General features: G+C 38.6%; 3 protein-coding genes and 1 long non-coding RNA gene across 4 annotated transcripts; 2 read left to right on the top strand and 2 right to left on the bottom strand.

Moving 5' to 3' along the window:
- The first annotated feature begins 44,156 nt into the window (after nt 1–44,156).
- On the top strand, nt 44,157–45,741 carry LOC145136257 (protein cornichon homolog 1-like). Its single transcript, XM_079070416.1, has 4 exons — nt 44,157–44,384; nt 44,751–44,932; nt 45,024–45,146; nt 45,443–45,741. Exons 1-4 carry the CDS (start codon nt 44,310–44,312, stop codon nt 45,534–45,536), a joined length of 474 nt encoding a protein of 157 aa, XP_078926542.1. The 5' UTR covers nt 44,157–44,309; the 3' UTR covers nt 45,537–45,741.
- A 9,483-nt stretch (nt 45,742–55,224) lies between these two features.
- Nucleotides 55,225–56,428, bottom strand: LOC145137623 (uncharacterized). The gene is made up of 2 exons (XR_013721146.1): nt 56,301–56,428; nt 55,225–56,164 (listed from the first exon to the last, which is right to left on the bottom strand). It is a non-coding gene; the product is annotated as an uncharacterized LOC145137623 (long non-coding RNA).
- LOC145137622 (transcription factor bHLH48-like) lies at nt 55,883–58,573 on the top strand. Its single transcript, XM_079071750.1, has 7 exons — nt 55,883–56,239; nt 56,330–56,452; nt 56,537–56,602; nt 57,362–57,430; nt 57,547–57,618; nt 58,069–58,234; nt 58,348–58,573. Exons 1-7 carry the CDS (start codon nt 55,883–55,885, stop codon nt 58,383–58,385), a joined length of 891 nt encoding a protein of 296 aa, XP_078927876.1. The 3' UTR covers nt 58,386–58,573.
- Nucleotides 58,574–60,072: 1,499 nt separating this feature from the next.
- On the bottom strand, nt 60,073–60,669 carry LOC145139198 (uncharacterized). The gene has a single exon (XM_079073109.1). It carries the CDS (start codon nt 60,667–60,669, stop codon nt 60,073–60,075), a length of 597 nt encoding a protein of 198 aa, XP_078929235.1.
- Between the last annotated feature and the right edge of the window lie 11,420 nt (nt 60,670–72,089).

The raw sequence follows: 72,089 nt of genomic DNA, 5'->3' as shown, positions 1-72,089 counted from the left end.
AGATTTTGATGTGAGCAACTCCAATCTTGAATTCTTCTGGATCTGTGTTTTGTAGAAATGAAAATGATTTGTCTTTTAAAAGCAATGCAACTTGTATGAGATCATACAAGTTCATCAATGGAAAATCAGCAACAGTAAATTCACAAATCTTTTAAAGTTTTGGACTGTGTTTTCGAAAACCACATCCTTTTTCATGCTGATCACTTTCTTTATTTTGATCAGTGACCATACTTCCTCGGGGGCTTTTCCAAGTACAGCATGAAAACGAATTTTCATGTGTGTGCCTTCATCTTTTTCTTTGAAATTCCCTTCAGCTTTGAATTGTGGCATAATAAACATCATTTCATTTATTGGGAAATCCAGCTGACTTGCATCAGTATTTGTGACCAAATAGCTTTGCTTAGGTTTCTTTTCGAATGTGTACATGTGATTGAAAGCAACCTTGGCCTCAGTTGTCTCGTAGTTATAGTGTTTAGCTGGATCCCATTTATTCATTCCCTTCGGATCACTTGCTCGCTGAGTCATAATGCTTTGGATGATCCTCAGTTTTTCGATCTCAGCTTCAGCTTCAGCCTTCTTTTCTTCTTTCGATTTTTCAACAACAATCGATTTCCCCTTATCTTTTATTATCTCTTTTGGCTTCGAACCACTACCACCAGTTTCAAAAGGTTTACCAATTACAATCCCTTTCGAAATAGTTCTTGTAATGGGTAATGTTGTTACAACTGTAGAAATCACTGGTTCAGCAGAAACAATCACCGGTTTTGTTGTAGGAATTTTCGAAGAAAATACTTTGCCTACCACTTTCGCATCTTCTTCACTTGACTTCCTTTCTCCCCCTTGCACCCCTGTGAAAACAGGAGGCGCAGTTGTTGTGGGAAGAAGACTAGATATGCGAAAGAGCGGTGCAAGTTGCTTGTTAAGTATGGATTCGAATTGAACAAACTTCTGAGATAAAAAATCCGGAGTAATTAATGAAGAAGAAATCGGCTTGACAGACATCTCCTTCAACTCCTTAAGCAGCTTAAGCATCTCCTCGAAGCTTGTTTGTTCGAATGTTGAAATTTAAGAAAGTTGTGGACTCAAATTTTCATACAACTTCACAAATCGTGTAACTGCATCACAAATTATATCGACCTTCTGATTCAATGAAGCATAATCTTGTTGAACATTGACTATTTCTTTGTGCATATCTTCACGAAGTTCGCGAATCTGCAAATTGACATCTTCGCGCACCTTCTTCACATCTTGAACAAAAAGCACATGTCGTTCCTTTGCTACATTCTTCAATTCTTTCAAATCACTAGCAAATTTCGAACTTTGAGAATTGAGTCGAATTTCAGTGTTTTGATCATTGAGATCAACTTTCTCCAAGACTCGAGATTCAGAATCTTTAATCATTCCTGATACTTTGCTCACCATCCTGGCTTCGAACATCTTGAGCATAGAGTCAATCTCCAAACTAGAAACAGATGAACCACCCCCCAGATCTGCTTGAGACTGAAGTATGGAATTCAACTTCTGATTTAAGATCTTAAACTGTTTCATGGTCATCAACATGTGATCAGGAAATTCCTCTTCCTCTTCATGAAACTCCAATTCTTCGAACGTACCACCAAATCCCTCATTATATGTCTCTGTTTCCATTTCAAGGGTTCATTGAATAGGAGAAGTTGATGTTGGTGGCTCAGTAGATTGTGAAGAAAAGATTGAAGTAAAAGGTTGATCAAGAATATGTTCGAATGTTGGAGAATGAGTGGATGATGTAATAGGAATAGTTGATGGTGAGACAGAAACAATAAGAGTAGAAATAACAGGACCTTGATCATCATGCTTCGAACCTCCTTCACCCATATCGACATTTGCATCCGTATCAGATACGTGTGCAGGGATGCCCGAAGTTCGAACCTCCTCAAAAATTGATTTGGCAATCGAAACTTCGGGTGGTGTGATAACTATCTTCTCAGGAGTGGAACTTTGAATAAGATGAGTGAACTCTGGAGTTTCTGGAATTCTTTCTGCATCATCTTCAGTCGACTCAGTGGAAATCACCAAATTTCGAGCCTTCTTCTTCTTTTTCTTTGACAACTTCTTTTCCATATCCTCAGCCCTCCTTTTCTTCGACACCGGAGAAACAGGTGTTGATACTTCTCTAATTAACACACCTTGATGTGGAATTTGGGGTTTGCGAATCATTTGTTGTGTAGGAGACTTGCGTTTATGAGAGGACTTCATTTTAATTCTTCGAAACATTCCTGTTTTCGAAGGAATGACAACCTTTTCTTGTGTTTCTTCAATGATGGGCTCAATCACTTGTGTTTCATCAACAGATACTCCAACAGTTTCAGGCTTTTTCTTTGGAGACTTCGAGGATGTTGAATCCTTGGTTTTCTTATCAGATGAAGCAGGATCATCCTTCTTTGACTTTTTGGACTTCTTCTCTTCCCTAGGCAACAAGATCCCAGTCTGAATAGAAGAATCGATTGTTTGCAAATAGGCCACTAAAACGGAATTTATAGGATCAACCCGTTTGAGCATCGCATCTGGAATGCGAGCCACAGATGGGAAATCATCAGCATTATCTACAACTTCCTTCGGATAATGATATGATTGAAAAGTAATTTTCTCTTCGTCATTTGGTACCATAATCCCTTCCTTATTATAAAAATACTGCAAAATAAGGCTCCAGTATCGTGCACACGAAATGCCATGAACTGCATTCGTATGTTCGACACCCTTTTGGAATTCCTTCCATAATTGTGTGGAATAATCCGCTTGAAGATCATAGTATAGGCTTGCAACCATTGCATACACCTCCATCCTTCCTTTGTCTAATCCAACTGTTCTTCCGGTTAAACATCGGAGAAAAATCCCAAATAAGAAATTCCATAGCCGAGGAAGACCAGATTTCTTAAAGTCACTTATCTTGGACAATAGGGGATGATATCCCATCTCATTAAACATATGGACTATTTGTGGGAATGTGAAATCAACATAAGGAGGTGAATTCGGAATATCAAGAATCTGGCAGAAGAGTTTCTTGGATAGCCTAACCTTTTTATCGTTCACCAGATGGAAAGTGATCGTATCAGATGCTTTGTTGTAAGTGGCAGTGGATCCTGCTTGAGAAAGCCAGGACAATGGAACAGAAAAGGAATTGAACATCGCCGTGGATAAAACAGAGTGTTTCAGAGCAACGATGAGCATCTTCAATTCCTCTGGGTATTGAGAAACTTCACCATCCACGTAATAGTTAGTGGATTGAATCTTCATGACAGGTGCGGATGAAATATCTTCAGTGGATGGATCGACATGAGCAGAAGACGCCATTGTTAGGGTTTGAGGATGATGATGAACAGAAAATTTGGGAATTTTTCGTGTTGATCGCGTAAACTGAGAATGAACCCTTGAATCCCCTTTTATATGTTACCCTGATTTTTGAATTTGAAGCGGGATGCATTTAATGAGATCCGACGTGGCACCTTGAAAATCGGACCATTACTGCGTAAAAGTAGCCATGCGTCAAAAAGGAACTGTCACATCTCCTAGAGAACCGGACAGAATACCATACGTCATATACAGACATCCTGTATGGTTATCCCCAAGATGATTTGTAACCGTTAGGACTCTTCGTATGGAAGCAAGGCTCTTTCACTTTTGGTTGAAAAGCGAAGTCATACGCCAGAAGTTCGAAATCATCAGCCTGAGTTGGTATTACTCAAAACCTCAAGGATTTCGTGAGTGCAGTGTTCCAAAGAAAGTAAGACAAGAAACAGTGAAATAAAATTTTTTGGATTTTGTGATGTCAAAAATTTAATTTGACACGAATGCAGTTAAACCCCGTCGAATGCAGTTAAACCCCGGGCAAAGGTTGCTTCGTTAATCATCAAGAGAGATGATCAACAGCTTGTGTATGTTCCCGTGAATTACAATCGAAAACTTGTAGAGAAGTTTCGAAGGGCATCTTTTGTAAGGCTACATAGGTGGCTTTAAAAATTTCGTTACATATCAGCCTTAACATAAGGTGATGAATTGTAACAGAAATTACTTGTTTGACCAGTGTAGTCACTGACAAGTTGGCTTTGATAAAAATTTTAACATGACGAGAATATTCGAATGAAACTCACACTGAAATCATATTCAAGAAAAAAAAATTGTGTGCTGGATCTTGTTGGGTAACAAACATCGTGGGTTTCGAATGTTTGATCAAGACCACTCATTTGAAATGAATATGATTTGGAGTTTCGAATTTGGGTACAGAAACAAAAGTTTCGTGAATATCTGGAACTTAGTTCCCCGTCAATTCCTTAACAAGAGTATGAAAATTGGGTTTCACTTTCATCACAGTCTCATGATGTCAGATCATAAACACAGATTATGTCTAAGTCTCGATTGTTTTGATCAGAGACCTCTCGGACATATGTCTTCGTGTGTGATCGTGTAAGAACTTTGATGAAAAAGATGGATTTAAGACACGAAAAGTACCTCTGTTATATTTTTGGACTAAACAGTAAACTCTTAACTCATTTTGAGAAGAGTAAGGTAGCTCAGAGACTAATGTGAATATAAGCCTGATTGGGAAGAAATTTTCGTATGAATAATTTCATTAAGGCTTTCGTACACACACATTGAGTCATGGAGGCTTTGGTCAACATGCAGCAGCATGCTTCTAGGGACAACCTAACTAGTTCGAATGATGAAAAATTTATCACTGCATACGAAAAAATAATACCTGACTCAAATTCTGCATGCTAAGTCCCCTCTGTAGCGTCATGATAATCTGCAACAAAATACTAAAAAGAAGTAAGAATCAAAATATTTTTGTTGTTTTGATTTTTCGAAAATAATGACAAAACAATCTAAAATCTTTTTGGAGTTTTGAATTTTCGAAAATGAAGTAACAAAACAAAAGAAAATCTTTTTGGATTTTTGATTTTTCGAAAATGAAATGACAAAACAAAAGAAAATCTTTTTGGATTTTTGATTTTTCGAAAATGAAATGACAAAACAAAAGAAAATCTTTTTGGATTTTTGATTTTTCGAAAATGAAATGACAAAACAAAAGAAAATCTCTTTGGATTTTTGATTTTTCGAAAATGAAATGACAAAACAAAAGAAAATCTTTTTGGATTTTTGAATTTTTGAAAATTTAAAATACAAAACTTTTTGCAAACAGACGAAATTTTATAGTAATAAATGTATGAATTCGAAGCGGTCGAAGCGTTGACTATGAATAGTAACTGCTAAATCAACACATAAAATAAGTGACAAACGTGCGAATTCGAAGCGGTCGAAGCGTTGACTATGAACAGTAATCGCTGAATCAACACATAAAATAAGTGACAAACGTGCGAATTCGAAGCGGTCGAAGCGTTGACCATGAACAGTAACCGCTGAATGCTGAATGACTTTGCGTTATCTTTTATTCAGCGCCTCGGATTTATTCTGTGTCACCCATCATTCTTCTTTTTCGCATGGAATAGAATTTCCATCGATCATTCCAAGTCCTTCTATAATTCGCACAAAATATTTTTCATCTAATGCCTTCGTGAAAATATCAGCTAACTGATCAGTTGTTTTCACAAAATGTACTTCAATATTTCCATCTTCCACGTGATCCTTGATAAAATGATAACGAAGAGCTATATGTTTAGTCTTCGAATGCTGCACAGGATTATGACAAATTCTTATTGCACTTTGAGAATCACAATATAATGGAATCTTTTTCATATTAACTGCATAATCACGTAATTGACTTTGAATCCATATTATTTGTGAAGTGCAAGCAGCAGCAGCCACATATTCTGCTTCAGCTGTTGATATTGATACGCATGTTTGCTTTTTCGACTGCCACCTCACCAGTTTGCCATCAAGAAATTGACATCCACCACTCGTGCTTTTTCGGTCAAGATTACAACCACCCAAGTCTGCATCCGAATATGCTTGGACGAAGAATCCAGTTTTCGAAGGATACCACAATCCTAACGAAATTGTTCCTTTAAGATAACGAAATATGTTCTTCACAGCAATGAGATGTGGTTCTCGTGGATTAGACTGATACCTGGCACAATTACACACAGAAAACATGATATCAGGTCTACTTGCTGTAAGATAAAGTAATGAACCAATCATGCTTCGATAAAGAGTTATATCAACGGCTGGTTTATCTAACGACTGTGTCAACTTTACGCCTGTTGCCATTGGAACACGTAACTTCGTGTTATTCGTCAATCCAAACTTTTCGAGCAGATTCTTCGTGTATTTTTCTTGATTGATGAAAATTCCATTTCTGTTTTGACGAATATTCAATCCAAGAAAATTATTGATTTTTCCCATCATGCTCATTTCAAATTTACTTTTCATCAAATCTTCGAATTCTCTAGACAAGACAGGGTCAGTTGAGCCAAATATAATATCATCAACATAAATTTGAACAAGCATAAGGTGATTCCCCACTTTCTTTCGAAATAATGTGGGATCAACAGATCCTTGTTTAAATTTAGATTGTTTCAAAAATGATGTAAGAGTTGCATACCATGCTCGTGGTGCTTGTTTCAAACCATAAAATGCCTTATCTAAAATATAAACATGATTTGGATATTCTTCGTTAATAAAACCTGGGGGTTGTTCCACATAAACAGTCTCTTCGAGCTCTCCATTTAAAAATGCACATTTCACGTCCATTTGATAAATATCAAAGTCCTTATGAGCTGCATAAGCTAGAAATATACGAACCGCCTCGAGTCTTGCGACAGGGGCAAAAGTTTCTTCATAGTCGATTCCTTCTTGTTGTGAATATCCTTTAACAACAAGTCTGGCATTGTTTCGAACAATATTTCCATCTTTGTCGGTTTTATTTTTGAAAATCCATTTTAACCCGACAATCGAAACATTTTCAGGTTTAGGAATTAATCTCCAAACCTTGTTTCGTTTGAATTCAGACAATTCAGATTGCATTGCAACAACCCAATCTGAGTGTTCCACTGCATTCTTAACTGTTTTTGGTTCAATTTTAGAAATGAAAACATTGAATTTGCAAAATTCTTGATGAGTATTTAGTACCTCATTCTTTGCACGAATTTGATCTCTTGTTAAAACTCCCTCTTGTGGATTCCCAATTACTTGATCCTTTGGATGATCTCTTGTCCATTTTTCCATTGATGGATATGCTGGATCAAATTCCAAAGGTGCATCTTCGTACATTTCATCGTTTTCTGAACCTGCAATTGAACAAGCATCATTAACATCATTATTATGCTCCCCCTCAACACTATGCTCCCCCTCAACATCAACATTCAATCTTTCTTTCTCCCCCTCGAAAGAATGTTCTTCCATATTTGAAGTATTCGAATCCAAGTGCTCCCCCTCCACTGAATTATTTTGCATACTATCGCCTTCTTGAGGAGTTGATATTGATTCATCAGTAAACTTCGTACATTCTGGCATGTGATTATCAGGAGCATTAATTTCAGCATCGACTGCATGATCTGAAATTCCAAAAATCAAATCATAATCAATATCATCCATTTGTAAAGATTCAGTTTCAACTTGTGTTTCTTGTAAAATTGGATGATTTGTAAATTGATGCTCATTTTGTTTAATATAGTAATCATCGAATGTGAGATTGAAAGTTTCTTCCACTTTTCGTGTTCTCTTATTTAACACACGATATGCTACAGAATTGTGCGAATATCCAAGAAAAATCCCTTCATCAGCTTTTGCTTGAAATTTCGAAAGATGATCCTTGAGAATTTCACATTAGGTTTACGATTATTCAGAATTTCGTATGGTGTAATATTAAAACGCCTGTGTATGAAAGATCTATTCTGAGTAAAACATGCAGTGGATATTGCTTCAGCCCAAAGATATTGAGGTAAATTCGCATATGTCAACATGGTTCTTGCTGCTTCGCATAGTGAGCGATTCCTTCGTTCTACAACACCATTTTGTTGTGGTGTGTATGGAGATGAAAAATTATGCGAAATCCCTTTATCCATCAAAAATGAATCAAGAACATTGTTCTTAAATTCAGTTCCATGATCACTCTTGATTTTTCGAACAGTCTTCTTCAACGTTATTTCCATCTTTTTGATAAAATCAATCATGATTTGTGCAACTTCGGATTTAAGCTTGAGAAAATAAACCCATGTAAATCTAGAAAAATCATCAACAATAACTAAAATGTACCGTTTCTTGTTGAGAGTTGAAACAGTCGAAGGACCACACAAATCAATATGTAAAAGCTCCAGAGGTGCGACAATTTTCGAATCCATTGTTATTGGATGTCCTTGTTTATGTTGCTTGCCAACTTCACAAGCTGCACATAACGAATCATTGTCAAATTTAAGTACAGGTAAACCTCTTACCAGATCTTGTACCACAAGTTTATTAATGTTTCGAAAGTTGAGATGTGAAAGTCTTCGATGCCATAACCAGCTTAGATCAGATGTGGCTTTCGAAAGAAGGCATACAGCAGGTTTGCCTACAATAGGATTGATGTCCAGAGTGAACATGTCACCTTTCCTTTTGGATTTCAGTAATACTTCGTTTGTGTTGACATTCGAAATAATACTTCCTTCTTCGTTAAAAAGAACTTGATTGCCAGTGCCCACAACAAGTTGAGAAACACTTATCAAGTTATGTTGAAGACCTTCAACATATGCAACACGATTCACTGTGAATTGTCCATTTGTGATCTTCCCATATCCTTTGACTTGACATTTTTTATTGTTCCCAAATTTAACTACTCCAGCATTTTTGAGACTTCGAAAATCTCGTAAATTCTCCTTCTTCCCAGTCATGTGACGAGAACAACCACTATCAATATACCACTTATTATCATATTGCTCGTCACTCAGTACCTGCAATCAGTGGAAAAATTTAGGTACCCAAGGCTTTTTGGGTCCTTGGAAATTAGATTTTAATTTCGAATGTAATGAAGAACTTTTAACCCAATCACAAACTTTGGTTTTGATACTGTCAATTAAATTCACTTCATCATCTAAAGGAACTGAAACATAAGTGTTTGATGGTTTCTAATGTGCACTTATACTACCCTTCGAATTCTGAGTTTGAGAATGAACATTCTTTGCCTTTGATACTGGTTTCTAAGCTTTGACTGAGATGTTCGAATCCTTAGAAGATAAACTTCCGTTCGAAGAAGTATTCACATATTTTTCATATGCTTCATGAATTTGTTCCTTTGAATATGTATTCGACTGATACAACTTTCCTTTGCCTTCAAGCCAATGATCAATGTTCTTCCTTGAAGTCATTCCTTTTTCACGTGACGTTTTCATAGTTTCTTTCTTCGTATGATTAGGAAAATTTGGCTTTTGAGGAACAAAATCAACTTTGGGTTTTGTTAGAAAAGAAGAAGCATATGTTGAATCAACTGTTGATTTAAAAATTTTTCGTTGAACAAATGTTTGATTTGGATTAGGTTTATTTGAAAATGCTCTTGATTTGTTAGTTTCAGAAACTTTCGAAAACTTTGGTTGCTTATTCACTTCAGACTTTGTATGATTTGATTGAGATGAATGTTGAGTTTTCATTGAAAAATAGGAATTTTTAGCTTTGAAAACATTTTTGTTTGATTGTGATTCAGATATCTTTTGAGACTCAACATTTTGCCAAAATATTTTCTTTCTTGCTTGTCTTTTCGAAATGTTGTTTTCCTTCGAAAATTTGTCAATTTGATCTTTAAATTCCTTAGAATTTAGTTTAACAACTTTTTCATTTTCTTTTTCAACAGGTTTTGAATTCTCTTTTTCAATTTTTGATTTTTCAACCCATTGTCTTTGTGGTTTTTGACGTTGAAATACATACGAATTCTTTGTTAAGTTGTTTTCAACTATGCTTTGATTTGCGAAAAAACCTTCTTCAGTTGTTTTTGAATTATCCTCCTCAACCAACTTCTTTAATTCTGGTTTGATTTTCTCAACATTTCCAGTTGTAACGAAAACTTGATTTGGGAAAATGACATCATCCGTGCATTTGAAATTTGGATAAACGACTGTATTCGTTTCAAGATAATGTTCACCTTTTTCATTCATTACTTTTTCGAACTTTTGTGTATCACCATACACTTGATCAACAACTATTCGAGGAATTTCTTCTTCCTTTGAAGATTCCTTTTCTTTCGAAAATTTCTCTTCATCTTCATCATTACTATCGTCAGTTTGGCTGTCTTTGAGATCCACAAAGTTCATTTCACAAACTTTCGAAGTTGAAGGTATATCAGTTTCATTTTCAACCATCAAATCCTTAAATTTTTCTTTCCCTTTAGATGTTGAAGCAATATTAACAACAGACAACTGAGAACAATCAACATCTTCAAGCTCACTAATTTCACTAATATTATCAGAATTATCTTCAATATCAGCAAAATTAGATTGAGAATCAGACGTTGAATTCTCAGTCTTTTTCAAAATTTGAATTTGTTCAGATTTAGTCAAAGTATCATTCACAATATCAACTAATTCATTCGCATCAAGACATTCATCAACTTTAACTATTCCATATCTATATTTATCATTCAGAACTTTGTTAAAATCAGCTATTTCTTTTTCACAATCATACGAAATGTTATCTACCGTAGCTCTTTCATAAGCTAAAAATGGAATTAGAAATGATGGATATTCGAAGCTTCTCGGGTTTGTCGAATATTCATTTGCGGATTTGAAGACCGGTGTTACTTCGAGGGGGAGTTTGGTCTTGATCGCGTTTGCTCGTTGGAGATTGAAGCCGGACATCCAATTCTAACTTTGAGGGGGAGAATGTTAGGGTGCAAAGTCACTCTTGGATGTAGTGTTTTAGGCTTACCCTCTTGTATGTGTAAATGGGTTGAGTCTTTCCTATAAATAGGAAGTGAGTGACTCCCATTATGTAAGGAACCATTTGGAGTGTTAGACTAGAGAGAGAAATTGTGTACAAACCCATTTGTATATTCTTTCTAGATCTAATATGAGCTTACAAAGATTTATTTACTCCTTGTGTTCTTGATTTTACATGATGATTTACTAGATCTTTCTAATTCCGCACATGCCATCATAATCAACACCACTACATTTGGTATCAGAGCGGGTGTTCTTGATTGGATCAAGAATTGATCCTTGATGGCAATATTGATTTGGTGATTCATTTTTTGATCTTTGATCTTCATGTTTTAGAGAGTTTTTGGATTCTAGAAATCGAATTCATCTTTGATTCTATTCATAATTCGATTTTCTTCACTAGAATTCAAGTGATTTTTACTTTCTCTCTCTAGAAAACCCATTCAAAATCACTTTCTCTCTCTATAAATTTTCAATTTCTTGTAATCATGGTGGCTTTGCCATATGATTCTTGGATTGCGATCATTGAAGATATCAAATACAAAGTCAATGAACATCAATTTTATGGGTTGGTGTTCTGTAAATTGATTTCATGGGGTAATATGGTTTCTTATGGAGATTTGAAGGATGATAATGGAAGCTTGATTTTTCAACCACTTTGTAAAATTGTATGGTTGAATAAAATTGCATTGTCCATATTAGTTCGTAGTAGAAATCAAAAGGAAGGAGAAGAAAGAGATTTGTTCAAAAAGAAATATGTTTCTCTTATTGAAGACCCAAATGATCTTCGTGCTCTTAAGGTTGTTGAAGTTGTTGACAATGGAGTTCAATGTGATGTTCTTGAAGTTCATGATAAGAAGATTCAAGTTGATTCTCAAGATGAAAAAGTTTTTTGCTCGATTGGAGTTCAAACCGATGATATTTTGTGTTCTTGTGATTCGTTTGAAGGAATGATTCCTTATCGGAAGCCGGTGATCCAAGAAATTCACAAATATCAAACTCCAAAAGATTTGATTCAAACTCACAAAGTTGATGTTGTGGAAAGTGGGTTTGTTCATGAAATCAAGTCTTCAAGATGCAAAAAGATGAGAAAGAAAAAGAAGAAGAAGATTAATCGGAAAAACAAGCGGGTTTACTCACAAAAATTGTCAAATATTGTGAAGCCGAAATCCGTGAAGCAAATTTGGGTTCCAAAGCAACAATCTCCAAGTGTTGCATTGAATTTGAAGTCGAAACCCAAAAGTGTTGGTGGTTCTTTTGAATATGTTCTTGGATCGACGAAGAACACGAACAACGAGTTGTACATCTCGCATAATGGGTGGTACAATGTTCAAATTGGAGATTTTCTCGTTCCAACTAAAGAACCAAGATCTTCTAAATTCGATTTGTTCGTTGAAAATGGAACTCGATTCGTCAAAAAGGTATCACAAATTCTCAAATGGATTCCAAAACATCCATGATTTCGATTCATGTTTTTCGTTTTTCGTTTTTGATCGATTTGTCTCATTGGATCAAACCTGTTTCAACCCTATTGATTGATCCAATTATTTTTTTTATAGATCATTTTTCAAAAATCAAAATCATATTCTATCAATTTTTTTTTCCGAAAGTCACTGTTCATTGAATCAAATTTCAAGCCCAAAGTGTTTTTTTTATATGCAGATCTAAGTTTTTAGCCCAAATCAGTTAAGTATAGTTACTATACATTCGATTTTTCCTTGAGCCCACTTTAACAAATCAGATAATTTATGTTTACTTAGCCCAATTTGAATCAAATGAACACACTCATTGTTAATTGAGTTCCGACTTACAACGATGAACAGTCAACACAAAAGTCAAAATTGACTTGTGTTTGGGTTTGGTTTCGAATGAATCATTTATCTTTGAAATTGTTTTCGATTTTGGTATTGCTTTCGATTTGTTTTGGATTGGAGAGTCGAAAATTGTTGTGTTTGGATTCGGTACTCGATTTTGAATGGTTCTTGAGTTCGTCGGAAATTGTTTGAAATTGATTTCGTTTAGGAATGTTCATATGAATTTGTCTTCGAATGTTGTTGTGATTTTTTGATTCGCATCAGGAAAGTTACAATTCCTTGGATCAAATGTGTTTGAGTTGAGTCAAAATTGTGTCTTCCAGTCAAAACCGATTTCAATGACTCGGTTTGGAAATTGATATGGGCGTCGAACCTTGAGGATAGATTCGATTCTGAAAGCAGTTGGGATTTTTGATGTTTGAGGAGTTTGATTTTGCCATCGATCGTAACTGAGGTTGACCTGGAATTGAAGTTGATTGATAAAGCTTGGATGGCGAATTGATGATGTCGATGGATTTGAATGCTTGTCGATGGATATAGGGTGATTTGGAGTCACGAAGTCGATTTTGATTTTATTTGATGGCTGGTTGATTGGTAGTAGCGAAAGAAAGTTCAGTTAATGTTGTTAACGAGTTTCGATTAGTCAGAGACGAAGTGGGATTCTGTAATCGTATTGTTGTTCGAGTGATTGACGATTTTGGAAATCAATTGGGAGAAGTCGATATTGGAAGTCGATTGAACAAAGACTGTGAAATTGTTTTGGGAGTTCGATCGGTGAAGGATTTGTTTACGAATCGTTGAAATGTTGTTATCGATGATTGTTTATGTTTGATGTCGAATGGTTTAAAGCTTTGGGAATCGATGGGTATTTTCTGTAAAACAAAGCGAACAGATCGATTGCTTTGAAGTTGATGATTGCAAGATTGATTTCGAATGTTTTTGGAAGTCAAAAACGAATCGAATAGTCAATAGTCGATGGTTTGGGTATCTGTGATTCTCATTGTATTCGACTGTTTTGAAAATGAGTGAAGATTTTGATTTTGGATTCCAAAACTGGTAAGCGATAGTTTGGAATCGATGGAGCCTTGAGTCAATCTACGAACAGGTACTGGGAATTCGATAATTGGATTCGTGTTTGATTAGATGTTCACTAATGGAGAATGGGAAGAAGACAAACGACGATTTCAAGTTTTGATTTCAATATGGGTTTGGATTGTCGATTGTTTTCACAGTTTTGATGTCGAGTTTGGTTTATTGGTTGATAACGAACTATTGAAGGTTTGATAGATGGGTTATCCGATTGTTGTTTTGATAACAGAAAGGAGGATGGAAATTGATTTCGAATGTTTTGGATTAACATCTGATAACACGAATTTGGGGAAGAAAGCAAAGGTGTTCGCTTTGATGGTTTGAAATCTAAGTTGATGTGCGAAGGGTCCCTGTGTTGTCGATGGTTTTGAGTAGATGAAAAGCGAAGTTCGTAAGATTGAATTCAAGTTTGGTTGATTTTGTTGATGCCGATTGGAGTGAGTAATGGACGAACAGATGGGTTATGGTTTGGAGTCGAGACTAAGAGGCGAATTTCGAACGTTTTGGGTGTAATCGACACTCGACTCTTGATAGTCGAAGATTTTGGGTTGATAAGTTTCGAAGGTTTTACCCGTATCGACTAACGAAGATTATTGTACGAAGAATTGTATATCGACGTGCGAAGAATTTGATTGGAACGTATGAAGATTTTTTCTCAAACTGTCGAAATTTTTGAGGCGTCGTCTGGAACAAGCGAATAGGAGAAGAAATCACACAAGTTTTGAAATTAGCCCCTGAAATTTCGAAGACTTGGCAGAATTAGTCCGGTTTCGAATATTGAGCAAAAATTGTGAAGATGTTTCGAAAATTGCACCTGAAGTTTCGACATTTTGGCAGTTTATACCCAAAGTCGAAAATAGTGTTATAAAGTTGAGAAAATGAAGATTTTTCATTTCTGGTCCCTGCAGTTTGTGCGAATTTATGCTTTATGCCCAGTTTCGCAAATGGGCTAGAGTTTCGCATATTTGGATGTTTTTGGCGCAACGGGTCCCTGCAGAATTTTATTAGTGATGCTTTTTACCCGGTTTTTGAAAAATCTTGCAACTTTCACCCAAAAAGTCAAAAATTTTCATAAATTGGAATTTTTTTGTGGCTTTTTCGTGATTGTTTTTCCGTGCAAGATTTTTGGTGATTCATTTTTGGTACACATCAAGGGGGAGTATCGTGAAGACTATTCCTCGGGCGCTTCTCACCCTTAGTGGGTTTTATAATCATTTTTTGATTATAAAAAGGGGGAGCATGATGGATATTCGAAGCTTCTCGGGTTTGTCGAATATTCATTTGTGGATTTGAAGACCGGTGTTACTTCGAGGGGGAGTTTGGTCTTGATCGCGTTTGCTCGTTGGAGATTGAAGCCGGACATCCAATCCTAACTTTGATGGGGAGAATGTTAGGGTGCAAAGTCACTCTTGGATGTAGTGTTTTAGGCTTACCCTCTTGTATGTGTAAATGGGTTGAGTCTTTCCTATAAATAGGAAGTGAGTGACTCCCATTATGTAAGGAACCATTTGGAGTGTTAGACTAGAGAGAGAAATTGTGTACAAACCCATTTGTATATTCTTTCTAGATCTAATATGAGCTTACAAAGATTTATTTACTCCTTGTTTTCTTGATTTTACATGATGGTTTACTAGATCTTTCTAATTCCGCACATGCCATCATAATCAACACCACTACACTTCGCACAACCTCTGGCGAAGAGTCTCAAATGAGGCCTGCTGCTCGGGCCCCAGTCAAAAGTAACACCCTTCCGGGTCAATCTGGTGAGAGGAACAACGATCTTGGAGAAATCTATGATAAATCTCCGATAGTAGCCGGCCAGACCCAGAAAACTCCTGATCTCAGACGTGGATCTCGGCACCTCCCATCTCACAACCGCCTCAATCTTGTCCGGGTTGACCAATATCTCATTCTGATTAACGAGATGCCCCAGAAACTGGACCTCTCGTAACTAGAAATCACACTTGGAGAATTTGGCATAAAGCTTCTCAACCCTCAATATTCCAAGAATCTCCCGCAGGTGCTCCTCGTGCTGCTCTCTGGACCTCGAGTACACCAGAATGTCGTTGATGAACACGATCACCGATCGATCCAACATGGGCCTGCACACCCGGTTCATGAGATCCATGAACGCCGCCGGTGCGTTGGTGAGCCCGAAAGGCATCACCACAAACTCGTAATGCCCATAACGAGTTCTGAAGGCTGTCTTCTGGATATCCTCCTCGCAAACTCTCATCTGATGATATCCAGACCTCAAATCAATCTTGGAAAACCAAGATGCTCCCTACAACTGATCAAATAAATCATTGATCCTCGGTAGCGGATAACAGTTCTTGACCGTCAGCTTGTCCAACTCCCGATAATCGATGCACATCCGGTGTGAACCATCTTTCTTCTTAACAAAAAGGATAGGTGCTCCCCACGGCGAGCTACTCGGTCTGATGAAACCCTTCCCCAGCAGCTCCTGGAGCTGTGAGGATAACTCCTGCATCTCTGGTTGCACAAGGCGATAAGGTGCCTTGGCAATAGGCGCCGCACCCGTAACCAAATCAATCCCGAACTCCACCTGCCTCTCGGGAGGCACACCTGGCAACTCCTCGGGAAAAGCATCCGGGAACTCGCACACTATCGGAACCTCGGAGATAGAACTCGTCCTCTCTGTAACAACCCGCGTATCCGTCACGTACGCCAAGAAGCCCATACATCCTTGCTGTAGACTCTGTCTCTCTCTGGCAGCAGAACAGAAAGCTGATCCAGATCTGGTACCCTCGCCATACACTGTAAGCACTCCCCCACTAGGGTCTCGTATAGTCACCAACTGACGCTCGCAGTTGATCACAGCTCCAAAACGGCTCAACCAATCCATGCCCACGATGACACAGACATCCCCCATCGCTATCGGCACCAGATCTATTGGAAACTCGACGCCAAAAATCTCTAACATACATCCTCAGAATACATCAGTAGCAAAACCCGCATGCTCGTCGGCTATAGAAACCCTCAGAGGTCGACTCAACGCCTCACGTCGGATACTGATGTGACGACTAAACGCTAAAGACACGAAGGATCGACTCGCTCCCGTGTCAAATAACACCAAAGCAGGTACATAAATCACAAGAAAAGTATCGGTCACGACATCAGGTGTTGCGTGGACCTCCTCCGCTGTCAGCTGAAAAGCTCTCCCACGAGCCCTCGGAGCCTCGGCCTTTACTGGCCGACTATCAGTAGCACGCAAAGTAGCAGGAGTGGAACCCTGGGCTGATCCCTAAACAAGCTGAAGGCACTCGGCCTTCCGATGGCCGGTCTGGTTGAAGTGAAATCAAACTGCAAACCCCTTGGGGCAATCCTTCGCCATGTGCCCCTCTTTGCCACATTTGTAGCAAATCCTCGCCCGACAAGATCCCTCGTGGCTCTTTCCGCACTTGCCACAAGTGCGACCCTTTTGGCCCCCAGCTCTCGCATCAGCGGGCTTAGCCCACTTCGTCGCCGGCTGCGACTGTACTGGTCTCCGATCCCTCCCCTGGGACTCTGCCTCCTCCCTGGCCTGTAACTCAAGCTCGATCTCCCTCCGCATGACATTGGTATGAAGCTCAGCCAATGTCCTGTACAACGAGTTCACCACGAACTCCTGTATATTCCTCAGTATGCTCAGATATTGGCTCACACGTGCCTGCTCGGTAGACACGTGCTCAGGGCAAAACAACGCCCTCTCATGGAACATCCTCGAAATCTCAGTCACATGTAACAACGTAAATTTTCAAACAATTTTTCATTTTTAAAACATAATTCATTCATAACAAAACCCATTGTATCACATAATATCTCAATGAACAAACCCAGAATCTCAAGTACATAAATCTTCATCAGTGTGTACAGACCATGTCGGCGCCTTCCGCAATCCTCGCTAGTACCTGAAACACATAACACAACAACTGTAAGCATAAATGCTTAGTGAGTTCCCCAAAATACCACATACAACACATACGCCTTTCTAGGCCATAACTCTGTGGGATCTTCCGATCCAAGTGTCTCAGGGGACTTCCGTCCCGAATCCCGGTAGACCTTCCGGTCCTACCCGTATCGACCTTCCGGTCCGTAACCTCCTGACCTTCCGGCCCATATCATCTTGACCTTCCGGTCCTTACCATACATAACATACATAGCACATACATATCACATAACCACATATAGCACATACATCTCATAGCATACAAGACCTTCCGGTCACACATAGGTACCCTTCCAGGTACAGTATAGTGAGAAGACTCACCTCAATGAAGTCGGATAACTCTCGTGCTCATCGTCCCGACCTAGCCTCCTCCTATCATTCAAATAACATCCCCGATCAATACTCTCTCATAGTCTCATCTCTAAAGATTGGGTAGAAGGCCATTCTACCCCTCCCTGACCTCTCTTGAATCAGTCTTGACCAGAACCCTAAGGTCAACGAAAGTCAATGGTCAAACTTTGACCCGACTCGTCGAGTGCACACGGGCGACTCGGCGAGTCCATGCGGGTCCTCTGAATCCTTCTGGCCTCTCTTGGCTCGTCGAGTCATCCTTCCACTCGACGGGTTCCTCCTGTCACGAATCGCGGGGCAACCCCGACTCGACTCGTCGAGTCCACTTATGAACTCGGCGAGTTGCTTCCATGTTCATACTCAAATGACCTTCTAAGGTCAAATCTGCTTCTCTAGTCTATAGATCTGACCTTCCTAAGCATGATAATCACGTAAAGGTCGAATCTTGGTACACATGCAACACACCCAAAGCCTCTTTTGGTGAAATAACCACTAAAATGGCCTCCTAGGCTCATAACTCAAAAGGTATGGCATAAAGCAGAGTGGTAAGGACTCTCTGGACCTCTTAAGGTCCAGATCTATGAACCATCTCGTCTTGGGACCTCACATACTCTAGATTCAACTAAAAGAGGCATAAAGAAAACCCTAGATTTCACTAGAATCATTATAAACACGAGAATGACACAGATTGTTACCTCCAACAGCTTCCTCTAATAAAATAGAAGTGGATCCAAGCTCCTCAACCCGCTTAGCTTGTTCTACCTCCTTCCTTCTTGCTAAAACACACAAGAAATGGTGAATTAGCCTCCCTCTTGCACCACAAACGATCTCTCTGCTCTCTAGGGTTTCTCAGGGGTGAAGTGGCCGCAAATAGAGGCCATAAAGGCCTTTAAATAGGGCACAGACCCCGAGAATTAGGGTTTCAATCCACAGCGCGGACTCGTCGAGTCCATCCCTTCCGACTCGTCGAGTCCGTTCATTAATCCAGTCAGCACACTCGATCCTACTCGACGAGTCTACGCCTCAACTCGTCGAGTCCATCCTCATAACTCAAAAAGAAATACTCAAATTGTCATGCCTGGAAATCCGGATGTGACAATTCTCCCCCACTTGAAATAGATTTCGCCCTCGAAATCGCTCCTCAACCACATAGATAGAAACCAAACACTCGAAAAGCACCACTGAGAGGTTCTCACACCAAAATGATATCTTTTTCCATGAATACCTGGATCCGACCAGGAACTCCAAATTTGGAACAAAACCGGTCCCTCTGACGCTAAAATACCCCTTTCTCACCTTCCCCGAATCGGGGAAACTCTAGTGGCCTGGCCTGCCGCCAGACCGCTCTCTCACGCTATCACCATGATATTCGCTTTACAACATCAAACCCTGATAACTCACTGCTCCTCTGGTTCTCACAAGACAAAATCCGACAATCGGCTACCGATCACTCATACCAACGTACCAAAACAGTCTGAATCACGCCCCAAGGAACGAAAGGGTTTACATCCCACCAGGGCTCATCCACTAAACTACTATCAGAATCCATCTGAACAATAAACTTTCAACATCATGTTCTCTGACATAAGAGAATCATGCTCGCACGGAAGTCCTCAGACATCTAAAATCATAAGCCTCAGCTACATCCCTCGTACCCCTTTTTAAGACTGAGTACCAGGTCTGATCTCGACCCAACAGTTGAACCTCCAGGGTCATCCGTTACATTATCCCAACCGTCTCCATGGTTTCCTTCTTACTATAAGCACATCGGCCCAATGTGACACGCAAGTAATGAAGTTCGCTTAACCCTAAGCGAATGCTACCTTCCCAACTGAAGATCGACTCAACCCCGACCTCTGTCATCTGTTACTCATCGTTCCACGCAACTTGTGGTACCTCCCGTACCCGAGTACTGACCCATACAGGTCTAAGACATCAGATGACAAACAATACTCCTCAACATGGATCCACCTCAAAATCCAGAATCTCATCTCACCTATCCAACGCACCACCAGAGCCAAACTCAAACTCGGGAGTTTGGTTCGACCCAGAGTTGGAACCACTCGTCCCAACGAAGCACTCAACTCAGAACTCATTTCATGCAACTCATGCGTACCTCATTTATCCCATTCTTTTGGATTGCAATGACCACACCTTACTCAGAACATAATGATCCCCTAACATTGAGGAGACCCCGATCTCGCCCCTGGCCCGACCACCAGGTTCCCAAAAACTCATAAATTAGGGACACCTCATGCCTAAAACTCTTCTGCGCCATGCTCTGATCAAAGAGTACTTTATCATAACAACCTCTCGCTAGCTAGTGTGTACTACGTCTTCCCTTAGCACCACATCAACCTCTCACTGACTGGTGAGTACTACGGCTTCCCGCAGTATCACCACAACCTCTAACTGACTGGTGAGTACTACGGCATCCCGCAGTATCGCCACAACCTCTAACTGACTGGTGAGTACTACGGCATCCCGCAGTATCGCCACAACCTCTCACTAGTGAGTACTACGGCTTCCCGTAGCATCACAACAACCTCTGACTAGTGAATACTACGGCTTCCTGTAGCATCACAACAACCTCTGACTAGTGAGTACTACGGCTTCCTGTAGCATCACAACAACCTCTGACTAGTGAGTACTACGACTTCCCGTAGCATCACCACAACCTCTGACCAGTGAGTACTACGGCTTCCCGTAGCATCACCACAACCTCTGACCAGTGAGTACTACGGCTTCCCGTAGCATCACCACAACCTCTGACCAGTGAGTACTACGGCTTCCCGTAGCATCACAACAACCTCTCTTGCTGTCATTAACCGAAGGGCTCCCACTAGAATCATCGATGCTTGACCCACCACTTGCTGTCTCCACTCAAGACTCAAAATTATCCGAAATCCAATGCATTAAATTCGGATACCTCGATACACCACCTAGAACCTCACGACGTCTCGTCTCATCCACTGATCTTCCTGTTCCACAACCTGAAATTGGTTGTCTAATCAACTTCTGTTCTTCCCGTGCTGAATAACAGCCCCATCATTGAACCAGAATTTCTCAATCGCTGAACTCACCCTACGAGTCAACCATTTTGAATTCACCATTATGACCTCGAAGAATTCCTGTGCACCCCAAGGTCTCCGACCAACGGCCACTTGCCGTGGAGGCACTCAAACATAACACATGCATTATTTCGCTCTGCTCCTCGTCTTAATCACCAATAACCCTGGCTCATGAATTCGCACCGCCGGTCTCTATATCCATATCTCTAACCATTCTCGACCGAATCTCTGATCCCCTCAATAAAATACCCGGTTCTCCCCCACTTAGGGTTCGAACCATCCCCAATTGGCGTACCGGCAATCTATCACACCGACTGTTTCCACCAGTAATCATCGCACCTACTCTTGGAAGGTGCTACGCAACGCTCGATGATCTCCCGACAGAGATCGAGCAACTCCAAATGCCCTGAAACTCAGATGAAATCCTCAGAACTTCCCATCATGACTGCCTCTAGTCATTCAGAATCTCACACCATTCCATCACCGGACCTCCCAACTGTCCAGTATTAACCCTGACTCTTAGTCTGGAAGTAATGATCTACCGTACTCCTCATCATCGACTCCTCAACCAACGTTCCATCATGCCACTTATCATAAGAGCAGAGACCATATTTCCACTCTTAATACCCATCAAGGACAATAAGGGCCACCGCCCTGATATACTCCTCTTGATCGGCCGACGCTGCAGCTAACACATGCCCTACTATACTCAATTAGGGTGTATCCTGGTCCTTGACCATCTCAGTCCCCACTGACGACCTGTTCGAGCTATATCTTTACCTCGCGCCAGACCTACTGCCATATTCTCTGGTTGGAAATCACCATCCGTGAAATCCCACAGGGCTCACCCCTAAACTCAAAAACCGAAATCTCATCACCTCTTACGTCTCCCACAGGAAACGGAAATAGCACCACTCGGGTCACAGAAAGTGACTTCTCCACTATCGGTCGGCCGCCCAGCCCAGACCGTATTCTCTCATTATGCACCATCCCTACTTATCCCTGAGTCTTGCGACTCCAACTGGCATATCACCCACAATCCTTCGGAGCTCACTCGATTTCCCTTTTCAATGGATGCTCCACTAAAACTTGTTCATCAAGGCCTTCTGGCCCCATACTCATTCACCTCTGATCTCAGTGTAGACAGTCCCCACGGAATGACCGGTAAAAACCAGAAATACTAACCACCACATGCCATGGTACTCAAACCGCGTGGCCACCTCTCGATCTGCTATGAATCATGGTGCCTGCACCATGTTATCTCCTCTTAATCTTCTACGAATCATGGTACTCGAACCATGTTCCCTCTTCTTATTCCACCTCACATCATGGCACTCGAACCATGACATCACTTCTCAATCCGCTACTTATCATGGTACTCGAACCATGTCATCACTTCTCAATCCGCTACTTATCATGGTACTCGAACCATGTCATCACTTCTCAATCCGCTACTTATAATCCTCCGGATTAGCCTTCCGGATCGTCACGGTCATCTCGTCGTGAATCATACGGCGAATCTCATCATCGCTAACACCGCTGCTCTCCGATGTGTATGGTGTACCAACCATGATGTCTCTGAAACACAACACAAAGATACCAAAGACTCGATCGAGTATACTCGCACTCGATCACCCAACCCTACTTGTCCCTTAGTACCCTAAGGATTCTTACTTGGACTACTCACTGATCCGGTGTTTCCAGTAGTACGGGCCCTATACTACCGTCCACACCGCATCAGTATTCACCCCAAGTCCTCCTCCTAGGATCCTAGATCACAAGTACTCTACATCTCGCTGGCATAGGCTACCCTTCGGTAGACCTCTCAAAAACTCCTCACTGCTACCTACTTACTCTCAAGCATCACATAGCAGCATAAATCTTCCTAGGCAAAGGCATAACAAATCAGGCCACTCTAGTCCTAATATGAATACCTAGCCTACTCTAGCATGCATATCATATCATATCATATCTCATAATACATAATGTAAGGGTATTTTGGGAAATCACCGTTCGGGCGCTGGCTGGTCGTACACACTGCTCCTTTCTACTTTTCTTAAAGTCCTTTACTCCTTTAGAAAAATGGTTCCTTTTTATGAAAAACTTTCTCAAATCCTCAGTTTGAGTTCAGATACGCCCGAAGGTGCGTCCGAATCCCTCAAACCAAGGCTCTGATACCAACTTGTAACAACGTAAATTTTCAAACAAATTTTCATTTTTAAAACATAATTCATTCATAACAAAACCCATTGTATCACATAATATCTCAATGAACAACCCCAGAATCTCAAGTACATAAATCTTCATCAGTGTGTACAGACCATGCCGGCGCCTTCCCGCGATCCTCGCTAGTACCTGAAACACATAACACAACAACTGTAAGCATAAATGCTTAGTGAGTTCCCCAAAATACCACATACAACACATACGCCTTTCCAGGCCATAACTCTGTGGGATCTTCCGATCCAAGTGTCTCAGGGGACTTTCGTCCCGAATCCCGGTAGACCTTCCGGTCCTACCCGTATCGACCTTCCGGTCCGTAACCTCCTGACCTTCCGGCCCATATCATCTTGACCTTCCGGTCCTTACCATACATAACATACATAGCACATACATATCACATAACCGCATATATCACATACATCTCATAGCATACAAGACCTTCCGGTCACACATAGGTACCCTTCCAGGTACAGTATAGTGAGAAGACCCACCTCAATGAAGTCGGATAACTCTCGTGCTCATCGTCCCGACCTAACCTCCTCCTATCATTCAAATAACATCCCCGATCAATACTCTCTCATAGTCTCATCTCTAAAGATTGGGTAGAAGGCCATTCTACCCCTCCCTGAACTCTCTTGAATCAGTCTTGACCAGAACCCTAAGGTCAACGAAAGTCAACGGTCAAACTTTGGCCCGACTCGTCGAGTGCACACGTGCGACTCGGCGAGTCCATGCGGGTCCTCTGAATCCTTCTGGCCTCTCTTGGCTCGTCGAGTCATCCTTCCACTCGACGGGTTCCTCTTGTCACGAATCGCGGGGCAACCCCGACTCGACTCGTCGAGTCCACTTATGAACTCGGCGAGTTGCTTCCATGTTCATACTCAAATGACCTTCTAAGGTCAGATCTGCTTCTCTAGTCTATAGATCTGACCTTCCCAAGCATGATAATCACGTAAAGGTCGAATCTTGGTACACATGCAACACACCCAAAGCCTCTTTTGGTGAAATAACCACTAAAATGGCCTCCTAGGCTCATAACTCAAAAGGTATGGCATAAAGTAGAGTGGTAAGGACTCTCTGGACCTCTTAAGGTCCAGATCTATGAACCATCTCGTCTTGGGACCTCACATACTCCAGAGTCAACTAAAAGAGGCATAAAGAAAACCCTACATTTCACTAGAATCATTATAAACACGAGAATGGCACAGATTGTTACCTCCAACAGCTTCCTCTGATAAAATAGAAGTGGATCCAAGCTCCTCAACCCGCTTAGCTTGTTCTACCTCCTTCCTTCTTGCTAAAACACACAAGAAATGGTGAATTAGCCTTCCTCTGGCACCACAAACGATCTCTCTGCTCTCTAGGGTTTCTCAGGGGTGAAGTGGCCGCAAATGGAGGCCATAAAGGCCTTTAAATAGGGCACAGACCCCGAGAATTAGGGTTTCAATCCACAGCGCGGACTCGTCGAGTCCATCCCTTCCGACTCGTCGAGTCCGTTCATTAATCCAGTCAGCACACGCGATCCTACTCGACGAGTCTACGCCTCAACTCGTCGAGTCCCTCCTCATAAGTCAAAAAGAAATACTCAAATTGTCATGCCTGGAAATCCGGATGTTACAATCACAGTTTATGTCTTCTGCTTGAGAGACAGAAACTCATGGGCCAACCGTTACCCCTCCACCTGGGGAACATACTCGTCTCAGAGCAACTGCGTAAACCTCTCCCATGTCACTACAGCATGATCTGCAGGGGTAAAGTTGGCTGTCACAAACTTCCACCAGTCCTTCGCTCCTAAGCGAAGCTGGTTCAGCGCAAACTGAACTCTCAAATTCTCTACGCATGAACACGTGTAAAAACATCCCTCGATGTCGGAGATCCATCTCATAGCAGCGATCGAATCCTGCGTCCCATCAAACTCTGGTGGCTTCGTGTTGCTGAATTCCCAGAACAAGGAGTCACTTCCCTGTGGTCTAGCAGCGGCAACAACCGCGGTAGCTGCAGCAGCAGCGACCTCAGTAACAGCGGCATACCGCTCATCAAAAGTCTCGATAAGGGTGGTCTTAATAGACCCAAACATCTCCGGTATCGCCTCTCGAATAGCTGCGGCCACCTCCTCATGGATGATCCTACGGATCTCCTCGTCGCTAGCCCCACTGCCCTCGGGGTTGTGGCGTGTACCCACCATGATGTCTCTGAAACACAACACAAAATAATCAGAGACTCACTCGATCATACTCACACTCGATTTACCGCCCCTACATGCTCCTTAGTACCCTAAGGATTCTTACTTGGGCTGCATACAGATCCGGTGCTTTCAGTAGTACGAGCCCAATACTACCTTCCACACCAACCTGTAGTCAACCCAAATCCTCCTCCCTAGGATTCCAATTCACAAGTACTCTATCTCTCGCGGATATTAGGTTACACTCTCAGTAGACTCCTCATATACTCATCTAAATATCTCTCCTAGATTAACCCTCGACTCAGAACTCTTTTTAAGTGATCTTGCTAGATACTCCTACTCAGCACATACTCAAGGCAACAACAGATAGCAGCAATTCCTAGGCTAAGGCATCACAAATCAGGCAACTCTTGTTGGGTTTTGAGCAAACTAACACTCCTAAGGTGTTCATGCAACCCTAGAAACCTTGGATCTATGTTTGTCTAAAATACATGCAAAATAATTTTCCAAGGTTCATAACCTATCTAGCATACATGGGGTACTTTTAAACACAAAATATATTAGAAGAATTACATACCTTTGTTAGTGAGTTGATTCCTTGGGAGTTTGAGAGCCAAGCACCAATAATGTGAATGCCTCAAATGGAAATCACAAATCACCACAAACTTGGAAAACTTATGAGAGATCACTCTAATACTCTAGAAATCGGCCACACCTTATGCACACACACATAGTGTCTTTTCAAGCACCATAAGCCTCTTTATATAGTGTAGATGATTAGGGTTATGAACCATGCAAACCCTAATAACCCATGTCTTTTCCTATTCCAAGGATCCATGGGTTAAAAGCTCCATGGATCATCCATGGACTCCCATTCAAGCTTAGCCCATTTCCTTATGAGTGTTAGCCCACACTATATAAGTACAATAGCCCATTAATTAGTCACCTTATGATCACTAAATTAATTCATAATTAATTTAAGATCAATACTAATTGAATAATACAATTTCATATTAATATATTATAACTTATAATATATTAGTAGGCCGCAAATATACTCTTCTCATAATGTTATCCATATAAATAGTTCGGGTGAAGTGCAACCCAAATGGACCATGCCGGGTCGGGTCAAGTATATACCAAATAAGTTATGGACTTAGACACCTTATCCAACAGTCTCCCACTTGGATAAGTCTGATAACTGTATTTGCCTATATAGCTTCAGGAACCAACCGGCAATCGTAGCTCTCGAAAACTCTGTTGAACTATGAAGCGCCATTTTAGATAAGTGATCACATAATCCTCTGCTCTCATGATATCAGCCGGACAAATACATGGAACAATGTCTTACTTATTGTCCAGCAGTTTGTTTCCCGATTTCCGATTTGTTTGACAAAGAACTTAATCGAACACATCAATTTAGTTCTGACCGGGCCCGGTACATAGGTCAAAACAAAATCATCGAGGGGCCCAGATATCGCTTCTATTTCTAGAAGGAACATATAAACTCCGACTCATATGCTTGTTCTACTACTTATTGAATTGCACACAAATGCACGTTTTATAACATCAAGTTACTGATGCGTTTACGTGCAATCAATGCACAACCAACTCATAGGTAACAACTCATATCTCTAGGTTTGAAGACTTATATGATATTACCGTCTCACGATCACTCGAGATAAATTCCATGAAGTGATACAAGTGAGCGTGGGTTTATTCCAATACTCATAACTTATGAGTACTCATGAATGTTGTAGCAACCATTGCTATGGCTAAACACCTTTAGTCATCTACAATCCCAATTCATGACAGTCTTGATTCATACCTACTTCCGACATATGACCGACTGTGGAGAGTTTGAATAAACTTATTATTCTAGAAGTCAAAACATGCAAAGCTGAAACAATAGTAAATAATTGACAATGATAGCAACACCTTACTCATAAATAAATCACAACTTTTATTCATCATCAAACGTCGATTACATTTTACAAGTTTCAGTAATAACTATCTAATCTGTAAAACTAATATCGTCCCTCAGCCCGATGCGTCTCGCATGCTGCAAATGCTTCACCCTCGTCAGTCCCTTCGTAAGGGGATCCGCATGGTTCTCATCTGACGATACCCTCTTTGCCACGAGGAGTCCCTCTTCTATCTTGTGTCTTATGAAGTGATATTTTCGGTCAATGTGTCGGGATCTGCCATGATCTCTTGGTTCCTTGGCTAAGGCAACCGCACTATTGCTGTCACAGAAAATCTCCATAGGCTCCTTAATAGCTGGTACAACTCCAAGGTCTCTGTGACATCCCCTAATTTCTCGGCCAGAAAAGACCGATTTAATTTATGCTTTTTAAAATAAAATCAGAGAAATCTTTTCAAAAGATGTTATGGAATTGGTCCCCAAACAACATATGATAAAAGTTTATCAAAACCCTTCTTTAAAAAGGTATATATTTCCCATATATATATCAAAACTCGGAATGTCATGTTCCGATACAGATCAAAAGCATAAACAAGACATTATAAGCCTTTCAACATTTATTTACAACTACTGGCCTATAATCAAAAATCTCTCATCGTCCTCCGACTATGCTCGGGGTCCACTACCTGTAATCATAAAAAGCTGAGTGGGTCAGGCTTGGGAGCCTGGTGAGCATATAGGGTTTTCAACCCACAATAATAATAACATATTAAGTTCACCAATCAACAATAACCCTGATTACCCATTCCCGTTGTCCTCACTTTACGTCCCTAAACACCTAACACAAGGGACTTATCCTAAGGAATATCATCGGGTTGGACACTACTGCTAAGGGGACTCCTCAGCCATACATGTCCTAAAGGCAACCATGAGGGGGATTGGAGTACACCAATGAACATTTAGTTCATCAACACCTACAAGTTGCGAACTTGCTAGTGTACCACTGGACTGTCTAGAAAGGTCAGTGATCGTCATCTATACTCCGCTAGACGACTACAACGATAACACCAACAACAACACCAACACCGAGGCCTCTCATCATTTTTAACACCCACTGACTATTTTGTCTACCCATGTTTTACCCAACATATTTGTAGATAAAATACATATACAGTTTAAAACTTGTATAAAACATCAATTCAACAGTCACCTCAAATAAACAATTAACATATTTACACATAACACGTATTTTAAGGTAAATACTTCATATCTATGTGTAAATTGAAAGTAACTACACACTCACATGATTTGATGATAATCGGGCAGCAATTCGTTTCCTAAAACGTTCGTTTCTAATAAAACCGGGAGTTTTATTGAGAAACCGGGCTCTGCAAAAGTCGGGCTTCGAAACCGAAAAGATAAATTTTCCGGGCTTCACGGGCACTTCGTGGCGTATTCCGAGGCTTATAATTGATACTGGGGCTTCGGGGGATGATAATATGAAAGAAATATGGAGAAAGGGGCTAAAAATGACAAGTTTTCAAAATACCCCCGGGAGGCCTCGCACCCTTGTATTTATAGGGCCGAGCCTCCTGATCCAATGGCTGAGAAGTGGCCACGCTCCACGGATCCGACGGCTCGCAGAGGAGGCTCGCACGAGGGCTGCACGTGGGTCGCACCTGCGAAGGCTCGCTGGCAGTCTCCTATTGGACCGAGGTCTACTGGTCCGAAGCCTAGGCACTGTGGCAGTCAGCGAGGGTTCGGTCTCGTGCTAAGAGGGTACGTGTCGCATGGCTACTGGACCGCTTCGGATAAGGCCATGTGCTCGGATGACTCAGCAGCTTCGCCACGTGGCTTCGCATGAGTCACAGATTTCGGACACGTGTCACATGCGAGGCGAGGGTGACGTGGCAACTCGTGACTATGCGAATTTTCTCGGTTTTTTGTGCAAAAACTTCTAAAATCCATAACTTTCGCATACGAGCTCCGTTTTTGACGTTCTTTATATGCACGCGTAGGTAAAATTACGCTCTACAACTTCCGTTTAGACTTCGTCGGCTAATTTTGACTTTAATTTTTATATTATTATTTTTAACAGACCGGGACAGGAAATCTGTTAAAAATTCATAACTTCTTCATCCGACGTCCGTTTTCGTCAGACTTTTTACCGTTGTGCTACTATTTACGAGACCTTCGATTCTCGTTTAGGTCGTGTCTGCTAAAAATCACTCGATCTAAAATTCGAGTTTTTAGCTGTCTACTGCTAAGCTGAAACTTCGAAAAATCATAACTTCGCCATACGAAGTCAGATTTGGGTGTTCTTTTTATACCTACTCTCGGTTTAACGAACACTACGAGTTTCGTTTAGATCACTGAGGCTAAAAAGTAGTTTATCAAAAACTCACTTTTTACGACATTCGGCACCGTGCCGGTTTATCGTGAAACTTCGACAGGTCATAACTTCTTCGTTATAACTCGGATTTCGGCATTCTTTATATATCCGTAATCCTTGTCACGCCCACTATAAGTTTCTTAATAGATATCGACTTTATCTAAAATTTAATTTTTTGACGCTCATTTTTATTCTTATTTAATTAACTCCTAGTAATTAAGCATAAAACACATAGAATTCACATAATTCCTTTTTCATTTCTTCAAAATGAGTTACGAAGGTTAACCTAGACTATCACCTTAATATTAATGCCTAGGCTAGAAACACGAGTGTTACAGTCTCCGATGAAGTTCCTCAGCCATATCGTCTCCTTTGCCGCTTCACTCGCTGCTATGTACTCTGATTCACAAGTCGAATCAGCTACAGTCTCCTATTTGGAACACTTCCAAGTGATTGCCCCTCCATTTAAGGTAAAGACCCAGCCCGACTGAGAGCGGAAGTTATCCCTATCAGTCTGAAAGCTAGCATCACTATACCCTACTACTCTCAAGTCATCACTCCCACCAAGGGTAAGGATCCAATCCTTAGTCCTCTGCATGTACTTGAGAATATTCTTTACCGCAATCCAATGAGCCTTGCCAGGGTTCCCCTGATATCTGCTGACCATGCTCAAAGCGAAGGCCACATCAGGACGGGTACAAGTCATAGCATACATGATCGAACCAACAGCGGAAGCATAAGGTAATCGACTCATCTCAGCTATCTCATCTTCTGTACTCGGGCTCTGAGCCTTGCTCAGTTTGGCATTGCTTTGGATCAGTAATTCTCTTTTCTTGGAATTCTGCATGTTGAACCTTTTCAACACCTTATCCAAGTAGATACTCTGACTAAGTCCAATTAGTCTTTTACTCCTTTCTCTTAATATCCTTATCCCTAGGATATAGGCAGCTTCTCCAAGGTCCTTCATAGCAAAGCACTTACCAAGCCAGGACTTAACCTCCTGCAAGGTTGGGATGTCATTTCCTATGAGTAGTATGCCATCCATATACAGTACCAAAAAGCTAACTATACTCCCACTAGCTCTGACATACACGCAGGACTCATCTTCACTTCTTGAGAAACCAAACTCTTTGACCTTCTCATCGAAACAAAGATTCCAACTTCGAGATGCTTGTTTCAATCCATAAATGGATTTCTCAAGCTTGCACACTCTATTGGGGTACTCTGCACTGACAAAACCCTCTGGCTGATTCATGTAAACGTCCTCAGCCAACTTTCCGTTAAGGAAAGCGGTTTCGACATCCATTTGCCATATTTCATAATCATGAAATGCAGCAATGGCTAGCATAACCCTAATAGACTTAATCTTTGCTACTGGTGAAAAGGTTTCATCATAATCAATACCCTGAGTCTGAGTAAAACCCTTCGCAACTAGTCGAGCCTTATAAGTGTGCACCTTCCCATCCATGTCGGTCTTCTTCTTGAAGATCCATTTGCACCCGACTGTCTTACGGCCTGGTACATTGTCAACCAAGTTCCAAACTTGATTGTCATACATGGACTGTATCTCGCTGTCCATAGCCTCCTTCCATTTAGCAGACTTTGGGCCTGCCATGGCTTCCTTAACACTGTTAGGTTCATCCAGATTTACCAGTGTACTGTTACTGATAAATGTTGGATTAATGTCTAAGTCCATAACTATATTTGGTATGTACTTGACCCGACCCGGCATGATCCATTTGGGTTGCACTTCACCTGCACAATTTATATGGATAGTCTTTTGAGAATAGTATATTTATGATTTATATTAATATATTATAAGTTCTAATATATTAATATGGAATCATATTATTTAATTAGTATTGATCAAGAATTAATTTAGAATTAATTTAGAATTAATTAAGTGATCAAAAAGAACTAATTAAATATGGACTCTTATATATATGGAATGGGCCAAGTTCATTTAGGTTGGGCTAAGCTTTCATGGATGGTCCATGGAGCTTTTAACCCATGGATCCTATGTAAATGAAAGGTCATGGGTATTAGGGTTTACATGGATGTAACCCTAATCCTCCATAATATATAAAGGGGTCATTGGCTCACAAAATTGAAACAAGTGTGTGAAAATAAGAGTGGGCCGATTTTAGTGTGCATACATATTCTCTCAAGTTCTTCCAAGGTGTTTTGGTGATTTGTGATTCCATTTGAGGCTTCCACACTATTGGGGCTAAGCTCTTAAAGCTTGAAGACATCAAGCTACATCAAAAGGTATGTCATCTAACTAGAGCTTTGTAGTATAGGTGCTTCATAATATGCTAGTTAGGATGAAACCTTGGAATAGTTAATATTTGCATGTATAATAGAGAAAACATAGATCCAAGGTTTATAGGGTTGCATGTACACCATAGGAGTGTTAGAATGCTCAAAACCCAACAGTGGTATCAGAGCCATGGGTTGTTTTCTGTTATATTGATGCAAATGTTTTATTTTCAAGTTGGAAAAAAAAAAGGAAAAAAAACATGACGTTTGTCAAATTTTAAGATAATTACTTGTTTTATGAAAAACGAATTATTTGTAAAATTTGAATCATTTGTTATATGAGTTGAATTAGGTCAAATTTAGTAAAAGATAAAATGATATGATTATTTTATTAGTTTTAAAAGTTTGATCTAAATGTTTTAAGGAGTTACATATTTTGTCATAAAATTTTGGAGCTCAAAAGTTTTTTTTTAAAGTTGTGATCTTAAGGGTTTTTGAAACTTCCATAAGTTATGGATATGAAAGTTTTTTTTTTAAAAAAAAATGTGATTCAATGTTTTATGGAGTTACAAAATTTGGTGTTAATGTTTTAAAGAATTCGATAACTTGTTCTTAAGTTATGGAACATGGAAAGTTTCATCATAAAACACCATTGATTCCATAAGTTATGGAATCCAAAGGTTTTCAAGAATTACAAAACTTGCCCTCAAGTTTTGGAATTTGAGAAAAGTTTTTTATGAAAAAAAAGAATTGAATTCTAAAACTCCCATTGTTGATGTCTGGTTTAGACAACAATGATCTTCCCAAACCAAGCTTTCCTAATGAATATGACTTCCCGAGTTTAGCTCCTGGAAGTCATACTTCTCTTCCTCCACCTCCTCCAATTATTCTCCCTAACCCACAAGTTCAAGGTCACTCAAGCCCTAATGGCAAGCAAGGTCTATGTGTGATCACATCTTAGAGATGAAGTCACATATTGACAAGCCGGGAGAGTTGGGTGTCAAAGTCTTGAGAAAGTTGGATGTTCAATCACTTTCTAAGTCACATAGTGAGTTCCTTTGGGACTACTATGAAACAGACTATGACATTAACCTTAATGATCATATCTATTTGCTTGGTGCTGCTGAATCAGCAATGATTTGGAACGATAGTAAAGCAAATTTGATTAGAAGATCAACTTCCCAAAAACTTTATGGACAGTGACAATGGTGACACTGGAAATCCAGAAAAAGCATTCTCTTCCCAATGGAAAGGGATTGGCCATAGTCAACCCGGTTGACCAAATGGTAAAGAGAAAGGCTAAGTCTGAGATAGTCCCATTACCAAAGGGTCCATATGTTTATTTTGCCAAAGGAAGGGGCGTTGATTGCAAAGCTGCCAAATTTACCTAAGGATGTTAAAGTCAATAAGTTTGACTCTACATCAGGTAGAGCCCATTATCTAACTCTGTTAAGTTCTATTCTGAGATCCTCATTACATGATGTGACTGGGTCACATGTTGATGTTTTAAGAATCAAAGAATAGAGAGAAATCTTAAAGGAAGTATATGCTGATTCTGATCGCGAAGGTGGATTTCGATCGCATCGGAATTTTGAGCAGTTGCTTAAGAAGTTATGATATATTGCTAAGGAATAGATAACAACAATTTTCCATGTGGATTGTAAGGATAAGTTTTTCCGCAAAGTTTTAAAATAAAAGAAAATTGTTTAATTTTATTTATTTGAAGTATCCTTACAATGGCATTTGTGGAAAATTGTTGCTTATATGATTCCACTGACAGCAATATTGGAAAATGGATTTGATTCTTTCATTTGTGGTAGTGTCTAAATTTACCAAATCAGGAAAGTTCCTCATCACCCAAGTTTCAATTGGACCGAAACTTGGAATCATGCAAGTTGAATAGTATGATGAATGAGAAATTTCAAGCATTGGAAAATAAAGACTAATTACTTGTTCACATGGATGTGTGAGTCAAGTGAAGGACTAAAGGGATCGAGTACACATTCTTGTGCACTGGTCATGTCCACCACAAAGCTCGTTAAGACTATTTGATTTACTAAAGTTTAGTAAATATGGTTATACTTACAAGTTTAAGTATAATTCTGAAACATTGGAAAAGTCTTAATGTATGGCAGAACGAATGGGAAGAATCAAATTAGGCAGAAAGATAAAAGTTTCTCAAATCTGAAAAGATGGGAGAGTACTTTAGTATCATGTTTGTGATCATCTTAATGATTTAGAAATCATATCACAATTAGTCCTCTAAAGGTCATCTTAGTGCATTCTTATGACTAAGAAGAGGAGTCATGAATTGTTGAAATGGTTAGATCAGGAAGATGAGTCATACTTCGTTCCAAAACAATTCTTAGAGTCATACTCCAAGATTGTAACTTGAGTGACATATCTTAAATAAAGGTTTAAAACACTTGTCAAATGTAAGAGTAAAAGTGTCCTACTCTTGTACATTTGAAATTGGTAAGTTGTGATGTTTTGGATAAAACAAAGACCAACTAAGGCCAATTGTGTGAAGTGTTTGTCTTGATAAAGAATCTGCACTATCTCTTGAATATTTGGCAAGATAGTCTTATATGTCAAGAGGACAGTGGGAGTCTTAAAGATCCTAAAAAGAATTTCAAGAACTAATCAAGAATAAAACCTGAGGTTCTTCACTAGCACACGACTTGAGGTTTATAACCTATCGTGTTGACATATTATGTGCCCATTCCAGTTAAAGTTGGCTTTGCATAGGAGTTCTGAAAGTTCTCAATTGGTTGCATAACAACTTGGAAGCAATGGCAGGCCCTGTACTGCCAGGTGGCAAGAAGTTAAGATTGCATAAGTTCAGTCCATATGAGTTTGGATTAGTCATTATCCTTGTCTTATGACTATGGTTTTGACGATTCACATGGATAAGAACACATACACCATAAAATCTAAGGGTCATAAGCTTTCTCTCCGATTCATGAAAATGATGGTGAGGAAACACTTCCACCAAGTAGATTTGAAGCAGATGGCAAAAGGTCTAAGCAATTGAGACTATGATTACGGCATCCCTTTTCATAGTTCTGAAATTGTTTAGACACACATGCATGCTATTTAAGGAAAGGTGTATGATTTTGATAAAGTTTTATCAAAGCATCTCGTATCAGAAATCTGAACTTTGGTAAGAAAGTCAATAAAGTATTGATTTCTAGAAGTCCAGCTGATTTCTGAGTACATGTCAAAGCTAGTGGGAGCATAAGTGTTATGCTAATAATCATCATGTTAGTGGGAGCATGATAATTATTGTTAGTGTTGCAAGTTAGCAATGTTAATTATAGAAAACAAAAGTTTCAATTCGTGAGGCTGTAGGGATTGAAAAAGTTGTTTTGCTATAATTAAGGGAGAGGATATACTTCATTTCAGTTCTAAAGGCTTAGATTGAGACCTTAATCATCTTTAGTCAAGAATATATATATATATATATATATATATATATATATATATATATATATATATATATATATGAATTTCATGTTGGATTGGTTCAACTTAAGGAAATTCTATATATTGCGTTCTCAAAATTCGATTATGATTACGGCATCCCTCTTCATAGTCAAATTTTGAAAACATGGCAAATAAAAATATTGTAGCAAAAGACTGGTCTAAAATCATGTCTTTATGTGAGACATCATGAATCGTGTACCATTTGCTTTGGGTACAGGATCGATTGCATGTGCTATAATATTTATCATTTCTAAATTTTTCCAAATGCCCAGAGGCATTAAGAAGGGAAAAGGTCTAGAATTGGATATGACTAAAATGATTAAGCAATTGTCGAGGACAATCTGAGGTTTACCAAAGATTGGTTGCTCATGGACAGTTGGAAGTATAGTGCTAATTTTGGAAGGACCATATTGACATATTCTGAAAAGAGGCATCTCTTATTCAGAAGTGATAGTCAAAATGAGAATATGGAGTTGTCTCCATAGGTGGAAGTTATCTGTGTAAGATTAGAAAACTTAATGCAAGAAGCATGTCCAAAGCAATGTACTTTGAATATGAGACTTAGTTTCCATGGAGTTGATCTCCATTGGAATACCTTATAATGACTGTTGACAAGTCTTTGTGACTTTGTACATATTCATTACAGGAGGGTCAGTGCATATAAGTTTAAAATCTAAACAGATTTCGATAAATGATAGGAATTTGAAATTCTCACATTTTTCGATAAGGATTTGGGAGTGTGAAATTAGAATCATTGAAATTATGTTCAATTGGTTTATTTCACAAAGTAAGGATCATAGACAAACATAGAGTGCATACTTGGTGTATGGCAAAGCTATTGTTTAAGAAAAACATAGTGTACATGCTTGGAGCATGGGACAACTAGTGTTTTTAATTCAAGTATAAAGTTGATAAAACCGAAACAATGAATAATGAGTAATCAGTATGGTGATAAATAAAAGTGTTTATTTATATTCATAGGGTTTGATACCATATTTGATTAATTTATTCTTGTGTTTCACTTTGCATGTTTTGACTTCCAGAATAACTAAGTCGCTCTTCCTGAATGATTAAGTTATTCAAACCATCCACAGTCGGTCATATGTTGGAAGTAGATATGAATCAAGACTGTCATGGGTTGGTTTGTAGAGGTCCAAGTTGGTGGACAAAGTTGTGCTACAACACTCATGAGTGCTCATAAGTTCTGAGTATTGGATTCAACCCACGCTCATTTGAGTCACTTCATGGATTTTATCACGAGTGATCATGAGACGATAATATCTTATATTCTTAAAACCTAGAGATATGAGTTGTTACTATGAGTTGGTTATACATTGATTGCACGAAAACGCATTGGTAACTCGATGTTATAAAATGTGCCTTTGTGTATGATTCAACAAGGAGTAGAACAAGCCATATGAGTCGAAGTTTATCCATTCCTTTTACCTTCGGGATAAAAGCGATATCTGTGGGCCCCTCGATGATTTAGCGATGACACATGTGAGTGCTTGGCCAAGCCAGGACTGATTTGATTTGTTCAATCAGTCAGTCATCATAAATCGAAAATCGGGAAACAACAAATGGACAGAGAGAATGATTATAATCCATGTCTCAGTCCATATGATATCTAGAATAGAGGAATATATGATCCCTTATCTAATGGACAAGTCATTGACAAGGTCAGAGTTCGACAGCGGCTTTAAGAGCTACGATTGCCAGTTAGGTTTTGAAGTCATACTCAATAATAGTTTTAGACTTATCCAAGTGGGAGACTGTTGGATTAATGTCTAAGTCCATAACTATATTTGGTATGTACTTGACCCGACCCGGCATGGTCCATTTGGGTTGCACTTCACCGACACAATTTATATGGATAGTCTTTTGAGAATAGTATATTTATGATTTATATTAATATATTATAAGTTCTAATATATTAATATGGAATCATATTATTTAATTAGTATTGATCAAGAATTAATTTAGAATTAATTAAGTGATCAAAAAGAACTAATTAAATATGGACTCTTATATATATGGAATGAGCCAAGTTCATTTAGGTTGGGCTAAGCTTTCATGGATGGTCCATGGAGCTTTTAACCCATGGATCCTATGTAAATGAAAGGTCATGGGTATTAGGGTTTACATGGATGTAACCCTAATCCTCCATAATATATAAAGGGGTCCTTGGCTCACAAAATTGAAACAAGTGTGTGAAAATAAGAGTGGGTCGATTTTAGTGTGCATACATATTCTCTCAAGTTCTTCCAAGGTGTTTTGGTGATTTGTGATTCCATTTGAGGCTTCCACACTATTGGGGCTAAGCTCTTAAAGCTTGAAGACATCAAGCTACATCAAAAGGTATGTCATCTAACTAGAACTTTGTAGTATAGGTGCTTCATAATATGCTAGTTAGGATGAAACCTTGGAATAGTTAATATTTGCATGTATAATAGAGAAAACATAGATCCAAGGTTTATATGGTTGCATGTACACCATAGGAGTGTTAGAATGCTCAAAAGCCAACAGAAGTTTCGTGAGTAATAAATTCAAGCATTTGTTAAAACAACAACCCCAGAAGCTTAATGAAACCTTTACGGTGGAAATGGCTAATGGGAAAACAGAATCCACTGGGGAAATCTACATCGGATGTACCCTGGCCTTAAATCACCACGTCTTTTAAATAAACTTAATGTCTGTTTCCATTAGGAGTTTTGATGTGATTATCGGCATGGACTGGTTAAGCCCCCACCATGCTGAAATTATGTGTCACGAGAAGGCCGTTCGCCTTCATCTCCCAAATCACGAAAGCCTAGTTATTTACGGAGACAAGCCCAGCACGAACCTTCGCCTCATCTCGTGCATTAAGGCACAAAAGTACCTACGAAAGAAGGACTTGACGTTTCTAGCCCATATAGTGGATAAGTCCAAAGAAGAGATCAATATTCGAAACATCCCTGTGGCTTGTGATTTCCCGGATATCTTTCCGGAGGATCTTCCGGGGATACCCCCAGAAAGACAAGTCGAGTTCCGAATTGATCTAGTGCTAGGAGCTACTCCCATCGCCAAATCACCCTACAGGTTGGCTCCTACAGAGATGCAAGAGTTGTCCAGTCAACTCAGCGAGCTTTTGGACAAAGGATTCATCCGACCCAGTTTCTCACCTTGGGGAGCTCCGGTTCTCTTTGTCAAGAAGAAAGATGGTACCTTCAGGATGTGTATCGACTACAGAGAACTTAATGAGCTTACCATCAAAAACCGCTATCCACTTCCGCGAATCGACGATCTATTTGACCAGCTCCAAGGAGCTAGTTACTTCTCAAAGATAGACCTGCGATCTGGATACCACCAACTTAAAGTCCGGGAGGAGGATATTCCAAAAACCGCCTTCCGAACTCGTTATGGACATTATGAATTTGTCGTAATGCCCTTCGGTCTAACGAATGCTCCTGTCGCATTCATGGACCTAATGAATCGAATCTGCCGACCGTTCCTCCATAACTTTGTCATCGTTTTCATCGACGTCATCCTCGTCTATTCTCGAAGCGAGGAAGAACACGCCCTACATCTCCGACAAATCCTGGAAACCCTACGAACCGAAAAGTTATACGCAAAACTCTCTAAGTGCGAGTTTTGGCCCCGTAGTGTGAACTTTTTGGGACATGTTGTTAGTCAGGAAGGAATTCATGTGGATCCTTCTAAAATCCAAGCCATCGAAGGATGGGCGATCCCAACAACACCTACCGAAATTCGCCAATTTTTAGGCCTCGCAGGCTACTACAGGAGATTCATTCAAAACTTCTCCAAAACAGCAAAGCCACTTACCTCGCTTACACAAAAGGGCGTACCCTTCGAATGGACGGACAAGCAAGAAGCTGCATTCCGGACCCCGAAACAAGCACTCTGCAGTGCGCCGGTGCTGTCACTACCAGAAGGAACAGAAGACTTCATAGTTTACTGTGATGCGTCAAATCAGGGTTTAGGCTGTGTACTCATGCAGCGTGGAAAAGTGATAGCTTACGTGTCCCGGCAACTAAAGACGCATGAGGTGAATTACACCACTCATGATCTGGAACTGGGAGCAGTGGTCTTCGCCCTGAAGATTTGGAGGCACTATCTCTATGGTACTAGGTGCACCATCTTCACCGACCACAAGAGTCTCCAGCACATTTTGAACCAAAAGGAGTTGAACATGAGGCAACGAAGGTGGATTGAGTTGCTGAACGACTATGAGTGTGAAATCAAGTACCACCCAGGCAAGGCTAACGTGGTAGCTGATGCCTTGAGTCGGAAAGAATACTCGAATCGTCGTTTGAAGACTCTCTCCATAACCATTCGATCCCACCTAACCTCTCAAATCAGGGCAGACCAGTTCGATGCCATGAAGGCAGAAAACAAAACAAGCGAAGCGTTGCGTGGAATGGAGAAGAACTTTGAAGTGAAGGAAGACGGAACAAATTACTTCAAGAACCGCATTTGGGTCCCTAAACTTGGGGGATTCAGAGAAGTAGTCATGAACGAAGCCCACAAGACGTGATACTCCATCCATCCAGGTTCGGACAAGATGTACTTGGATGTTAAGCAACATTATTGGTGGCCTAACATGAAGGCAAAGATTGCCACTTACGTTAGCAAGTGCCTCACATGTGCTAAAGTAAAGGTGGAATATCAGAAGCCCTCCGGGTTACTACAGCAACCAGTAATTCCCGAGTGGAAATGGGAAGGGATTACCATGGATTTTGTGACCAAACTACCCAAGTCGACGGATGGTTTGGATACCATATGGGTAATAGTTGATAGATTAACAAAATCCGCTCATTTCCTACCAATAAAAGAATCATACAAGATGGAGCGCCTAACAAGAATCTACATCAAAGAAATCGTGAGACTCCACGGAGTGCCCGTATCTATCATCTCAGATAGAGATAGTAGGTTTACGTCACGCTTTTGGCAATCACTTCAGAAAGCTATGGGAACACAACTTGACATGAGCACTGCCTACCACCCACAAACGGATGGTCAAAGCGAGCGAACCATTCAAACGCTAGAAGATATGCTTCGCGCGTGTGTGATAGATTTTGGAAAATCGTGGAATACCCACTTGCCTTTGATCGAGTTCTCATACAACAACAACTATCACTCGAGCATCAAAGTCGCTCCTTTCGAAGCATTGTACGGGCGTAAATGTAGATCACCGTTGTGTTGGGCTGAGGTAGGAGACACCCAGCTAGCAAGAGGACAAACGCTAAACAATGCCTTAACGGGACCGGAAATCATACGAGAGACGACCGAGAAGATAATTCAGATCAGGGCCCGACTACAATCATCACGAGACAGACAAAAGAGCTACGCCGATAAACGACGAAAGCCCTTGGAATTCAGAGTCGGAGATAGGGTGTTACTAAAGGTCTCTCCTTGGAAAGTAGAGTATAGTGAGAAGACTCACCTCGTACGAAATCGGATAACCTCGAACTCAAATCACCGGTCTAGCCTCCGCCTAACACATACGATAATTATCTCTAATTAATAAAGACTCTCAAATAAGGTAGACTAAACCGTTCTACAAACTCACAGAAGGATAAAAGAACATTTTACCCTTCCATGGCCTTAATAGTCCACAAATAAATCAAACCCTAAAAGTCAACTAAAAAGTCAACGACAATGCGTACGCCCCGCGTACCAGCCTTCTACGCTGGGCGTACTCCATCGTCATGCATGCATCGGGGATTCTCGACCCTATATTGCGCGTACTGGGATTACGCTCAGCGTATGTCCTAGTTTTGCTCTTCCTACTCATTTGGTCTTAATCCGTTAAGACCTTAGCTCAAATCTCATATTTGGACTCCCTAAAGGCTCATACTCCATAAAGTCTGTGACTTTAAGCCTTTGCATGGCTGATAAAGTCACAAACACCAAAAGTCTCACTCTCTATTCTCAAGAATGTTCATATCTCATGCATGGGTTGGTTTAAACGTCGAAGTCTTGATTTCTATGACTCTACACCACTAAAAACACTCAAAGGAACTGATAATAAACTCTGGAGCTCAATATCTCATAAAACATCCAACTTTGGGACCAAAACCCTAAAATGAACTAAAATGATGCACAAATCAAAAGAGTGAGAAAGCTTTGAGCTTTATACCTCTAACTGAAGCTCCAACCACAGATAAGCTCACATCCAAAGCCTGGACTGCCACTCCTTCCTCTTCAAAGCTCCTTCTTCACTCCAAAGAAACCACAAGAACACTTAATAGCTCACAAATGGACACACAAGTTCAAGGGACGAGAAATTAGGGTTTGAGAGGGTTGATGTATGGGAATGGTGGCTAGAAATGAGGCCATCATGTCCTTTAATAGGGACACACCTTAAATTCAGGTTTTCACTTTGGGCCTAGTACGCCCAGCGTATTAGGTGGCTTCCACGTCAAAAACACGCACATGAGTACGCTGAGCGTACACACGCGTACGCCCTGCATACTCATTTACCACCTTTTCTCGAATAAGGGCCAAACTTGACAATTACTAAAAGAACAAGGGTTATAAGGTATACCTGGTATTGGGATGTTACATAGTCACAACCGCTTCGTATGTTCTGTCTAAGGATGAAAGTGGGTCCAAACCCGGACCGGATGGACCCGGACCCGGAACCGGTTAACGGGATTTTGTAGAACCGGAAACCGGACCGGTATATAGGAACCGGTTCCGGTTCGGTTCCAGGTATGGTTCCGGGTAAAGTGGGTCTAGAATCGGAAAACCCGGAAACATCAAAGTGGGTAGGTTGGAACTGGATAAAGTGGGTTTAGAACCGGAAAACCCGGAAAAACCGGATTTTTTTGGTAATTACTTACTACTTAGTGGGTTGAACTTTGAAAATTTTCATATTGATATCCCGACTTTGGGGGACTATAACTCATTGAATATGAAACCAAAATTAACAAAATTATAGTCTAAAATCATGTACAAACTCTAAAATACACTCTGGAAAAAAAACGCATGTCAATTCGACTTTAAACGAATGAGATATGCATGTGTTACCATTTTCACATAATACATAGTACAAAAACAAATAGCTGAAAAGTTGAAAATTTTTAGTTTTGATATCCCGACTTCGCAGGCCTGTAAATCATTGAATGTTAAACCAAAAATGACAAAATTATAGTCTAAACTCATGTACAAACTGTAAACTACAAGTTGGAAAAAACCACATGTCAATCCGACTTCAAACGAATTAGATATGCATGTTTTAAAACTTTCACCGAATACAAAAAAAAACTGAAAAACTAAAAATTTCCAGCTTTGATATCTCGACTTTCGGGGACTGTAAGTCAATGAATATAAAACTAAAAATAGCAAATTTATAATTTAAAATCATCTACAAACTCTAAACTACATGTTGGAAAAAACCGCATGTCAATCGGAGTTGAAACGAATGAGATATACATCTTTTAAACGTTTCACAAAAACCGGTTCCAATTCCAAACACCGGTTCCGGTTTTTAGACCCGGTTTACCCGGACCCGATGGACCCAAACCCGGATTACCCGGAACCCGGATAAAGCCATTTTTTAAACCCGGAACCGGAACCGTTTCTATATATTCTGGTTCTAACGGTTCCGGTTCCGGTCCGATTCCGGTTCCGGTTCTAAATCTCATCCCTAGTTCTGTCATTCTACAATCAAAAGAACCATTAATCAGACAATTTAGCATGTATGTTCCGGAGGGCATTCCAAAATACATAGTATCATACCACTATTATGGAATTGCGGATATGGATTTTGGAACACAATTCCGGATAATAACAATCTAAATCCATATTTCGAGTGTTACTTCGTATTCCGAAGCGACTCTTCGTATTCCATGCGTGTTTTACGGATTCGTTCTAGACTAGTCAGAATGAGTATATTTCTAAGTTTTTTTATGTGATGTACATATAAGTAAATGTAATCATATAATTGTTTTTAAACCACTAAACATCACAGAAAAACATATAAGGCCTATATAATTGCATAAATTATATCGATGTTAATGTACAATTTGCAGTAAAGATATATAATTATAACTTACATATAAAAAGTGAATCTCTAGAATGCTTTCAGAAGAAGACGTTTGTGATTTACTGGATTCGAAGTGTCTCCAGAATGTAGGTTTCAAACGGTCTCCGGAATAAATAAAGTTGAATAAAGTAACTTTGAAACGTATTTATAGGGGAACACAAAACCGGGTCGGGTCGGATCATGTCTTATAGAAGTTACCATTTACTAAAAATGGGTCTGGAATATGGAGTATACTCCGTAATGGCTATTCCGGAGAACACCTGATGGGACGGTCCACCAAAAAACGAGTTCGAGTTCATTCCGGAAAAAATGGTTATTTTGCAAAAAATTATTTAAATGAATTATTTATTTATTTAAAAATACATGCGGTAGTTTACTCATTTCAATGCAATCTAGTGATTTTAAAAATATTTAGTGGAGTTGAATCGAACCGATCTCGATTCGGTTCGAGTATACCGGTTTATTTTGTGTGGCGGGTTGGCGACGAGTTTGATATCCCATCGTCTCACAAGTCCTTGATTGCTTCGATTTACTAAAGCAGTGTGCAATTCAAACCCAATACACAATCCATCCAATACAGACGTCACAAATTCGATTTTGTTCCATCTGCAAAATGGCAACGTAACATTCGGGCAATTTCCTTCCAAATTTGCGTGTTCGTCGTCCTATCGTCTGCAAATTTTGATGGCATGGGAAGTAATTTTGTGGATCATCTTCTTTATCATCAACATGGTCCTTATCGCCTCTAATCTCTATCAGGTATCACATCATTACAAACTCCTTCACTCCAATTCGTTGTATATGTGCTCGTTTTGATCGTCATGAGAACTGTTGAATGTTAGGTTAGGGTTCCGATTTTTCGCCTCTACCTTATCGAACAATATAAATATTATTACGATATATACATAATAAACCACCAATAATCATACAAACAGTAGAAATTAGATACTTATCCTAATAATAGGACTACAAGATTATCCCAAATGATGAAATGGTTAATGGATTGATTTATTTTGTAAACAAAAACTGTGAACTTTTAGGTATTGTTTACCCCTTTTTTAATGAAAGTTTAGTTTTTTAGCTTTCTTTTCAAGTAGTTTCTAATGTTATCAATTGAACTTACAGATTGTATGTCTATCGGATTTGGAGTCTGATTACATGAACCCATATGAATCATCATCTCGCATTAATGCTGTGGTAGTCCCTGAAATGGTGCTCCATGGTGTATGTTCTGTTCTTCTTCTTGTGACAGGCTATTGGTTCATGTTCCTTCTTACACTTCCAATAACTATCTATAATTCCATGTTGTAAGTTTCTTTATTCTTACTATTTTACCAACAATCATCTTTGTGAATGTGACATCTATCTTAATTTGCATTCTCTTTTCATCTGTTTCAGATACATGAACAGACAACATCTTATAGATGTAACTGAAGTCTTCAGATACGTTGATGCTGAAAAGAAGTATCGGATTGCCAAGCTGGCAGTATACTTATTTCTCTTTATCCTAGTTGTCATCAGGTCAGCAGTTTCCTTTCATTTCTTACACAAAATCCCTCCATTCGTTCCAAAATCACGAGGCTCATTTTGACTTTTGTGGTCAAACAAGTTATTATTATCAAGATATAATAAGATTTCTTTAATCTTGAAAAAGATAATATCATATTTTCAATATGAAATTATGAATTCCACTTGTTTGACTTCAAAAAGTCAAAAGAAATATCTCGATATTTGGAACCTAAAGGAGGAGATTAGCAAATAGTAACTTAGTATTATTATCCTGATATGATTTTATAATTTTTTTGTTTGAAAAATAGATCTATGATTGCTGGAAAATTCTCCACCATCTTAGAACCATTCCATCCTACTAATGAAGATCTTGACATCCTTTCTCATGTTCTAGAGTTTTAGTTCATCATAAACTTGATTGCTATAAAAGATTTGTAGTAGCTTTGAACATAATGTAATAAATTAAAAAATTTAGTTGTTAATTTTGGATTCTAAATTCTAAAGTAGAATGCATGAATTGGTATTGTGCAGGACGGTATTAGTGGTTATCGAGAATGTAATAGGTGATATTGATGAAGGATTACCGGGACTTGACTTTTTTTGATTATTTGAGTTTTTGATTTTTTGACTTTTTGATTTTTAAAATTTGCATATTTCACCATAGTTATAGTTACATGAATTAAATATGATTTGTAAAACTTTTACATGCCTTGTTTTTAAGATATGATCTTTGAAACATCTTCATTTGTGTAATTGACCGAAGTGAGAAGCAAAAAATATTCTGATAAAGATGTTCCGTAGTTATATCATCATAAAAGTCATTATGTTTGCAGTTGTTTTTTTTTATCTTAAACGGCTTAATAATTTTTTTTTTGGAAGAAAAACCATTGATGATTTGGTTGTTTTATTTTAATCTAAGCCATAGTTTTACCTACAAAATGAGCTGACGAGCTGTTTTTTTTTTTTTTTTTTTTACGAACTAGATGTTTTGATATGCTTTAAACAATATTAAATTAGATAATTATATCAATTTCCATGTAGGGAATTTTAGGGCCTAATCAATTTCTACTAATTTTCACGAATTAGACTAAAACGAGCCATATAAACCTACCTAATAACTGGCTATTCAATTAGATACTGATACAAACATACTATTAAATACTAATTTATTATATAAACATATCAGTTTTCATATATGAAATTATAAAACACAAATCAGTTAAACCATTTTCACCCGGGCTTTTCCTCTTATGTGGGCCATTGATCCACCCCATGGCTCATGACTCAGACAAAATAATTTCTCTCACGACTCAGACAAATTATTTCTGTCTTAGAATTAAAGCAACAACCTACAAAATGTCTCTAAAAAAGGTAAAAAAAAAGAAAAAAAGAAAAATTCCATTCCAGCCTCATAAAATGGGCAGCTAAATGATTTTGCAATATCATAACAGTTTTATAGATTCTTTCAATCTTTTTTATTATTTATTATTTCTTGATTTTCCTTATATATTATTTATTATTTCTTGATTCTTTCAGATTTCTTTCAATCTTTTTTATTATTTATTATTTCCTGAACCTAGCTCTCTCTATATATAGGATTAGGTTATTGTGTTCTAACTATCTATTGTGTATATTGATTGTGGGGGTGGGGGAGGGGTTGAGAGGGATCAACATATAAAAGACCAATCTGCCCAACTTGCTTCTTTAGCCCCTACTCATGGTTTTTTGTCCCAAGTTTTGTATAATTTCAGATATTTTTTATCAAAGAAATTATTGCGACCCCAGCCCCAGGAACATATCTTCTTTAGGCCCACTATGTTTTGGACCACGGTAATTTTATTGACTGTGATTGACTTTCTTGTCATTGGGCGCAAATGGCCTGCCCCATCTGTTACACCGTCCAGCTCGTTGGGCCTTTTATGTTTCCTTTCCACGTTATTATATATATATATATATATATATATATATATATATATATATATATATATATATATATATAAAGTTGTGGAATATTAAAGTTGTGGAGAAAAAGAACAGTAAACCTGAGATATTTTTGCCACTTTTGGTCCCTTAAATTACATTTTCGGTCCCTCCATTTTTGTTTGTGTGTCATTTTGTTTAAAGGATAACACTTTTATGAAACGGTAATTCTACAACTTTTTTTTTTACTCTTTTGCCTCAATTGTTTTACCTGTTGCCACTTTTCCCCTAAGTTATTGTTTTTTACTTCTTCCGCTCAATTCTTTCGCTCCGCTTTTGCTTTAAACGATTCCCATTTTTTTTTATCGTCACTTCTTTAATTAATGAGTTTTTTTTAATGTGTAAAATCATTTATGAACAGTAAGGAATTGGTTTATTTTACATAAATGGTCCTTAGGTTTTGTTGAATTTGACGACAAAATTACATAAATGGTCCATATGGTTTACCCATGATGACAAATTCAGTCCCTACTACCTGAAAAGACCAAATTACCCTCACATTAACGGACAAAAAACAACCAACATGCTACTTTACTTTACAAAGCAATACCTACCGACCCCGGCAACGCCGATGAATCTTTTCTAGTTAAATGAATAAATGATGATGAATCGCTTTTTATGTAAACATACATTACTCTTTTATATCTATGTTAGGTATATACATAATATATAATATATAATAAGATTTCAATTTTGATTTTAAGATTCTACAAATGATAATTGATATGGTCATACTAGGATTATAATGAGATCTTACAATCCTTACTAGGATTTTAATATTTAACCCAATTCAATCTCACATCTTTACTCTTTATTATATGATTGAGTCCCTAAAGTTCAACCATTCAAGTTAAAATTTATCATTTGCATGTCACAAGAAATCTCATAGAATATCACAATTTCATCCACTTATCTCGAATTAGACATAACATTGTGACACTCATGTTATTCCGTTGAGATCTTATGCATATAGTTGTACATGATCATTGTGATTATTTGTTTTTTTGCTTAAGATGTATACTTCATTATTTTTGTCGTATGAAAAAACAAGAATTTGGTTCATGTTTAAAACATTAAAGTTAATTATGTCTTATTCAACATCAAGTTATAATGGGTACCACATAAATAAGACCTTACATGTAAATTTGAAGACTAGTACATTCTTATAGTATCTTTCGATCTCAATCCGATCTTAAGATCATATTTTATAAAACACAAAATGATCTTAAGTAAGATCTCGATTGACAACCTTGGGTATATCATCTTTTGTTGTGCAGAAATAAATTTGTATGGTAAAAAGTATGAATATACGTATGGTGTTGTAAATAATTAAGTTATTGTTATTAACTATAAAATATTATTTCTTTTACTATATTAATAAAATCCAATATAACTGTAATCATAAATAAATGAGTAAATTACACGATTCGTCCCTCGTGTAAGTGTCAAAAAGCACGTTTAGTCCTTATTTTCAAAAATTATCTCGGACCGTCCCTCCTATTATTAAAAGTTGAACGTTTCGTCCCTAAAATCATTTACCTGACATAAAATGTCTGTTTTGCCCTTTTCTATTTATTTTTTATATATATTTTTAGATTTTTATTATTATCAATTATATTTAAAAAATTCAATAAATAGTTGGGCCCACCCTCACATTACCTACCCATCTTCTTCTTCGTGTCCCCTGTAAAACATCTTTTTCCCTCTTCATCTTTTTTTCTTTCAAGAACCTAAACCACCACCCTTCATCCCCACAAGCTTTGAGGTACCGAAACTCTCAGCTTCTTCTTCTCCATCTCTGGTGCGACACCTACACACCACCGATTTGGAGAAAAAGGGAGAGAGTTGTCTCTACAAATCAGTTGAAGAATGGAACCTGGAACCTCACCGGAAATCTGGACCATTAAGACCGCAACCCTTTCCGACTGTGAAGCACCATCATGAAACTCTGGCCACCTGTCGTTCACCCTCTTGAGCGAACCACCATCGACGGAGGTAATGAGAGAGAAAATACCATCACACCATCGCCACAATCTCCATCTGTATAACCTGTGAACCGCTGTTTCCACTGATCGAACATTGTTTCTTATCCACACCTCTATCAGATATGTAACCCTTCATCTTTTCTGTTGTTTGTTCCACCATAAATACACACAATTTTGTTCTTGTTTTGTGAATGAGTAGACGTATTGAATCAATTAGGTTATTATCATAACCTTTTCATGGATGAAACATGTTGGGATACGTTTAAATTTCTAGAACAATTCCTGAAATTTCTACTCTAGTTTCATTCTTAATTTGACTGTAATTTCGAAAAGAAAAAAAATATCCCTTTCCCCTTTCGTATCAATTTGTGCAAATTGAATTAGGTTTTGTCAATTTTTGCAGGTTTTATTTGTATGTTTTGGGTTGTCGCCGGAGGTAGAGGATGGTGGATGTCAGAGATTTTTCCTATAGGTTGGAGATGGATGGTGGTGGTGTTGGTGGTGGTGGTGGTGCCGGAAAATGTGTATGGTGAAGAAAAGGGGTGGCCGGGAAGATAGGAGGGGAATATAAGAGGTGGTGGGACCCACCAAATTAAAAATCATATAATTCAATTTTTGTAATTTCTAAAAAATAAACCAATATTAAAAAATGAAAAAGATAAGATAAAGGGCAAAAATAGTCATTTCAGGTCTTTCAAGGACTAAGCGTGCAACATTTAAACTTATAACGGACGGTCCGAGTTAATTTTTTAAAATAGGGACTAAACGCGAAATTTGAGACATGGACCAGGGACGAATCGTGTAATTTACTCTAAATAAATAAAACACAACTAAAATCCAATATAATTGTAATCATAAATGAATAAAACACAACTGTAATCATATTAAAGAATGTAACCATATATAAGAAATCTTTGTAGTGATGAAGAAATTCATAATATTTTTTTATCATAAATAAAACATAGTTTTAATCATATATATAAAAAATCCAATTTTTTTAAAGATAAAAAAAAATTCTAAAATAGATGTAATTATAAATGAATAAAGCAAGACGATAATACATGTCTATCATCTTGAACCCATTGTTTTGTGCCACAAAAAACATAAAAACCCAACAAATGTAGAGATGGATTCAGAAAATCATTGATCTACACGTCGCTAGATTTCGATTTTGACAACCTTGGGTATATATTCTTTTGTTGTGAAGAAATAAATTTGTATGGTGATGTGCCCTGGATTCTTCGTGTCCTGGATATAAGATTGTTGGTTTGGGATGCGCTGATGATGACAAACCGAACCTGAAGAACATAACAAAACGTTAAACATTCGTCAGGAATTCTTCCCGGGAGAATGATTTGATGTTTAAGTTAGAAGCGTGATAGGGAGTGAAAGGATATGAACAATGAGTTAGATAGATTTGCTTACCTTTTTCGTTAGTTTGGGTCTGCTTTTATACCGTTATGCATGGGGAAATGGCGCCATGGGTAAGCTGAGCAGGAGTTGGTCTAATGGTCATTGATGCATGCAGGGCGAAGGTACAAAAGCAGTACTTACAAAATGTCATTGGTCTTGTCGTATGAGATGTTACAGTCTATAATAGATGTTAGTCTATTACAGGTTGTTTGGAGACATTACCAAACTTCATCGGACATTTTGCGTGGTTCATCCAATCACTCGAGTGGCTCGGAAGAACCTTCTTTGGTTCAGCATGCAGGGCTGCTTTTGGTACCGATCTTAGCGCCTTGGCCTCTAGCTTGTGGTTCGGGCGTGGTATGTCCCAACTGATTTTGCCGAGGATGATATACTTCATTAATTGGTAAAAGTGTGAATATATGTATGATGTTGTAAATAATTAAGTTATTGTTATTAACTATAAAATATTATTTCTTATACTACGTTATAAAATCCAATATAACTGTAATATAAATGAATAAAATACAACTATAATCATATAAGAAATCCAATTTTTATAATGATAAACAAATTCATAATATTTTTAATCATAAATAAAACATAGTTGTAATCATATATAAAAAATCTAATTTTTATAGAGATAAAAAATCTAATATAAGTGTAATTATAATGAATAAAACACAACTATAATACATGTCTAACATCTTGAAGACTTGAACCCATTGTTTTGCGCCACAAAAAACGCAAAAACCCAACAAATGTATAGATGGATTTGGAAAATCACTGATCTACATGTCGCTAGCAATTCTTAATCTTCATGCAGAATAGGATTGTTGGTTTCAATGTCTGTAACGCCCGGTTCCTGGTACGTATTTTAAATAAGAATTATGTATTTTTACAAAGGGACTCGACGAGTTGGAGGCCCCAAACTCGTTGAGTAGGAATTGGATATGCGGACGCGGGACTTGAAGTCTACTCGACGAGTAGGTCTGCCACAGTGAAACCCTAATTTTCAGGGTTTGAACCCTATTTAAACACCGTAACACCCCCACTATGGCCTCCCTCATCGCCTCCCTTAGTCCAGAAAACCCTAACTCGAAACCCTATCCGATTTTGAGTGTTCTTGAGCCATTTTTGTGTATTTGTGGTGGTTTTGAAGCTTGAGTAGGAAGAAAAAGCTTGGGAGATCAAGAGGAAGCAATTAGATCCAGGAGTTGTGTTCCATTTCCAGCTCTTTTAAGATATAATATTATACCTTGACCATTCATCTGTTAGATCTCTTTTTGGGGTAGTTTAGGGCTTTAAGGAGCCATTTGTGGAACCATTCATGATGCAAGCATGTTTTGGGGCATTCACTTCAGATCCAGAGCCTTTGAGGGACTCCATGGCATAAAGGTGCCAACTTTATGGCCATGGGAGTCCCATGCATCCTAGGAACCACTTATTAGGGCTTTTTAGGCTAAATAGCCCATGCATGAACGTAAAGTTTGAAACTTTACGTGTTATATCGACCCTAGGAGGCCAGATCTATGTTCTGGATGAGCTAAGCCCGACTGAGATCGACTATATAGTTTTGGATCATGGGGGACTCGACGAGTCGTTCTTAGGACTCGGCGAGTCGGATAATGGTTTCCCCGACCTTCTTGGTTACATAGCAAAATTGTTGAGTCTAGTAGACGACTCAGCCAGTTAGACGTGTTTCAGACTTAAAGGCCAAAAACTCGACTAGTCCAAGGATGAGCTCGGCGAGTCAGTGAGAAAATGTCTCGACTGTATAAAGGAGAACTCGATGAGTCCAAGGAAGGACTCGACGAGTTCAAATGGAAAGTACCGATTCTGTTATGATGAGAAACTCAGCGAGTTAGAGGGTAACTCGACGAGTCAGATCGCGAATTCAAGATTCTATGAATTATGGAACTCAACAAGTTGATGGACCAACTCGGCGAGTTGAGTCAACCAGGATGTTGACTTTGACCAGAGCATTGAATTTGACTTTGACTTGGCCATTACCCTAGATTGACCCTTAAAGGGGATATGAATATGAAGAGTAACTAAAGGAGACTGTTATTTGTAGGAGTTTGAGGAGAGTTGATCCCAGCACCGAGGACAGTTCGGTTACTGCACGACATTGAGGTGAGTTACCTTCCAGTAGAAGTGGGTCTACGGCCACAATGCCAACCCACTGGTAGGAGTTGTATTTCAGATAACTGTCTTTTTGATAGTTATCTGGGTTGCCACTATCTGTTATGTTTTATATGCTAGCCTGGAATGATGTGATGTGATAGTGGTAGTAGGGGGGATAGTCCCCATATCAGGTCAAAAGGACCCAAGGGGTAGGTCGGGCACCCCGGTATGCCTGACAGTATGTCTATGATATGTTGTTATGTGGTAGTAGTAGGGGGTGAAATAGTCCCCGTAATCGGTTGAGATACACCGGAGGGTAGGTCGGGAACCCAAATATGCCTGACATGGGGTAGGTTAGGCACCCCGGTATGCCTAGCAGGGGTAGGTTGAGCACCCCGGTATGCTCAGCAGGGTAGGTCGGGCACCCAGATATGTCTGACAATATGTTTATAGTTTGGTATGTGGTATTATGGGGGAACTCACTAAGTTTTGTGCTTACGGTTTACAGTTTTTGTTTCAGGTCCTTCTTCTTCGAAGGGAAAGGAGTCGACTCGGTAGCAGCGCATCACACCATTATTTTCCGCACCATGATGTTCTTGGGATTGTACTCTGACATTATTCTTCCATGACATGTTTTATGACATTTGACTTATGGGCTTACGGGTTGATATGATATTGATGATGTTTGCAGTAAACCGTTTTATAAATTATTTAAATAAAAAAAATTTGTTAGTGATTTTTGGGATGTTACAGTGTCGTTTGAGCAACAACATATTGTGTGAAATGGTCGAACAATGAGAGAGAGAGAGAGAGACGCAAAAACCCAACAAATGTAGAGATAGATTTGAAAAATCATTGATCTACATGTCGCTAGCGATTCTTAATCTTCATGCAGAAAGAAGTAAAGGATTGTTGGTTTCAATGTCGTTTGAGCAACAACATATTTTGTGAAAGGGTCGAACAATAAGATATATATATATATATATATATATATATATATATATATATATATATATATATATATATATATATAGAGAGAGAGAGAGAGAGAGAGAGAGAGAGACGAGGGTAGTGATGGCAAAGTCGATGATCGGTGATGTTGGTGAGGAGAAAGGCGATAATGAATTAATGAGGATAATTAAGAAGAAAAAGGGTTAGCGGTACTTTTTACGATAAATATAAAATGAACAACGGTGATGATGGTGAAGTTAATGACCGATGATCATTATGATGAATATCAATGTTGATGCCAAAACTCAAATTTGAAGAAAAAATATGCACAAACATTTCTCTTTTGACTTGCAAACATAGATAGCCGCTTCTTTTAAATGACATGGTTTATTAAGACTAACAAAGAACTAGCAAAGAAAACAATAAAAAGAAGTACTGGCTACAACAAGGTTTTGCAACTAAGCAACCCAAAACATCTTCAGTTTTTTACGTCTATTACAAATTAAAAAAAAAAAAAAAGATCTAGCTACAACGTCATAAAAATAGTTGCTTTCTTGGGTTTAATTGTTCCAAAAATTTGAACATTACCAAAATTCCATAACACCCAAAAAATCTACGACAACCATTGCATAAAAAACCTTCCGTTGCTTAGCGACCAAAGAGACACGGTCCGCCTAATGAATCAAAGAGTCCAAAGGCACCAAAGGAGACAAATCAACAACCCACCAGCTACTAATAAGCATCTAAATAGCAATATTATGCGGACAAACCAAGAACATATGAGCCACCTTCTTGACCTCAAGCATACACATCAGTCAAATAATAGAATCCAACTCCAAACCTCTATCAGCAAGGTTTGTCGAGTAGGAATACGCAGCAACCGAATGTGTCATAATAAAATGTTGAACTTAATTAGAACAAAATTGTTCCATGTAGTTGTAATATCAGAACCAATCAACCTATGACTATCTTGATAAAATCTCACAAAAGACACAGAAAAAATATCAAAAGCATCCAAAATCCAACCTAAGCTATCGTGAATGTCAGAAAAACCGTGAATCAAAGACGAGAAAGCATCGTCATATTGTTAACATAGTGCTTAGGTTTTTTATAGTAGTTTGGTATTTTCAAGCGATACAATATTACTATTTATTATCATTGTTCGATTCAAAGTTGCTTGATTTTGGCAATTTCAATTTTAGCAATTTCAAGGATAAAATCAACGTGAATTATAGATTTTCAAAAGATTAAATATTGAGGTAATTAAAAATTACCCTAATACCCATATCTTTTATTAATTTAAATTAATTGTCTTCAATTGTATTACTAAACTATCAACTAACTATCAAATTGCCACTTTGATGATAACTTAAAACTTTTTATTTGTTATTGCATTTTTTATATTTTCAGTGTTTTCATATAAACCTACTTCTTTACTTGTATGCATAATTAAACTTAATTTAATTTTAAATTATATACTGTATTATTTATCATAAATATACAAATCTTCTACAATAAGTGGCAGATACATATTTCAAAAACACATACGTCCGCTCATGTCTATAATATCGGACAGGATGGAGGGTGCTACCTCTGGTTTTAAATTATTCAACAAAAAATAATTATTATAATAGGAATTAATAAGAGTTATCAATAATATAACATAAAATGAAATTTGATATTCCTTTTAACGTCATTTGATATTAAAATGATAGAAAAGGGCTAAGTATAAGTACATGAAGAGAGAATGCCTAAAAAATAATGGAAGAAAGCGATGGATCATCTTCCGTAGTTAAGACTTAAGACACACCGGGGTCGAATACGGATGCACGATCCGGTCCCCGCCATCAACTCTCTTGAAAGAAAGAAAGAAAAAAGAAAGATGAATTTGGTTGCAGAATCAAATTGAAGCCAGGGGACCATAGAGAAAACGTTGCTTTCGGACTACTCTAAATGGCTTCTTGAAAACAAGAATCAATAAAGCTACACATACCTTGCCAGATTGACTGCCATTGAAGAACCAGTACGATATCCAGTTTTTGAGGGGCTTTTTTTCATTGAAAACAGAGAAAGCTGAACGCCTTTCTCTGCCGCACAAAGTGCACTTACCCTTACCTTCCGTCATTTTCCGTCAGCGGTTGCCAGTTGCCATTGCCATTGTCATTGCCAATGACTTCTCAGTTTTCGAAGCAACTTGTCTCAGTCTGGCCCCCCTTCAACTTTGCGTGCTTTTATAAAGCCCTTTTTTAGTTAACAGTTTTTGATATTTTGGCTGTGATTCCTCTTCGAAGAAATATGAATTTGGAAGCGTTTCAGTTTGTGGATGAAGAGATTCAGAACCTGATGTCGGCGGAACCACCGCTGGAGACTGGCAATTCCTTCACGGCTCTTCTCGAGCTTCCACCGAATCAAGCCGTGAAGCTTCTACATTCGCCGGAGGAAGAAACACCAAACGTTTTCCCCTCCGTGACGGCGAAGGAGAATTCGCCGGAGACGACGGGATCAATTCTAATTCTACAACATCCGAACCGTATTATCAGTAATCCGGTGAAACAAGAGCCTCTGGAATCAGGTTCCCTGCACAATTCATCACCGATTTACTCAGATCCCATAGATTCAATGTCAACAAAACGAAAGGATCGAGAAAAGACGGTTTGTGACTTGATTCGCCATTTTACCTCAATTTCTACGATTCTAATTTCAAGTAACTGACCTATTAGAAGCAAAATTTATCAAAATTAGGTGAAATCATCGGGGAAGAAGAGCAAAACCGCTGCAAAAGTCACCGAACGCGAGAAGCTTCCGTACGTTCATGTTCGAGCTCGGCGGGGTGAAGCTACTGATAGCCATAGCTTAGCTGAACGAGTAATCATAAATTCATAATCATTCATCAAAATCAGTGCATTTATAAATCAATAATTATGGATTGATTATTTGTTGATTTGACAGGCAAGACGAGAGAAGATTAATGCTCGGATGAAGCTTTTGCAAGAACTGGTCCCTGGTTGTAACAAGGTTAGCATGATCACATTTGACTTTTCAAATAATCCCACTAAACAAATACGTTAAAAAGTTACTTTTAAAATAGAAGATTATGTGGCTTAAAATTAATAATTGCTTGTGACATTAATACATTGTTGTTAGGATCTAAACTTTTATAAGGTTTGAATGAAAAATATGAGGGGATTGTGTAAAATAGAAAAGAAAAATAGTTTGTTGAAAAAGTAGGATCTTTTCCAACACTTCTCACTCTTTTTAAAAAAATATATATATATATATATATATATATATAATTCATTATCTTAAAAATTAAGAGGTTATTGAATAATAAAAAGATAAAAGGCTATCAAACGTTTGAATCTAAAAAATTAAAAATCTCTCTTAATTTAAATCTCTTAATTTAAAAATTAAAAGGTTACCACACAGCCACTAAAAATTAGTCAAAATAAAATTATATTATGAACATTATAATCATTATTGGAAGAATATAAAAAACTACATTTTATTATGATATTATATAAATGGAAATTATGGCATTTATTTTGCTAGCTTTAGCTATGCTTGCTTTAGCAATAAATACACTCTTCATAAATATCTTATTGTAAGGATATGATAAATTTATCATTTCTATGCATTACACCTATTTTTCATTCTCTTACATCAAGAGAAATATACAATTACACCCATCTAAAAAATGGTCTATAATGCTACATCAACAACTATTATATAATTAATAATATATACTCCTTGAAACTCATCAACTCTAAATCGTAGGTTTCTGGTACAGCAATGGTGCTTGAGGAGATCATCAATCATGTACAATCCCTACAACTTCAAGTAGAGGTTAATTAATTAGTCTTTTTCAAACTATTACAATCTTTTATCGATCTTAATAACAATTTAAATTTGGTCTCAAATTATTACCATTTTCTTCTCAAAACCTTCAATTTTTATTGCAGTTTTTATCGATGAAACTCGCTGCTGTTCACCCAAGAGCTGATATCAACCTCGAAAGTTTATTTTCCTCAGAGGTAAAAATAAGTTAATATCAATTTAATCTTTAGTATAATGTCATAATAATAATAATAAACTAAAAAGAACACAAACTCAAAGTTAAAAAGAACCACTTGTATAAAGAAACTCCGACACCATATTTGATGTTAATGCACTAGTATAAAACCATATTTTGTGTTATACTGTTCACTAACACCATTTTTCTAATAATAAAAAGTATAGGTAAACAGTAAGGAGGACATTAACGTCTTTTACATAGACAAAATGACACAAGTTCTACGTTACTCCATCTTTTTGGTGCAACTAAAAATATATTTTTTTTCTCATTGACATCAGTCCTAGTATGAGTCTGTTACCTAGTATGAGCCTGTTACATGTCAAACATAATACAAGTATGTTATATGTTGGCTTTTTCTCATGACAACCATTTACTTTTTTATTTCATCGATGTTTTGAAAACCTTGCAGAGTGGGTCCCCGATGGAGTGCAACTTCACGGGCATGGCTTCACAATCATGGTGGCCCGATGGAGAAGTGAATGGGAACACACAAGAAATATGGCATCCTGATGGACTCACTAACTTGGTAACGCCAGAGACCTCACTTTTGAGCTACGACTCTTCAGGCAATTCAGGTAATTAATTAAATCCGTAATCAAATTCTTGTTATCACGTAAATAAAATCTTGTTATCATGTAATTAATTATAATGTTCATTTGATTGAACCAATTTTGTTGATTGTAAATAGCTTCTTGGCTGACTAGTCAGCTGAAAATGGAGTTATAATGAAGATGGTGTGTCACTTCAAAGGTAGCTAGCTTGTATATATATATAAAGTTGGGAGTGATTTATAGAAGATTAGAAGTGAGGTAAAAAGTTAGCAAAATTTGAAGCAATTTCTGAAGTACGCGGATTTTAATTCAATGTAGTAACTACTATAAGAAATTGAGTACTTATATATGTAGATTTTATAATTATGTCATATAATAACATGTAATAATACATGAATAAAGAAATCGCGACATAATTATAACCATTCCTGAAGTTTACCATGTATATAACAAACACGATTTTTGAGACTACCAAATACAAATCATATTAGAGTAATATGGACTATGGTATTGGAATGATGCGACTCAAAACCCTGTAGCAATTTGCAAGAAATATCAATATGTTTTATGTTTCATACATTTTTAAGATCAAGAACTGTTCTAGGTCCCACGTGTGAGTATGTGGGTTTGTTTTCGAGCAATTTTGTGACACAACCATATAAGTATCATAACATATACGCAAACCAGACATAATTTATATACAAATTTAGAATATGTAATAACAGTTTTTAAATTATAAAATGAAACATTTGCTAGTTTTTTTTTTATGTTGTGTCAAATAATATCAAAGTCCTTGGACGACTTAAAATCAAACATAAAAAAATCTCAAAGGACGATATTTTCGTACTTGAGTTTTGCACACATAATAAACTTGGATGTGGTAGACGGACTTAAATTCATTAAACTTGTTAGATCAAGTTTTAAAGAAAGATTGCAATAGTTTTTCTGGATTGACAACATTATATATCATAGAAATATAACGTTTTGTAAGAGGCAACTTCTTTTGGTTGGGTTCGAATTGGAACTTTCCTACTCGGTGGAATTCAACGGATAACATGTTTGAATGTGCTTTGCGACTAAAAAATCATTTTAAAATGTTTCGACCTCCTTCTCGGGGATATTAGAGTCGTACCCTTTCCGAAGTCGGATTGGTTAATTCTCCAACTATTAAATGACGTGCATAAAAATGTTAAATAAAAAACTATTTTTTATTTAGGTGTTTATTGCCTTACAAGTTGTTTGGTTCTAAATCATTTTTGTAATGAAGTGAATATTAAACAAAATTGTAATATAAAACATATTCCATGATATTGTGAAACCAACGAAAGCAAAATTTGTAAAATATTTTAGCAATTTTTTTTAACTGTTAACTCAAGTAAGTTTTTATTTTGACTTCATACGAAATAACTAAAAGTAAGACTAAGAAACAATCTTTTAGAAAAAAATCACATTTCCTCATGTTTTTTTTTTCACTCCAAACATTAGTAAATTTCACAAATTCCATAACATCCATATTGTAGTTGGAATAGTGTATATACCTGCCGAAGATGACTTGACCTTGCCATCCTTCAAATCTTGCAAGTAATTAGGGCAACTTCGTTTCTAATGCCATTTTTTGTAACAATAGTAGCAAATTGCCTCTTTAGGATCACTAACAACAGAAATATCAGAATTAGAATTGGGCTTTGACTTCGACCCACTGCTAGACGTTCCACCATGGGTCTTGTCCTTCGAGTTCGATTGAGGATTAGTCTTCCTTTTCTTTCCTCTGTTTTCCCAATGGAAAGGACATGAGCACGTGTGGCAGAAGAGACCTGATTTTTCTTCATCCCCGATTCAACTATCTGTAACAAGTTGTGGAGTTAGGTCAATGTGGTCTCCATGTTATTCAAATGATACGTTAAGATAAATTGATCATAACTGGGAAGCAAGGAGTTTAGGATCGTGTCTATGGCCAACTCTTTTTCAAATGATGCATTGAGCTTTTCCAAACGCTCCACATATCTCTGCATTCTCTGCACATGATTGCAGACAAATTCTCCCTCCTTCAACTTGTATGCCATTAACATCTTGAGGACATCATACCTCTCTTGACGTGCTTTCTTGTGAAACTTTTCAACAAGATCCAAGCACATCTCATATGGCCAACAGTCCTCATAGAACTTTTGAAACTCAGGTACCAGGGTTGCTACCATGATGCAAGCAACCTTTGTTGCGTCGTCATAGTGTTGCTTATAGGTGGCAAGCTCCTCTGAAGTAGCAGTTGACTCATCGACTTCGAGTAGAGGTTTATCGAGAACATATTCTTTGCCCTCGTATCGAAGATTCATTTTGATATTTCGCATCCAGTACATGTAGTTTGGACCAACTAATTTCTTCTTTGATAGGATCAATAGAAGAGTGAAGTTCGAGTTGTTGGTGGAAGATTGAGCAGTAGTAGCATCTCCAAGAGTAGACATTTATATAAGAAAGATAACTTTAATTGGTTGACATAAATCTTTAATATTTTAACCTAAAATAAATATTCAAGGCTAGGAACCAAAATACATTTCACAATCAAGAAGAGGGATGTCGTAGTCTTATTGCGAATTAGTGAAGGTAAGTAAGACAATTTACCAATTTCAATCTAATATGAAATTCCTAGATCTTTTGAGATTCATTGAATCTTATCAATGACATATTTAATCTTAGATATTGTTCTTCTATTTGTGACTGGTATACCGAGGATCACAAACAAGATGTGAATAACAATGCAAACACGCTTGACAATCTCGATGTCATATATCATCTCAAATTAATGTGTCAGTAAACCACACACGCTCCATTAAAAATGATAATTTTTGTGTTGTGCCATCATGTCAACTTTATAGTCCCAAATTAGGGTGTCGGTTAGCCACGCGATGTGTATTTTTCATTGATTAGCATTCTTTTCACATTTTCCTAAAATAACTAGAGTGAGATTTTAAAGAATGTTCTAGTACTTTTATAGCATTATACTTTTAATGAGATTATGTCCTATCAAACTCGTTCAACTAACGACCCTCCACCATGCACACACGCTTGACAATCTCGATGTCATTTATCATCTCAAATTAATGTGTCGGTAAACCACACACGCTCCATTAACAATGATAATTTTTGAGTTGTGCCATCATGTCAACTTTATAGTCCCAAATTAGTGTGCCGGTTAGCCATGCGATGTGTATTTTCCATGGATCAACATACTTTTCATACTTTCCTAAAATAACTAGAGTGGGATTTTAAAGAATGTTCTAGTACTTTTATAGCATTATACTTTTAATAAGACTGTGTCTTATCAAACTCGTTCAACTAACGACCCTCCACCACACAGGAAAACGGTGGGTAAAAGGGCACCCATTCAACGATCATTTTATAGGTCGTTTCCTTATACCCTCTTTATAGCATAGCTTCGTGAATGATGCTTACAAGCGATTCGACTGACTTTTCTTATACATATAGTAATTAAACTTTTAATATTATATACAAGGTGTATTTTAAAACATTTCTGAATACAAGGTTTAAATGTTAATTATCTATCTTAAGCTTTTAATTAATTAAAATTTATACCAATTATGATTTAATCTTTTATCTTTGAATTAAACAATTAATTAAATTATATTAAATCATTTGGGGATTAAATAATTATTTTCAATTAAACAATTAATAAAATAATTCAAATTTAATCATAATCCAAAACCTTACTAATTTTCGAAAATTAGGTTTAGGGTTATCTGGCTTTAATTATTCAAAATTTAAGGCATTTAAAATAATAATTAAGTAAATAAGGTGAACCCTACGGAAACCTTAGATCCATTTTTGAAATTAAGGGGGGTGGAGGCTAGGGTTTTTAGAACCTTATCCTTTTGCAAAAATTCAAGCATTTAGGGTTTAATTTCTATAAACCTTAATTTTGATTCATTCACTATTATGCATAATCAGATAGAAAACTAAGTTTTTGATACCACTGATAGGTTTTATAGGTTATAATTCGATACATGAGGCAAAAATAACTTAACACTTAAGTTCACATGCAACCTATTTGGATCTAAGTTTTCTCTATTGATAGCAATAGAATATGAATATCAAGAACCCTAAGGGAAGCCTACAATAATCGAAATTCATATAGGATTAGGTTTTACATATCTTTTGATTATTATAGAAAATAATCAAATAAATTTCTTTCTTCAAAAGCCTTGGAAAACAAGCAACAAAATCTTGATGCCTCTAATGGTTTGTACTCAAACCCTATCAATTTGAAGACTTGAGGAGAGAGGAGGGGGGATAGGGGAGTAGAATTTTGGTTACTCTTTTGAGTGCAAGAGTGGTCGAATATGAGGAGCCAAAGGGTCCTATTTATAGTTGATACAAGGAGCCTTGGAAACCCAAATTTAAATATAATATTAATATTTCAAATTAGGTAATTATCCAACTCCTACTTAATCTTAAGGAATATTCCATCAACCCTAAAAATGCTCTCCAAACCGTCCAATGCTTGGAAGCTTATGGAATTCCCTCTTATTCAACTATTGAACAATTATAGCTTAATTCCTTGCACTTTTAATTAATCCAATTAAACCCAAAATTAATTCAAATTAATTTATGATTAATTATTAATTAAATAATACTATTTCTAATTAATAATTAATCTCATAATATATTAACAAATTATTTATTATTATTTATTAATCTCGTAATAAATCAATAAATCAACCTCTCTCACTAAGCGCCAAATGTCATTCTACTCAATTATTAGTTTTGAAAGCAACCCAAAAAGGAGTTTGCATTTAATTCAAGTATATACCAATTTAGTTATTGGTTTAGACACCTTAATCTAACAAAACCAACTTCAATAAGGCCAATATTCATCCTGTTGAAAACATTTTAACTTTCTAATTATGAAGTTTGTCATGTAGTGATCCACAACATGTTTCTACTATTTAACCCTTAAATCCAACCATCGAACAAATATGTAACATCTCAATTTTCACAATACATTTTTTAAATTTTAAATAAGGAAAAAAATTCATTTTCATAGAACCAAACATCAATAAAACCATTTGTTACGTAAGTTATAATCCTAAAAATCAGAGTATCATAAGACAACACAGAATCTCAAACATGAAAGTTGTTGATGAGTGTGTACAATCATTCCTTCGCCTTCTCACGATCATTTGAAGTGCTTGAAACATTTAATCAACAATTGTAAGCCAATGCTTAGTGAGTTCCCCATGATACCATATATTGATATACATCAATACACATGCATCCATACAACCAAATCTCTTGATACCTAAGAACGATCCGCCATCAACTCCTAGATAGGAGTATCCAGATTCACAACACTTTATTTAATCTTGTCATCAACTTCTAGATAGGAGTATCCAGACTCACAACACTTAAGTGGGTCTTGTCATCAACTCATAGACATGAGAATCTAGACTCATAAAAATTAAGTTTATCTTGTTATCAACTTCCAAATAGACATATCAAAGCATTATACAGACAAACACTTATCACATTACATATTAACCAGACTACACAAAAAAGCATATTTTGACAGTAACTATATCCTAGCATTCAGGGACATGTATTGTCATATATAGTATAGTGAGAAAATTCATTTAATCAAAACAAAAGTAAAACAGCTCACGCAGAAGCAGCTACTCACACCACCGAACCTCATGGAGATCTGGAAGACGCTTAGGAGATAAGATCTCAACATCAAAATCCCAAACAAGAAATGAACCACCACCTTCTTCTCTAATACATGACCAAAACACCAACAAAGGCAACCAACACTCAAGATTCTCCTTCACTTAGGTTAGGGTTTCGTTTCTGAGGATGGAGACTGAGATAATCAACAAACCCTAGTAGTTAGTGCACTTATATAAGGCCCAAAGCCCAAGGTTTAAGGTTTAAATCCCAGTCGTCACTGCATCGCGACCAGTAAAAGACCGCGCCACAACTTAAAATAACATGGCCGCGCAACGACAAGGTTCGCGCCGCGGAAAATCAAAACCCTAATCCCCAAATTTAATTATATAGAATTAATGAAGAAAGACTTATTGTAACATTCATATTCTAGTAAGTTTTCCTTTTATCCCGTAATGCAAAACTTTACATTTTTGTCCCCTAGCTAGTATGCGGGGCGTACTTTAAAAGTACGCTTGGCGTACTAGCCCATTTCCGGATCGTGAGTCTCATCCCCGTATATGGGGCGTACGTGGAGTACACATTACATACGAAAGGCAGGGAAAAACCCTAATTTTAGGGTTTGTGCCCTATTTAATCAACTTATCTCAGTCTTGGACACTCTATTGACCAGTCTCCATCTCTCTTTACCCTGAAAACGAAACCCTAAGTGTATTTGGTGAGTTTTGAGCTTGAAAGAGAGTTTGTTGGTGTTTTAAGGTGAAGAAGAAAAAGAGGAACACTTGGAGGAATAACTTGAGCTTGTAGATCCAGGGCTACCTTCACATTCGCAAGCTTTTGGAGGTAAAAAGCTCTCACCTTGTTGGTCATTTGTGCTAGATCTATTCTATGGTGTTATTCATGCATTTTTTAATCTTTTGAGTTAAAGTTGAGCTTTTGATCTACTCCAGAAGTCATGGATGTTAGATGTTAGCTCCAATGAGGTCCATAGTTCATAAAAATGCAAACTTTATGGAGGACATTGGTCCATGCAAGTATTAAGACCTTTATTAAGCTCTTTTTGAGTCTTGAGTCACATGAAGCCATGCATGGGTGTAAAGTTGCCAACTTTACATGATATGTTACCCTTTAGAATCAGATCTGAGAGTTTGACCTGTTGTCATAGCCGATTAAGTGCTTAATGGTGAGGATTGGTAGTCTGGGGAGTACGATGGGCGTACCTAGCTGGTACGCTGCACGTACTGACCCCGGATAGAGTACGGTAAGCGTACGAGCTGAGTACGTCCCGTGTACTCAACATATGGGCTTTTGGGATTGACGTTCTCAGTATTGGGCCATTCTTTGGACTTCTAAGGTTGGGCCTTGTTGGGCCATTGGACGGTTGATTTTGGACTTTTGCTAGTATTTTGGGCTCCTTTGGATTTAGGCCCATGATGGGTTATGGGCCCAATTTGGAAGATTGGGCCATATCAGGCTTTGGTTTTCCATTTAGGATTTGGGCATTTTGAGTAGTTGGATTGGGCTTTGGTTTTGAGCTAAGTGAGAAAAAGGGTAAAATGGTATTTTACCTTGGTTGTGGGTTAAGTAGCTTAGATACTTGATTATGGGTCGAGATCCAATTATTAATTGGAAATTATTTTGTTGATGATAGCACGGGGATTTTCCGGACCAGCATGACAGGGATTCATTTGAGTGTTTCAGCAGCTAGAGGTAAGTTTCCTCATTGTGTTCAACGGGTCGAAGGCACCAATGCTGGCCCATGGTTTGATATGTTAGGATGCCAGTTGTCTGTGTGATTCTTGGGTGGGGCCCGATGACTATCTTGTATGCTATTATCTTTATGATTATTGCATGTGTTTGTATGATTATGTGTTTATATGTTTATATGTATACCGGGCGGGTCCCGATGCCAGGCGGAGCCTGATGACTGACATATCTGTATACCGAGCGGGGCTCGATGCCGGGCGGGGCCCATTATATGTTTGATATGTATGGTATGTGGTATTTTGGGAAACTTACTAAGCTTTGTGCTTACGGTTTTCAATTTATGTTTCAGGTACTTCTGGTTCGAAGGGGAAGAGCCCGGGATGATTGCAGTACACACACCATATTGTTCCGCATTTCTTTATTACTCTGATGTTTTTTATGTATTGATACACTCTGATTCACTGTGGTTTTTATGATGACGTTTTGGAATAATTGTTTTATAAGATTAAATATTGAAATTTTTAGTCTTAATTTTTGGGATGTTAGAAGTTGGTATTAGAGCCTTACTTTGAGGGATTTGGACATACCCTCGGGTGTGTCTGAACTCAAACAAAGGGTTTGGAAGAATTTTTCAAAGGGAAATGTTTTATAAAAGAGGTTTCTAAATAAAGAAAAGGGTGTGGTGCATGCAATCGACCGAGCTCAAGTAAGTTTTCCCAAAATAACCATACATGTTATATGATATGCTTTGATATGTGAATCTGTGAATCACATGCTAGTTAGTTTTAAGGATCTGCTCAAGATTTGCATGATAGAATGCTAGGAGAGGTGCCTTTATATGCCTACTATATGAGCTTGTAGACTTGCATGCTAGTACTGATCAATCAGTGATAGGATGACCTGTTAGGGTTATGCTTGATTCTGATTACTCAATGCTTGAATGTTGCTTGCTTTGTGCTTTTTAGGAGTTCTCATTAGCTTCAGCTAACTAGTAAGTGAATATGTTAAGTTACTTATTATTGAGACTAAATATTTTAGAAGGTTAGGTTTTAACTCTATTGCGCAACTCTTGTTTGAGTCCAACCATTATAGTGTGAGACCTTTCATTCGAAGAATTATCTGGTGTTGATGATATGTAATTGTATTCTTGAGCTAGTTAGAGGGGGTTAGCGGGGATTTCTTCTGTAGCTGATGGCAGAGAGTGGTGAGGTGATTGCCCTAGGAAAACCTAGGAAGAGATTTAGTGCTGGGAGCCTTATCTCGATGAGGATTGTATGTGTGGTCAAGGAGTGAATTGGAGGATTCAGGGCAATCCTTAAGGAAAGTACGAATAGATGTGGAAGGTAGTTTGGGCCCGTACTACTGGAAGCAGAGGATCCGTACTCGAGTTAAGGAGAGCTGCGATGAAACCAGGAATCTTGTAGACTATGAGACTCCTTAATATATATATATATATATTTATGCATGTTCTGATGGTTTGTATGGTCTATTTTTAGTATGTTGACTCTTCGAGGTAGACCAGTAAGTGGTTCTGGTTCTGATGCTGGTGAGGGTTCAGACTCGGGTTTTGGAGCCAGGCAGTTGGATGATCAGATGCGGGAGTTCATTTCGTCTGAGATTACCTGTAGCATACTTGAGCAGACTCCTATGATATTTGGTACGATCAAGGAGGGTATCATGGAGGTGTTAGAGGAACGTTTAGGCTCTTTCCGTTCCGAGATGGTGGCTTTTATTGGGGCACGTTCGTTGACATTCAGAGTGTTCTGGGCATGTGGAGCTCTAAACTACTACGGGGAGAAGGACCCGATAGCGAGCAGACAATGGTTAGCAGATGTCGCTAATGCCTTCTGCACTAGCAGCTGCCCAGATGGGGCAAAGGTCAGACTTGCCTCCTGTATTCTGAAAGACAGAGCTCGAGATTGGTGGGAGGAGGTTGGGTGCTCCGTTGGTTATGAGGCGGTTGATTCGATGACATGGGATGATTTCGTGACTAGATTCCGAGCTAATTTTTCACCAGTGGTTAAGGTACAATAGTTGGCAAGGGAGTTCCAGCACCTTCGCCAGACTACTGAGACGGTGGCTGAGATCACCGCAATGTTCCGTGAGAGGGCGCTATTGGTTCTACAGTATGTGGCGGATAAGGAGATGAAGAAGGCGAAATACCATGAGATGTTTGTAACATCCCGACTCCCAGGTATAAATTTTAAAGCTTTATGTTCAACTTTATAGACCTACTCGACGAGTTGGTTGCCCTAACTCATCGTGTAGAAAAGGATCCGGCCGCGTGAACTTTAGCACCTACTCGACGAGTTGGAGGACCCAACTGGACGAGTTGGAGCTGGAATATGAAACCCTAATTTCCAGGGTTTTGCACCCTATTTAAAGGCTCATTAGCCACCCTCTGCCTCTCTTATCGCCCCCTTGACCTCAGAAAACCCTAATCGTGTATTACTCCTCATTTTGTGTGTGTAAAAGCTTGGAAGGTGGTTTTTGTGAAGGAAACTTGAAGACTCAAGAGCTTGGATCAAGGAGAAGCTTGTAGATCCAGTACCTACTCCGTCTTGGCTTCCATTTGAAGGTAACAAGTTGTTACCTTGATCATTCTAGTGTTAGATTTCCTCATTCAAGGGTTTAAGGCCATTTTTAGCATATTTATGGGTCATTTCTGGTATTGAGCATGATCTGAAGTTGTAACTTCAGATCTGGACTCCACTAAGCTCTCATAGTCATAAAGTTATCGAATTTATAAAGCTTTGGCCCTTCTCTTTTGCTTAAACCTCTTCCTTAGCTTGGTTTTGGCATTTAAGGCCTTACATGCACGTAAAGTTTGCAACTTTACGAGGTAACTATGCCCAAGGAGGCTAGATCTATAATTTGGAGCTTTGGAGTAGCTTAAGAACGTCTGAATGAGACATGGCTGAAGGAACTCGACGAGTTGGATAGCCAACTCGACGAGTTAGGATGGGTTTTCCCGCTTTCTGGATTCTACATGAACTCGAAGAGTTATGAGGTGACTCGACGAGTTGGTTAGGGTTTTTCCCGATTTTATGGACGTTGCACAGACTCGACGAGTTGCCTGTCAACTTGAAGAGGTGACTCAGTTTTTAGCAGGTTTTTCTGAATTTGGAAGGAACTCGACGAGTCAGTGGCTGTACTCGACGAGTTAGGTCAACATGGACTGTTGACCTTGACCGTTGAATTTGACTTTAACCAAGGGTTGACCAATTGACTTTTGGGGGTACTTTGGTAATTTGGGAATTTATAAAATTGGAACGATGGTGGTTGTAGGCGTTGGTGTTTGGAGCCGTGTTTCGAGAGTTTGATATTTCAGCTCCAATCGAAATTGTGAGGTGAGTTTTCCTCACTATACTAACAGGGTCGAAGGCACCAAGGCCGACCCTTTGGATTGTTATCCTGCTTTATCGATAGTGTGATATGTTAGATCGGTATCCTGGTAGATAGGATGTCTCTATGTGGTTATGATCAGTTAGATCGGTATCCTGGTAGATAGGATGTTGCTATGCTTAGTGATCTGTATATCAGTTTGTCTGTCTGTAGACTGTTATGTGATTAATTGATATATGTGCACATGTTTGATTGGTGGTTGAGGCTTATTTGCTTTGTGCGAGAGCCAACAGACTGGGGCATTCTAACCCGATGGTTATGGGCCGAGAGTATTCCATCCTGAGGATGATTGGACTCATAGTATGCGGGCATTCCAACCCGATGGTTGTGGGCCAAGGGTATACCACCCCGAGGATGATTGGACCCATAGTATGTTGGCATTCCAACCCGATGGTTGAGGGCCTGGGGTATTCCAACCTGATGATTGATTGGGCCCATAGTATGCTGTTATTTGTTATGATATGGTTATGTTGTATGGCGTTGGTATTTTGGGGGAAACTCACTAAGCTTCGGGCTTACAGTTTTGGATTTTGTTTCAAGTACTTCAGATGATCGCGGGAAGACGAAGGCGTAATCGTGCACCTCCTCATATTTTATGATTTTGATTTATGGCAGACTCTGACATGAAACTATTTTGAAAACACTTTGTAATATTAATGATTTTTGAATGGTTGAAAAGTTTTAAATTGGCTTGAATTTTATGGATGTTACAATGTTGAGGAGTGATATTTGACAGTTTATGAGCCGATCCAGTTGTAAGACACTGTAGGACATGATTGCGAGAACTAGTGAGAGGAAGATTGATCTAGACAAGAAGAGGAAGAGGAAGTCAGATCAAGCTCAGACTCAGGTTTTAGGGTGTTCGGGAAAGAGGCCCAAGGTATTTGATTCCAGACCGAGAGGCCAGCAGGGTCAGAGCCGTTGTGGCAAGTACGACAAGATGCACGATGGGGTGTGCAGGGTGGGTGGTTCTGGCTGCTTCAAGTGCGGCCACACGGGTCATATTAGCAGGGATTGCTTTACTACTACTACCACTACCACTACCACCTCAGGATCTGATTTGATTTGCTTCTATTGCAATCAGAGGGGCCACAAGAAGGCCCATTTTCCAAGTTTGACAACAGCAAGACTGGTGGTAGCACCCACTCTTGCGACTCTACGGATCACTGATGGCAGCCAGGGCAAGGCGGATACGCCTGTGTTGAGGAGAAGGGATTTTCAGCTGACAGGCGAGGAGGTTCGTGCAACACCTGATGTGGTGACGGGTATGTATCTTCTCCATATATCTTTATTTATGTTAATGTCTTTACTTATAAATGTGTGTTTTATTTTAGGATCGTTGCTTGTGAATGGTATTTCCGCATTGCTATTGTTTGATTCGGGGGCTACCCGATCTTTTGTATCGCTTTCCTTTAGAAAGAGGTTTACTGGAGCTCCAGGGGAGCTGGATTGTCCTTTAGATGTTGAGATTGCAGACGATCGGTCTGTCCGGGTAGTGAGGGTTCATCGGGGTTGTGTTCTTCAGATGTTCAGCGAGCAGTATCCGATTGATTTGGTTCGCATTCCTTTGCGTGGGAACAAGGTTATCGTGGGGATGGACTAGTTGATCCCCAATAGGGTGATGATAGATTGTGAGCATCAGTTAGTATGGATTCGAGCCCCAAGTGGGGGGAGAGTTGGTGGTTCAGGGAGAGAGGGCAAAATGTGGTCTGATTCTATGTTCAGCAGCCAGGGCCAGACGCTACCTTCATTAGGGTTGTTCTGGATTTGTTGCCTATGTTATGGATACCCGGGAGAAGGGTAAGGCGACGGTGGATGATGTGTTGATTGTGCGGGAGTACCCGGATGTGTTTCTGAAAGATTTGCATGGGGTGCCTCCGGAGAGGCAGGTTGAGTTCAGGATTGACCTGGTTCCGGGTTCGGCTCCGATAGCCAAGGCACTGTATCGATTGGCTCCTCCTGAGATGCAGGAGTTGTCTACACAGTTGCAGGAGCTATTAGACAAGGGGTTCATTAGTCCGAGCAGTTCGCCATGGGGAGCACAAATCTTGTTTGTAAAGAAGAAGGATGGGTCTCATCGTATGTGTATTGACTATCGGGAGCTGAATAAGCTAACGGTGAAGAACCGTTATCCACTCCCGATGATTGATGATTTGTTTGAACAGCTTCAAGGTGCATCTTGGTTTTCCAAGATTAATTTACATTCGGGCTATCATCAAATGAGGGTTAGAGAGGAGGATGTACAGAAGACGGCATTCTGGGCTCGCTATGGTCATTACGAGTTTGTGGTTATACCTTTTGGGCTCACCAATGCTCCAGCCGCATGTGCAGGCTGATGTTGGATCGGTCTGTGATTTTGTTTATTGACGATATCCTGGTCTATTCCAAGACCCAGGAGCAGCACGAGGAGCACTTGATGGAGGTTTTGGAGACTCTGAGGAGGGAGAGACTTTATGCAAAGTTCTCCAAGTGTGAGTTCTGTTTGCTCGAGGTGCATTTTCTGGGGCACCTTGTCAACCAGTGCGGTATTCTGGTCGATCCGGCCAAGGTCGAGGCCGTGATGAGGTGGGAGGTTCCGAGGTCTCCATCTGAGATTCGGTGTTTCCTTGGGGTGGCAGGCTACTATCGGAGAGTCATTCAGGATTTCTCCAAGATAGCGGTTCCTTTGGCTCGGTTGACGAAGAAGATGGTCACCTTTTGCTGGGGGCCTGAGCAGCAGGCATCTTTTGGGACCCTGAGACAGAGACTGAGTGAGGCGCTGATTTTGAACCTGCCGGAGGGTGCTGAGGATTTCGTGGTTTATTGTGATGCGTCGATCACGGGTTTGGGTGCAGTTCTGATGCAGAGGGGTCGCGTGATCGCTTACGCTTCGAGGCAGCTGAAGCCTCATGAGGCGAACTATCCAACGCATGATTTAGATTTGGGGGCTGTAGTTTTCGCCCTCAATATTTGGCGAAATTACCTCTATGGTGTCCGATGTACTATTTACATGGATCACAAGAGCCTGAGGTATTTGATGGATCAACCGAATTTAAATATGAGGCAACGCTGGTGGTTGTATGTGGTGAAGGATTATGATTGTGAGGTCCATTAC

This window comes from Lactuca virosa, chromosome 9 (genome assembly GCF_052849685.1).
Source record: "Lactuca virosa cultivar CGN04683 chromosome 9, Lactuca_virosa_CGN04683_v6, whole genome shotgun sequence".
In the NCBI taxonomy this organism is placed as follows: Eukaryota; Viridiplantae; Streptophyta; class Magnoliopsida; order Asterales; family Asteraceae; genus Lactuca; species Lactuca virosa.
This window is presented reverse-complemented; position numbering and strand designations above follow the sequence as displayed.

Coding starts and splice junctions, on each gene's coding strand:
- LOC145136257 (XM_079070416.1), top strand. CDS start 44,310: ATGGCATGGGAAGTAATTTTGTGGATCATCTTCTTTATCATCAACATG. Junction 44,385..44,750: donor TCGCCTCTAATCTCTATCAG/GTATCACATCAT, acceptor TTGAACTTACAG/ATTGTATGTCTATCGGATTT. Junction 44,933..45,023: donor ACTATCTATAATTCCATGTT/GTAAGTTTCTTT, acceptor CATCTGTTTCAG/ATACATGAACAGACAACATC.
- LOC145137622 (XM_079071750.1), top strand. CDS start 55,883: ATGAATTTGGAAGCGTTTCAGTTTGTGGATGAAGAGATTCAGAACCTG. Junction 56,240..56,329: donor GAAAGGATCGAGAAAAGACG/GTTTGTGACTTG, acceptor TATCAAAATTAG/GTGAAATCATCGGGGAAGAA. Junction 57,431..57,546: donor CCCTACAACTTCAAGTAGAG/GTTAATTAATTA, acceptor TTTTTATTGCAG/TTTTTATCGATGAAACTCGC.
- LOC145139198 (XM_079073109.1), bottom strand. CDS start 60,669: ATGTCTACTCTTGGAGATGCTACTACTGCTCAATCTTCCACCAACAAC.